The sequence below is a fragment of the Trichechus manatus genome, unplaced genomic scaffold (genome assembly GCF_000243295.1).
Source record: "Trichechus manatus latirostris isolate Lorelei unplaced genomic scaffold, TriManLat1.0 scaffold00027, whole genome shotgun sequence".
NCBI lineage: Eukaryota > Metazoa > Chordata > Mammalia > Sirenia > Trichechidae > Trichechus > Trichechus manatus.
In genome coordinates, this window is record NW_004443963.1 from 3330810 (window position 1) to 3396688 (window position 65879).

Consider the following 65879-nt stretch of genomic DNA (forward strand, 5'->3'; position numbering starts at 1 on the left):
ATATTCACCCCATCATATCATAGCAAAAGTCTTAACTCCAAGTCCAAAATCTAAAAATTCCTCTTCATCTGTGAAATCTAGAATACAAGTTATCTGTTTCCAAAGGTACAATGGCAGAACAGGCACAAGCTATACATTTCCATTACAAATGGGAGAAACTAGAGGAAAAGAAGAATAACAGGCACCAAGCAAGTCAGCAGAACACATTACATTAGCCCGCAAGGCTTTGAAAATAATTCTCTGTTCTATGAGACAATTTACACGATAGCCCTGCCCTCCAGACTCTAGGTATTGGCCACAGTCTCTGGATTTTGAGTGGAGGCCCCTCGGCCCCGGGCTTCAGCTCCGCCTTCCAGGCCCACTGGGACAGCAACTCTGCTCCCTTGGTTTTAGGCGCACCATTCTCCTAGTCCATCGGAGTGACATTTCCACCCTTAGAAACACCACAGGCCGTGGCTCCACCCTTTGAAACCCTTGAGGTCATGGCCATACCTTTTGAGGCTGAAGCAGCTTCTTGTGTCCCTTGTCTCTTCAGCTTCTGCTTCCTATGGCCTCTCGGCCCTCAGGCCTCACACCCGCATCTGCCCTGCTGGGGCAAGTGTTCCAAAGCTCAGTAGCTCCACCGGTAAGTGCCTGGAGGCACCCCACTCCGCCAGGAAGCCTTCTGCGCACAGGTACTCAGCTCCCTCGCTCCTTGGGTCTGCAAGCCTAGCTCCACCAACAAGTGCCCAGAGGCACCCCACTCCGCCAGGAAGACTTCTGCTCACAGGCATTCAGCTCTTTCACTCCGTGGGTCGGCTCCAGCACCATCTTTCACCGATCTCCTGGTTCTGCTGCTGTGGGTTCTCTGCTGCTGCTGGTCCTCTGTCACTGCTGCACGTCTATCCATTCACAGTTTTAAAACCGCTTCCACATTTTAGGTATCTGTTAGAGCAGCACCCCACTCTCTCGGTACCAAATTCTGTCTTAGTTATCTAGTGCTGCTATAACAGAAATACCACAAGTGGATGGTTTTAACAAAGAGAAATTTATTTCCTCACAGTCAAAGTAGGCTAAAAGTCCAGATTCAGGGCATCAGCTCCAGGGGAAGGCTTTCTCTCTCTCGGCCTTCTCATCAGTGTTCCCCTGGACTAGGAGCGTCTCTGAGCAGGGACCCTGGTCCAAAGGACACGCTCTGCTCCTGGCACTGCTTTCTGGATGGTATGAGGTCCCCCTGTCTCACTGCTCACTTCTGTCTTTTATACCTCAAGAGATTGCCTCAGGACACAATCCAGCCTTGTAGATCAGATCCTGCCTTACTAGCACAACTGCCACCCATCCTCCCTCATTAACATCATAGAGGCAGGTTTACAACATACAGGAAAATCACACAGTACCAGGAATCATGGCCTAGCCAAACTGATACACACATTTTTTGGGGGGACATAATTCAAACCATGAGATAGACTATAGCAATTATGTGCATAAACTTGGACTCCCAAGTCTGCCATTTGGAATTTGTCTGACTTTATTTATTCTCTTTAAGCCTGTTTTCTCATCTAAAAATAGAGTATCATAATACCTTTTCCCAGGGTTGTCGAAAGCATTTCATGGAAAACCATGCGTAAATCACCTGCCCATTGTACATACTGAGTGAATGCAGTTTTCCTTCCTTCCTTATTACCTTCTTAATTCGTACACATTCTTCAAGATTCAGCCTAGGTGTTACCCCTTAAGGAAGCTTTCTTGCACTGTGCCTCCATAGCGACCATGCTGGGTTGGGTGCTCCTCTCCCCTCTGCTGCCTAGGCTTCCCAGCATAGCACTTTTATCATTCTTATTGCATAGGGAATTTATTTCCTAGCACTGCCATAACAAAGCGCCATAAACAGGGTGGCTTAAAACAACAGAAATTTATTGTCTCACCGTTATCTGGAGGCTGTAAGTCTGAAATCAAGGTGCCAGCAGGGACATGCTCCCTCCAAAGGCCCTAGGGAAGGATCTGTCCTTGCCTCTTCCTAGATTCTGCTGGTTGTCAGCAATCCTTGGTGTTTCTGGCTTGTGGCTGCATCACTCTAATCTCTGCCTCCACCTTCACAGGCCTTCTTCTCTGAGCCTCTCTGTCTCCTCTCCTCTACTTATCAGAACACCAGTCATTGGATTTAGGACCCATCCTAATCCAATGTGACATCATTTTAACTTGATTACATCTATAAAGACCCTATTTCCAAATAAGGTCATATTCGCAGGCACCTGGAGTTGGGACTTCAACATATCTTTTGGGCGGGACGCAATTCAACCCACAACACATAGTGCTGAATGGCCTTTTTTTAATTTATGAATCTGCTTAAAAGCCAGGACCACCTCACATTTATCTTTGTATCTCTAGCTCCTAGCACAGTGCTGGGTGAATCATACGAATGCAATAAATATTTATTAAACTAGGGGCTTTGAAATGAAGAGAAATTGTCCTAGGTAACTAGATAAACTTATGCAATACTCTATTCCTGAAGAGATTTTAAAATATAAATATTTATATTAGTGGAAATATATTTATATGTATCATGAATTACCCAACATCAGTGCTTGGTCAAGCTTTAGCACTTGTGGAGGGCATTGTCAAAGGGAAAGCATGGAGTTTAACTTGGTGTAAACTGTTAGTTGGATCAAGATCTCAAAAGAGAGAGAATTGAGTGGGACAGAGAATTCCTCTTTCCCTTATGGAAAATGTCTTTGAGGGATGGCAGTTGAAGACCCAGTGTACTTGAAACTGTCTCTTCCAATCTGAAAATAAACTAAGCTTCCTGAATCGCTTTTGGAAAACCAAAGTTTGGAGGGTTTTTCTGACTTTTATCCTTCCTGCGTCAGCATTTGGAAGAGTAACAGGGAACAATTAACAACTGAAGGAAACCAACTGTATTAGCAATCACTACATTTGGGGAGAGACAGAAAGGCCAATGATGCTAACTTTTTTCAATTGTGTGAAGCCCAGAGAATTATGGCATTACCTGGAACTGAAGCTCTTCATCTTTTTTCATTTGATCTCTAGCCAACTAACTACTGTAGAATAATTTAATATTCTTTGAGTCGTCAATAATAAGACTTGCAATGTGATAGTTAAATGAACTTGAAATTTTGATGAGATCATTAATAATATCTCTTGTCAGTGAATCAGTGACTTAACTCCAGTTAATAACTTCCTTGTGACTTTTGTCAAATAGACTTTCCTGGGGTATATTAATTTCCAGAGTTTCATGGATGCCATTCAATTGTTTGCCAGTGACAGAAATAGCTTTTTTGCTGTGGCATGTTTTGAGGTTTTGCCCTAACTTCTAAGAAAAAGGCAATAATTGTGTAAACCAACTACTCATCTCTGTCTGGCATCAAGTTTTAACCTAAAACCTGAAGTAATATTTTCTAAAAAAGAATAGTTTTGTGTAATTTTCACAATAGCAGCATGCCAATACCAACTATTTTAAAATGGCAGCCTGTTATTTTACAAGTTATGTAAGTCTAATAGAGGAGAAAAAATACTGTTACTGCCTCTCTTTGGGAATAGTTTCTTAGAATTTTCCTAACTAACATAAGATCATGTTAGAACAAGGGATACTGCATAGTTTACAATTAGGAAAGTTGTGTGTCAGGGTTGTATCTTTCAACATAATTTATTCAATCTGTATGCTGAGCAAATAACATGAGAAGCTGGACTGCATGAAGAAGAATGCAGCATCAGGATTGGAAGAAGACCCATTAATAACCTGCTGCATGCAGTTGACACAATCTTGCTTGCTGAAAGTGAAGAGGACTTGAAGCACTTACTGATGAAGATCAAAGACTGCAGTCTTCAGTATGAATTACACCTCAACATAAAGAAAACAAAAATCCTCACAACTGGACAAATAAGCAGCATTGTGATAAATGGAGAAAAGATTGAAGTTGTCAAGGGTTTCGTTTTACTTGGATCCACAATCAATGCCCATGGAAACAGCAGTCAAGAAATCAAACTACATATTGCATTGGGCAGCTCTGGGGAAAAGATCTTGTCTCTTTTCTGCATCTGTAGGCCCAGTTCCTTCACTCCTTAGTGATCTTCATGTGGCTTGGCATCAATCTTCCCCTGTCTCTGCTCTACTCCCTTGTTTAATCTCTTCTATATCTCAAAAGAGATTGACTCAAGATACACCCTACATTAATTCTGCCTCATTAACATAAACACAAACCATTCTCAAATGGGATTATAACCACAGGTATAGAGGTTAGGACTTACAACACATGTTTTTGGGAGACACAATTCAATCTGTAACATTCTACCCTTTGGCTACCAAAAATTCATTTCCTTGCCGCCTGCAAAACACATTCACTCCATCACATCATCCCAAAAGTCTTAAATCAACTCCAAGTCCAAAATCTCATCTTCTAAATCATCTAAATCAAATATAGGTGAGCCTTTATGTTTATTCCATCCTGGGGTAAAATTCCTCTTAATCTGTGAACCTGTGAAATCTAGAATACAAATTATCTGTTTCCAAAGAACAATGGTTGAACAGGCACAAAGCAGACAGTTCCATTACAAATGGGAGAAATTGGAAGGAAAGAAGGGATAACAGGCACCAAGCAAGTCCAAAACCCAGCAGAACAAATTACATTAGTTCTCAAGGCTTGAAAATAATCCTCTATTTCTTGGGACCATCTGGACAACGGCCCTGCCCTCCAGACTGGGTGTTGGACATGCTTTCTGGATTCTGGGTGGAGGCCCCTCGGCCCTGGGCTTCAGCTCTGCATACCAGACCCACTGGGATGGTAATTCTGCTCCCCTGGCTTTGGGTGGCCCTATTCTCCTAGTCCATCTCAGTGGTGAGTCCACCCTATTGGCCCCAGCAAACCTTGTTCTTCTGCCCCTTAGGCATGGCATCTCTGATGCCCCTCCCACCCGCTTTGGGAAGTGGCCCCATCCCCCTGACACACCTTAATGGTAGCCCCACACTCCAGAACTGAGTTGGCAAAGATCTGACTCCTTGAAACCTAGGAGGCTATGGCCCCACCCTTTGACATCCAGGAGAACTTGGCCCCACCCTTTGAAATTGAGAAGGCCTTGCTTCCTATGCTCCTTCCAACAGTTCTGTTGATCTCTGAGCTGCTCCAGGGATGGTCCTTTTCTTTTCTTGGAAGAACAAATGTAGCTCCTTTGGCCTGTTTCCTGCCTGTAGACTCCAAGAGGATTTCTTTCTTTCCTTTTGTTCTTTTTCTGTCACCTTCAGTCTATGGTGATGGGTTTTCTGCTGGGGCAGCTGGTTAGATCCATCAGTCTCTTTAACAAAAGATTGTGTAGCCATGTTCTTGGTGAAAATTCTAGCACATATGTCCTTAGTTTGTACAACAGAATTTTTAAAATCTTTACATTTTGTTTTCAGTTCACACAGTTCATTTTTAAGTTCATCTCTTTCCTCTTGCACTTTACTGTGAGTAGCAAGGAGAAACCATGTGGACTCTTTAAGATCTTAGAAATCTCATCAGCCAAATATCCAAGTTCATCACTTACAAGTTCTATTTCCCATCAAACATTTGAACATAATTCAGACAAGTTCTTTGCCACTGCATAAAAAGCATTGCCCTTCCTCCATTGTCCAGTCACATGTTCATCATTTCCTTTTAAAGCCTCAGTAGAAGTACATTCAACATCTACATTTCTAGCAATGTTTTGTTGCTGGTGCCATACGTATTCTCTAAGATCATAGAGACTTTCTCTATAGCTCTCCTCACTTCCTTCTGAGCCCTCACCAGAATTGCCTTTGATGTCCATAATTCTACCAAAAGTCTCTTCAAGGCAATCTAGGCTTAGACATCTTAAAACTTAGACTGTTAGACGCCTTAAAACTCTTGCAGCCTCTACCTATTACCCAATTCCAAAACTGCTTCCACATTTTAGATATCTGTTAGAGCAGCACCAACTCTTCCAGTACCAAATTCTGTCTTAGTTATGTAGTGCTGCTATAACATAATTACCACAAATGGATGATTTTAACAAACAGAAATTTATTCTCTTACAGTCTGTGTTGTTGTTGCTGTTAGCTGCCATCCAGTCGGTTCTGATTCATAGCGACCCTAAGTACAACAGAACAAAACACTGGTCCCACACCATCCTCAAGACTGATGCTTTGCTTGAGCCCATTGTTGCAGCCACTGTGTCAATCCATCTCATTGAGGGTTTTCCTTTTTTTTGCTTACCCTCTACTTTACCAAGCATGATGTCCTTCTCCAGGGATTGATCTCTCCTGACAACATGTCCATAGAATGTGAGACATTGTCTCACCATACTTGCTTCTAAGGAGCATTCTGGCTATACTGCTTCCAAGACAGATTTGTTCATTCCAGCAGTCCATGGTATGTTCAATATTCTTTGCCAACACCATGATTCAAAGGCATCAATTCTTCTTCGGTCTTCCTTATTCATTGCCCAGCTTTTGCATGCATATGAAGCGATTGAAAACACCATGGCTTGAGTCAGGCGCACTTTGGTCTTTAAGGTGACATCTTTGATTTTTAACACTTTAAAGAGGTCTTTTGTAGCAGATTTTCCCAGTGCAATGCATCATTTGATTTCTTGAGTGCTACATCCTTAGGCTTTGATTGTAGATTCAAGTAAAATAAAATCCTTGACAACTTCAATCTTTTCTCCATTTACCATGATGTTGTTTACTGGTCCAGTTGTGAGGATTTTTGTTTATTTTATGTTGAGGTGTAATCCATACTGAAGGCTATAGTCTTTGATCTTCATCAGTTAGTGCTTCAAGTCTTCTTCACTTTTAGCAAGCAAGATTGTGTCATCTGCATATAGCAGATTGTTAATGAGCCTTTCTCCAATCCTGATGCGGTGTTCTTCATACAGTCTAGCTTCTCGGGTTGTTTTCTCAGCGTACAGATTGAATAAGTATGGTGAAAGGATACAACCCTGACACACACCTCTCACAGTCTGGGAGGCTAGAAGTCTGAATTCAGGGTAGCAGCTCTAGGCGAAGGCTTTCTTTCTCTGTCAGCTCTGAGGGGAAGGTCCTTGTCACTTTTCTGCATCTGTGGGTTAGTGTTCCTTCACTCCTTGGGGATCTTCAGGTGGCTTGGCATCAACCTTCCCCTGTCTCTGCTCTGCTCTGCTCCCTTGTTTAATCTCTTTTATATATCGAAAGAGATTGACTCAAGATGCACCCTACACTAATGCTGTCTCATTGATATAACAAAGACAACTCATTCCTGAATGGCATTATAAGCACAGGAATAGAGGTTAGGATTTACAATACATATTTTTTGGGGGACACAGTTCAATACATAACAATGACAAATTGACAGATGAGTGGTGAAAAATTGAAAGTTGTCAACAATGAAATGGAATGCTTGAAGATTGATATCCTAGGCATTGGTAAGAAGATTTTGAGTCGGACAATCATATAGTCTACTATGCTGAGAATGACAAATTCAAGAGGAATGGTATCACATTCATCATCAAAAGAACATTTCAAAATCTATCCTGAAATACAATGCTATCAGTGATAGCAGATACAATGGATAAGCCCAATATCATCAGTCAGTACAAGGCCAGGGGCCAACTGTGGAACAGACCATTAGTTGCTTATATTCAAGTACAAGCTGAAGTTGAAGAAAATTAGAACAAGTCCATGAGAGCCAAAGTACAACCTTGAGTATATCCCACCTGAATTTAGAGACCGTCTCAAGAATAGATTTGATGCGTTGAACGCTAATGACCTAAGATCAGATGAGATGTGGAATGACATCAAGGACATCATACATGAAGAAAGCAAAAGGTCATTAAAAAGACAGGAAAGAAAGAAAAGACCAAAATGGATGTCAGAAGAGACTCTGAAACTTGTTTTTAAATGCTGAGTAGCTAAAGGGAACAGAAGAAATGATAAAGTAAAATAGCTGGACAGAAGATTTCAAAAGGCAGCACTAGAGGACAAAGTAAAGTATTATAATCACATGTGCAAAGAGATAGAAATAGATATAGATATAGAAATAGACAGAGATAGAAAACCAAAAGGGAAGAACACTCTAGGCATTTCTCAAGCTGAAAGAACTGAATAAAAAATTCAAGACTTGCATTGCAATAGAGAAGGATTCTATGTGCAAAACACTAATTGATGCAGGAAGCATCAAAAGAAGGTGGAAGGAATACACAGAGTCACTATACCAAAAAGAATTGGTCGACGTTCAATCATTTCAGGAGACAACATATGATCAAGAACTGACGGTGCTGAAGGAAGAAGTCCAAGTTGCACCGAAGACGTTGGTGAAAAACAATCCTCCAGGAATTGATGGAATACCAACTGAGATGCTTCCACAAACAGATGCAGCACTGGAAGTGCTCACTCATCTATGCCAAGAAATTTGGAAGACAGCTACCTGGCCAACTGACCAGAAGAGATCCATATTTTCACCTAGTCCTAAGAAAGGTGCTCCAACAGAATGCAGAAATTATAGAACAATATCATTAATATCACACACGTAAAATTTTGCTGAAGGTCATTCAAAAGCATCTGCAGCAATATATCAACAGGGAACTGCCAGAAATTAAAGCCAGATTCAGAAGAGGATGTAGAACTAGGGATATCATTGCTGATGTTAGATGGATCCTGGCTGAAATCAGAGAATACCAAAAAGATGTTAACCTGTGTTTTATATTGTTTATGCAAAGGCATTGGACTGTGTGGATCATAACCAATTATGGATAACATTGCAAAGACTGGGAATTCCAGAACACTTAATTATGCTCACGAGGAACCTGTACATAGACCAAGAGGCAGTCTTTTCAACGGAACAAGGAGATACTGTGTAGTTTAAAGTTAGGAAAAGTGTGGGTCAGGGTTGTATCATTTCACCATATTTATTCGGTCTGTATGCTGAGCAAATAATCCGAGAACTAGACTGTATGAAGAAGAATGGGGCATCAGGATTGGAGGAAGATTCATTAGCAACCTGTGATATGCAGATGACACAACCTTGCTTGCCAAAAGTGAAGAGGACTTGAAGCACTTAATGATGAAGATCAAAGACCTCAGCCTTCAGTATGAATTATACCTCAATATAAAAAAAAAAATCTTCACAAGTGGACCAATAAGCAACATCATTATAAACATAGAAAAGATTGAAGTTGTCAAGGATTTCATTTTACTTGGATCCACAATCAATGTCCATGGAAGCAGCAGTCAAGAAATCAAACGACGCATTGCATTTGGCAAATCTGCTGTAAAAGACCTCTTTAAATTGTTAAAAAGCAAAGATGTCACTTTGAGGCCAAGTTGTGCCTGACCCAAGCCATGGTGTTTTCAGTTGCCTCATATGCATGCAAAAGCCAGACAATGAGTAAGGAAGACTGAAGAAGAGTTGATGCATTTAAATTATGTGGTTGGCGAAGAATGTTAAATATACCTTGGACTGCCAAAGAATGAAGGAGTGTGTCTTAGAAGAAGTACAACCAGAATTCTCCTTAGAAGCGAGGACTTCTTCTCACGTACTTTGGATGTGTTGTCAGGAGGGACGAGTCCCTGGAGAAGGGCATCACGCTTGGTAAAGTAGAGTGAAAGAGAAAAAGAGGAAACCCTCAATGAGATGGATTGACACGGTGGCTGCAACAATGCACTGTAACATAGCAACAATGATGAGGATGGTGCAGGACCGGACAGTGATTTTTCTGTTGTAGATAGGGTCACTATGAATTGAAACCAACTCTATGGCACATAACAACAACAAATATGGGATCATGTCAGTCTGCTCATTTCTCATCTTCTGTAGTTCACAACACAGAATAAGTCCAAACCCACTCCCATCCCAGAGCCAACCTGAGTCTTCAAAGTGAACTTTATTTGTATCTCCTCTGTGGTTGGGAGGATAACCTTGGAATAGGATCAGCTGAACGTTGTTCATCCAATTGTAGAGCTGTGGACCAGTGGGACATCCCTTGAGGTTGCAAGGAAGCATTTGAGGGCAAAAAGGAGATAACTGTTTTATATATTGAATACTGTTCATTCAGAATGTGTCACTTCCCATAGGAACCTAAAGCATTAATGCGGATTATGGCACCTGACACGTGGAAGGGACTCCATGTATGTTTGTTGAATGAGTGAATGCTATAAATAGGGTCAACCAGGGTTTGGATAAACTTCCAGATGATTGATATGTAACAGATTAGGAAGGTGAATTCAATTTATTTTAGATGATAGACCTTCGTCTTTTTTCACCTCTCCTCTTTTCTAATTGTGTGAATTTGTGAAACGAGCTGCTGTTGCCCTTGGAATCTGGAGAATCTGTGCCATTATTATGCTTTTGGAAAACAGAAATATGTATACTTGGGAGTTTGTTATTTTTAAATAAAAAGATAGAGAACTTTCCACAGGATCTCTAAGGGCCCTTAACTCTAAAATGTCTCTTTTCTACTATGAGTGGAACAAAGTGCAAAGTGCTAGATTAAGTCCTGTTTTGTTTTGGCCTGAGGATTTTCCAGGCGGTACGGTACTGTTGGTGAACAGGATTCATTCAGACATAGAGAAATAATGGTACCAATTAGCATATGCTCAAGTCCAAACAAATTAACACATCTTTTATGCCGTAGCCCCAGGAGACAAGACATCCTTTTAGCCATTTAAGGGGCCCCTCCTTTCTGCTCTTCCTGGCCATCATTCCAGCAAGTGCACCCTTTCACCTATTAACTTTAATATCTTCACCTCTCATGGAGATTTCTCCTTGGCTCAAAAGAGTGATCAGACCTTTCTTATTCTAAACAAACAAACACCCACACCTTCATTTCTGCAATGTCTGGCCCCAACTATTGCCCTATCTCTCTTTGTCCAGTCTCACCTAAATTTCTGCAGCCACTGCTTCTACTTTCTCATCTGTGTTGCTCCTCAACCTCTCAACCCCCTGTAGTTACCTCTGTCCCTGGTGATGAGTTCCTGGGTAGTGCAAACAGTTAACATGTGTGGCTGCTAACTGAAAGGTTGAGGGTTTGAGTCCACCCAGAGGAGCCTTGGAAGAAAGGACTGGCGATATACTTTGGAAAAATCAGCTATTGAAAACCCTATGGAGCAGTTCTACTCTGACATTCATGGGGTTGCCATGAGTCAGAATTAACTCAACAGCAACTGGTTCATCCCTGGCAATGCTTCCTATGACCTCAACTGTGGCCTCCCCAACCTAGTGAGATCGCTAATCCAATCTTTGAGAGACATTCAGTCCTTATTTTATTGGATGGGCTTTCCTCTTCGTTGGACATGTTGTTTGAATTATCAGTTTTTGAGCTTCCCTGCTCCCTTGGCTCGCTGTTCTCATTCTCTTCCTACTTTTCTCACCCTCTTCACCGTTTCCTTTGTGAAATTCTCTTTCCTCAAACCTCCTTTTAGATGCTGGTATTCTCTTCTCAGTTTATGTTTTCCCTAAGCAATTTACTGTTATGGATTTACCTAGGATTTATCTACTTTTGTCTTGTAAAACTCTATCTTTTCTAAGCATCCGACTTATATGTTCAACTGCCTGCTCGCAAGGCAGTTTATATTAGGAATGATGCGCTTGGTGCCTGTGGCCTGTGAGCTTCTCAAGGGCATAGCAATAAGGACCTTATTAAAAAAAGGACCTAAATAAAAAGATTTTCACTTCAATATATGAAAACAACACTGCGAAAGCAAAATTAGTGAATGTTATTAAAAACATGATATTATGCCAATTTCATTACAAAAGTGAACGTATTTTAAAAAGGTCAATTTTGTAGGCAATTGAAAAAATCATAACCAATCAAAAATTAAATGAGTTGCAAATAATTTCAAAAAGCAAAATTATAAGAATCCTCTTAAATTTTTATGACAAAAGTTATATTTAATGTGGGATGTGGGTAAATTTTAGTATGCTTGCTATGATGTGGGATGGGGCTTCCAGAAATAAGAGTGCCCAGGCCTTTGAAGGCCTTTCAAACAGCCCTGCCTCCTGTATATTCTCCATCTGGATATCCCACAGACATTTAAAACTTGGCATGCCCAAGGCCAAATTCATCTTCTTCCCTCTCTGGTATTCCCTATTTTAGTTGGCATTACCTAATCACCCAAGCTGGAAGTCATCCCTGGCTCCTTGATCTCATCCAAGACTCCTCATATTCCCCCATGTGATCAATCATCACTTCCTATTGGTTTTATCTCCTAATTATGTATTAAATCCATCTGTTCTCTCCCTTTCCTCTTCACACGGTTCTGGTTTGAGCTCTGGTCATCCCTCACCTTGACCCTTGCAATAACCTCATAAATGGTTTCCCTGCCACCATTACTCCTTTTTTGTTGTTGTTAGTTCTGTTGAGACAGCTCTGACTCATGGGGACCTCATGTACAACAGAACAAAATGTTGCCCAGTCCTGTGCCATCTTTGCAGTCATTGATATGATCAAGTCCATTGTTGCGGCCACTGTATAATTTGAGTAACTTCCAACCTAGGGGGCTCATCTCCTAGCACTATATTGGACAGTATTCTGTTATGATCCATAGAGTTTTCATTGGATAATTTTTGGAAGCAGATCACCAGGCCTTTCTTCCTAGTCTGTCTTAGTCTGGAAGCTCCCGGTGACCCTGCTGATATTTGAAATACTGGTGGCATAGTTTCTATTCTACATCATAGCAACATGCAAGCCGCCTCAGTAGGATAAACTGACAGGTGGTAGACTCCTACCTTACTGTCCAGTTAAAATTCAAACTAAGCCTCATCACTCACTGTCGTGCTTAAAATGCTTCAGTGGCTTCTGACTGATTACAAAAGAAAGTCTGAGTTCCATAACGTTGCACACAACGTCTTGGTAACCTGCTTTTATTTGTTTCTCCAGCCTCATCTCTCAACTTCCCCTGCCGGGTGCTTGGCAGTCAATTAAGCGCCTTCTGGGCTGTGCCATGCCTCTCCCTGCCTCTGGGTTTGCTGATAATGGCCTCCCTGCCTGGAATGTACTTTTCCCCTTTCCTTATTTGATTAACTTCTGTTTACCTAGCAAAGGTCAGCTCAGGTGTTACCTGTTTAAGGAAAACGTCCAAGAAAATCCCGAACAGATTTCCTTTCCTTGTAACATCCATCACCTCCCTTTATCACGGACTTGTCATTGTTAGTTGCAGTCAAGTCGGCTCCAACTCATGGTGACCTTATGCATAACAGAATGAAATGTTGCCCGGTACTGTGCCATCTTCATGATCGTTGGTATATTTGAATCCATTGTTGTGGCAATTGTTTCAATCCATCTCATTGAGGTTTTCCTAGTTTTCATTGACTCTCTACCAAACATGATGTCCTTTTCTAGTGAATCACAGACTTAACACATTGTATTGCAACAATCTATTCCAATTTCCTTCTTTACCCACTCAGTGGAGGTCACTGGATGGCAGGGATGCTCCTGTTCTTATCCTCACATTCCCATTCCTTACTGCAAGACAGAAATCAACTTCTTCATCAGCTTTCTGTTAGGGGTGCTGCTTCTCAAATATTAACCACTCTGGGAACCCAAGTCTCAGCTAGAGTCCTCAGGGAGAACCCAGACACATCCAGCCTAGATATCTATCTATAATCCCTCCTCTAAAGTGATTCTTTAACTGAGGATAAATTGAGAATGAATGAACACGGTCTTTGGAGTGGGGATCATGACTAGTTTACTTAACAATGAACACAAACATAATTATATGCAATCAGGGAGACTACATTGCAGATATTAATTTCTTACATTCTTCATTAAGAATTTGCTAAAATCTTTGGTCGGTGTGGTTTAGGGAATTGCCTCTGTCCTGTTCTGGTCCAGATTTATTTTTTCCTTTAATTGTCCACTTTCTGCTGATCCTGTACTTATGATTTCTGATGTTTTCATGCAGAAATCATTCCCTGTGGGTATCAAGGTCCCTACTGAAAAGAAGCCTCATTCTCTTCTTCTACACTTGCTCTATGTCCATGTCCAGGTTATAAATAGAGCCTTTACTATCTATATTTAAGAAGATTGCTTTTCTATAGCCTCTGCCAAATGCCCTCTGACAGTTCCTGGTCTCTAAGGGTTTTTCTTCCCCTTTGTCTGCACCTCCACAAGGGTTGCAAATTCAAATATCTCAGCACCAAGACAGGTAAAATAAATGAACGAGGAGACAGATTTGTTTTCTACTAGACTCTTAAGTAAGGTGGCTGCATTTAGCAAATAAAAATACAGGATGCCGAGTTAAATTTTAATTTAAAAAAATCACAATTTTTTTTTTTTTTAGTATTAAGTATGTCCCATGCAATATTTGGGATGTAATTATACTAGAAAATTGCTCTTTATTTATCAGAAATTCACACTTAACTGGTATCCTTTATCTTATCTGACAACCATACTCTTAAATTGTACCCTTAGACCTAGATGCTCCACATGTATATTAAACATGTAGGGATATTTTTCACTTCCATAAAGGAATGTCCTCACTTTCCTGAAGCAAGATGCCCTTTTGGTTTATCAAATACTTCTCTACTTGGAACATGAGTCCATAAAATTGTTATCTACTTCTTATCTCTGTGGTTAGAAAGCAACATTACAATTATAATGATATCTGACATCTGACATCAGACCTGGATTTCAAGGATGTATTAGTTTGCTGGGAGTCCCTGGGTGGTGTAAACAGTTAACTCACTTGGCTGCTAACCAAAAGGTTGGAGGTTCTAGTCCACCCAGAGGAACCTTGGAAGAAAGGCCTGGTGAGCTAATTCTGAAAAATCCGCCATTGAAAACCCTGTGGAACACAATTCTACTTTGACTCACATGGGGTGCTATAAGTCAGAATCAACTGGACAGCAATTTTTTTTTTTTTTTTAAGTGCTGGAATTAAGACTCAAACATAGTAGCCTGGCTCCAGATCCTCAGCTTCTAAACTGTCCTTTCCTGTCTGCTGCCATTCCCTGGGCTGTTCCTTCTGCCTCAATTACTCTGGCCATGACCAGTTCAGTCTCCCATTCTACACTTTCATGGCCCCATATACTTTTCCTTCATGAAATATACCATAAAGGATATGATTATTTTCTGCCTAGATTGTGAGGACATAAAGACTGGGTTATGGTAATGGTTTTGCTCACTGAGGCCAAGACTTCTATCTGTCCATCTAAGCCCATTCTCCTGTTTTATTTATTTGTTTGTTTGCGTAGTTTCAAGAACGAAGTTCACGGTGGGACTGGGATGAGGAAATGCACCTGCTGACATGGGCGCTTTGGTTGTGCTCATTTCCCTCAGTGTAGTGCAGCAGGAATTGGAAGAGACACATCCATGGTAGGTCATAGATGTCCTTGGAGATGACGACTGATATGGAATTAACCCAGACCTTGGAGCATACAACCCTTGTCCAGTAAGACTTTCTGACAGATTCCCCCTGGATGGCACAGTTTCTGGTGAAGTACCTGCTTCTGTCCAAGGTGCTTCCAGGGCCCCACACAGGGCGCCCACTCATGCAGCCTTGTACATTGGAGTCATCCTAGCACAATGATGAATTTTTTTTAATTTTATTGTGCTTTAGGTGAAAGTTTACAGTGCAAATTAGCTTCTCATTAAAAAATTTATACACAAATTATTTTGTGACATTGGTTTCAACCCCTGCATTGTGTCAGCACTCTCCCCATTTCCACTCCAGTTTCCTCATGTTCATTCGTTCAGTTTTTCTCTCCCTTCCTGCCTTCTGGTCTTTGCTTTTGGGCAGGTATTGTCCATTTGGCTTTGTATACTAGATTGTTGCGTGTGTTATTGTTGGTTTTATAGACCTGTCTAATCTTTGGCTGAAAGGCGGACTTAGGGAGTGGCTTCAGTTCTGAGTTAGCAGAGTGTCCGGGGGCCATAGTCTTGGGGGTTCCTCCAGTCTCTGTCAGACTAGTAAGTCTGGTCTTTTTTTTTTAAATGAATTTGAATTTTGTGTTACATTTTTCTCCCACTCTGTCTGGGACCCTCTATTGTAATCCCTGTCAGAGCGGTCAGTGGTGGTAGCCGGACACCATCTAGTTCTTCTGGGCTTAGGCTGGTGAAGGCTGTGGTTCATGTGGTCCATTAGTTTTTTGGAGTAATATTTTCCTTGTGTCTTTGGTTTTTTTCATTCTCCTTTGCTCTGGATGGGATGGGATCAGTAGATGTATCTTAGCTGACTGCACACAAGCTTTTAAGACCCCAGGCGCTACTCATCAAAGTAGGATGTAGAACATTTTCTTTATGAACTGTGTTATGCCAATTGACCTAGATGTTCCCTTAGACCATGGTTCCCAGCCCTCTGCTGCAGTCCCTCAGTCCCTCAAGGTCTTTGGATGTGTCTAGGAAGTTTCTATGACTTTGCCTTGGTTAATTTGTGCTAACTCTCCCTATATTATGTGTTGTCTTTCCCTTCACCAAAGTTAACACTTGTCTACTATCTAGTTAGTGATTTCCCCTCCTCATCCCTCCCCTCCCTCATAACCATCAAAGATTATTTTTTTCTTTGTGTAAACCTTTTCTTAGGTTTTTATAATAGTGGTCTCATACAATATTTGTCCTTTTGTGATTGACTTATTTCACTCAGCATAATGCCCTCCAGATTCATCCATGTGAGATGTTTCATGGATTCATCATTGTTTTTTACCATTGAGTAGTATTCCATTGTGTGGAAGTACTGTAATTTGTTTATCCATTCATCTGTTGATGGGCACTTAGGTTGTTTCCATCTTGTTGCTATCGTGTACAGTGCTGCAATGAACATGGGTGTGCATGTATCTATTCGTATGATGGATCTTATTTCTCTAGGATATATTCCTAGGAGTGGGCTTGCTGTTCGTATGACATTTCTATTTCTAGTTTTTTAAGAAGACGTCATACTGTTTTCCATAGTGGTTGTACCATTTCACATTACCACCAGCAATGCGTAAGAGTTCCAATCTCCCTGCAACCTCTTCAACATCTGTTATTTTCTGTTTTTTTTTTTTGATTAGTGCCAGTAATGTCAGGGTGAGATGGTATCTCATTGAAGTTTTTATTTGTATTTCTGTAATGGCTAATGATCATGAGAATTTCCTCATATGTCTGTTAGCTGCTTGAAGGTCTTCTTTGGTGAAGTGTCTCTTCATATCCTGTGCCCATTTTTTATTGGATTATTTGTCTTCTTGTTGTTGAAGTGTTGAAGTATTTTACAGATTTTAGAGATTAGACCTTTGTCGGGTATGTAGTAGCAAAAAATATTTTCAGTCTGTAGGTTCTCTTTCTACCCTTTTGGTGAAGTCTTTTGATGAGCATAAGTGTTTAATTTTTAGGAGCTCCTGGTTATCTAGTTTATCTTCTGATGCTTGCGCATTGTTAGTTATGATTTGTATCCTGTTAATGCCATGTATTAGGGCCCTTAGCATTGTTCCTACTTTTTCTTCCATGATCATTATCGTTTTTGGTTTTATATTTAGGTCTTTGATCCATTCTGAGTTAGTTTTTGTGTATGGGTGTGAAGTATGGCCCTGTTTCTTTTTTTTTTTTTTTTTACAGATGAATATCCAGTTTGGGCAAAACCATTTGTTATAAAGACTGTCTTTTCCCCATTTAAGTGACTTTGGTCCTTTGTCAAAGATCAGATGACCATAAACCAAAAAAACAAACTCATTGTTGTCGAGTCAATTCCAACTCACACTGACCCTATAGGACAGAGTAGAACTTCCCTGTAGGGTTTCTAAGGAACCACTGGTGGATTTGAACTGCCGAACTTTTGATTAACAGCCAAACACTTAACCACTGCACCACCAGGGCTCCAGGTGACCATAGGTGGATGGATTTAGGTCTGGGTTCTCAATTCTGTTCCGTTGGTCTATGTGTCTGTCATTGTTCCAATACCAGGCTGTTTTGACTACCATGGCTGTATAGTAGGTTCTGAGATCAGGTAGTGTGAGGCCTCCTATTTGTTCCTTTTCTTCAATAATGTTTTTTTCTTATCTGGGGCCTCTTTCCTTTCCATATAAAGTTAGTGATTAGTTTTTGCATATCCTTAAAGAATGCTGTTCGCATTTAAACAGGGATTGCATTATATCTGTAGATCTCTTTGTATAGTATTGACATTTTCACAGTGTTGAGTCTTCCAATCCATGGACATGGTATGTTTTTCCATTTATGTAGGTCTCTTTTAGTTTCTTGCAATTGTGTTTTGTAGTTTTCTTTGTGTAGGTCTTTTACCACCATGGTTAGATTTATTCCTAATATTTTATCTTTTTAGGAGCTATTATAAATGGTGTTGTTTTCCTGATTTCCTTATCGAAGTTCTCTTTGTTGATGTATGGGAATCCAACTGATTTTTGTATATTGATTTTCTAGCCTGCTACACTGCTGAATCTTTCTATTAGTTCCAATAGTTTTCTTGTGGAATCTTTGAGGCTCTCTATGTATAATATCATTTCCTCTGCGAATAGGGATAGTTTTACTTCTTCCTTTCCAATTTAGATGCCCTTTATTTCTTTTTCTTGATGTATTGCTCTAGCTAGGACTTCCAGCACAATGTTAAATAGGAGTGGTGATAAAGGACCTCCTTGTCTTGTTCCTGTTCTCAAGGGGAATGCTTTCAGCCTCTCTCCTTTGAGAATGACTTTGGCTGTTGCTTTTCTATTAAAAAAACCTGTTGCCATTGAGCCGATTCCAACTCATAGCGACCTTACAGGACAGAGTAGAGCCGCCCCATAGGGTTTCCAAGGAGCAGCTTGTGAATTCAAACTGCTGAACTTTTGGTTATCACCCAAATGCTTAACCACTGTGCCATTGATGCTGTTTATTATTTTGAGGAATTTCCCTTCTATTCCTATTTTTTTGAGAGTTTTTATCAGGAACGGGTGTTGGAGTTTATCAAATGCCTTTTCTGCATCGACTGTGATGATCACGTGATTCTTTTGTTTTATTTATGTGGTGGATTACACTGGTTGATTTTCTAATGTTGAACCATTCTTGCATAGCTGGTATGAATCCCACTTGGTCTTGGTGTATTATTTTTTTTGATACGATGCTAAATTCTTTTGGATAGAATTTTGTTGAGAATTTTTGCATCTATATTCATGAAAAATATTGGTCTGTAATTTTCTTTTCTTTATTTTTTGTGGCGTCTTTGCCTGGCTTGGTATCAGGGTTATGCTGGCTTCATAGAATGAATTCAGGGGTATTCTTTCCTTTTCTACACTCTGAAATAGTTTGAGTAGTACTGGTGTGAACTCTTTGAATGTTTGGTAGAATTCTCCATTGAAGCCATATGGGCCAGGACTTTTGCTGTTGTTGTTGTTGGGAGTTTTTAAAACTACCTCTTCAATCTCTTCTTTTTTTATGGGTCTGCTCAGATTTTCTATCTCAGTTTGTGTTACTTTAGGTAGGTAGTGTGTCTCTAGAAATTTGTTCATTTCTTCTTGGTTCTCAAATTTGTTAGAGTACAATTTTTCATAGTATTGTGTTATGATCTTTTTTTATTTCATTTGGGTCTATTGTAATGTCCGCTATCTCATTTCTTATCTGGGTTATTTGCTTCCTCTTCTGTTTCTTTGTTTTGTTTTTTTTTTGGTCAGTTTAGCCAGTGGTTTGTCGATTTCGTTGATGTTTTCAAAGAACCGACTTTTGGTCTTGTTGATTCTTTCTATTGTTTTTCTGTTCCTTTTTTCATTTATTTCTGCTCTAATCTTTATTTTTTCTTTTCTTCTGGTGCCCGTGGGCTTCTTTTGCTGCTCCCTTTCTATTTGTTAGAGTTGTAGGGCTAACATTTTGATTTTGGCACATTCTTCTTTTTTCACGTGTGTGTTTAAAATTGACCTCTGAGCACTGCCTTTGCTGTGTCCCAAATGTTTTGGTATGATGTGTTTTCAATCTTCTTTGATTCTAGGAATTTACTGATTTCCTCTTTGATTTATTCTATTACTCAGTTGTTTTTAAGAAAGGTGTTATTCAGTTTCCATGTATTTGATTCTTTTCCTTGCTCTTCCTGTTATTGATTTCTACTTTTATGGTGTTGTGATCAGAGAATGTTTTGTATTATTTTGATGTTTTGGATTTACTGAGGGTTGCTTTGTGACCTAAAATGTTGTCTATTCTGGAGAACGTTCCGTGTGTGTTGGAAAAGATGTATACTTCACTGCTGTTGCGTGGAGTATTCTATATATATCTATGTGGTCAAGTTGGTTGACTGTGGCCTTTAGATCTTCCACATCTTTGATAAGTTGCTTTCTGTTTGTTTTGTCCTTTACCAAGAGTGATGTGTTGAAGTCTCCTACTATTTTTGTGGAACTGTCAGTTTCTCTTTTCAGTGCTGTTTGAGTTTATTTTATGTATTTTCGAGTCCTGTCAGGTGCATTTATATATATTAAGGTTATGTCTTCTTGGTGGATTGTCCCTTTAATCATTATATAATGTCCCTCCTTGTCTTTTATGGTGGATTTTGTCTTAAAGTCTATTTTATCTGAGATTAGTATTGCCACTCCTGCTCTTTTTAGGTTACTGTTTGCTTGATCTGTTTTTTCCATCCTTTGATTGTTAATATATTTATGTCTTTGTGTCCAAGGTATACCTCTTGTAGACAGCATACTGAAGGGTCATGTTTTTAATCCATTCTGCTACTCTGTGTATCTTATGTGTGCATTTAAGCCATTTACATTCACTGTGATTATCAATAGGGATAAGTTTATTGTAATATTGTGCTTTTTATTGTGGTACTGACATTTTCTTTGTTCATATTACTTTCCTGTGCCGAGTTTCTTTTGTTTGTGGATTTTCGTTTCATTTCTTTTGTTTTTATAGATATTATGTTTCATGAGTCTTTATGTTTTCCTTCTTTTTTATTTTGATGAATAGGTTTGTTAACTTTCTTTGTGGTTACCTTGAAATTTACCCTTATCTTCCTAAGTTTGAACCAGTCTTTTATTACTTGATATCACCTTGACTTCCTCTCTCTTTAAAAGTTATATACCTACACCATTTATTCCCCCTTTTATTGTTTTGACATGGGCGTTGTTTACAAATTAACATCTCTGTTTCCCTGTTTTAAATCTTTTAGCTTTGTTTTATTATTGAGAGTTCTTTACTTAGATTGGTATCTGGTTGATGTATCCTGTGTCCTAGACTCCGGTTGTTGTTTAATGTTGGTTCTCTAACTGAAGTACTCCCTTTAATATTTCTTGTAGCTTTGATTTAGTTTTTACAAATTCCCTTAATTTTTGTTCATCTTGGAATGTCATAATTTCACCATTTATTTGAGAGAGAATTTTGCAGGATATGTTATTCTTGGTTGGCAGTTTTTTTCAGTATGTTATATATGACATCCCATTGCCTTCTTGCATGCAAAATTTCTGCCAAGTAATGAGAATTTTGTCTTATTGTTTCCTCTTTTTAAGTGACTTTTCATTTTTCTTGATTGCTCTCTGGATTCTTTCTTTGTCTTTGGTTTAGGCAGTGTGCTTATGATATGTTTTGGTGACTTTCTTTTGGGATCTATCCTATATGGGTTTTGTTAAGCTTCTTGGATGGTCAGCTTTTCATCTTTGATGATATTTGGGATTTTTTCTGCCAGCAAATCTTCAACAATCTTCTATATGTTTTCAATTTTCTTCTCCTGTTCTGGAACTCCTATCACATACAAATTTTTGCTCTTGATTGTGTCCCACATAATTCTTAGGCTTTATTCATTTTTTTCCATTCTTTTCTCTAATTTTTCCTCAAACAAATTGGCATTCATGGATTTGTCTTCAATCTTGTTGATTCTGTCTTCCCTTGTTTCAAATTTGCTCTTAAAACCTTCTATTGAGTTGTCCATTTCTGAAATTTTGTTTTTTATCTTTTAGATTTCTGATTGCTGTTTTCGTATGATTTCTAATTATTTATTTTGAAATTTTGTTCTTGTATTATTTTTCTGAATTCTTCTAGTACTTTGTGTTTTCCTTGATTTTGGCTATGTTTTCATTGGTTTTGTCTGATTTTCTTAATTTTGTGTATTTTTTCCTTAGTTTTGTCTGGCTTTTCCTTGATCTCTTTCCTAATCTCTTGGAGATCCATAAATATTAGTCTTTTGAATTCCATATCACGTAGTTCCAATGCCTTTTTTTCTTCTGGAAGATTATCTGATTCTTCATATTGGTCACTTGCTGGAGCAATCTTGTCCTGCTTTCTTATATGTTTTGATATTGTTTGCTGTCTCTGAGACATTAAGGTATTATTTTCTTTATTTATTGATTGTTTGCTCATTTGATTTGTCCTGTTTTTTTGTTTTAAGGCAGTGGTCCAGGCATGCTTTGCTGCTTGCTCATCTACAGGCATGATAGCTCTCACCACCTTATCTAGGTGGGCAGAGCAGCAGCAGGCAAGGCAAGCCCACTTTGCTGTACACTAATTTGGCAAGGTGGCTGAGGGTGGACAGGTCAAGCACTGTCTGTCTCATGATTTTGGTTCAGCAGTATGGGAGCATTCACAGCCTCTTGCTTGATGGGCTGGGGTGCCAGGAGGGGAGTGATAGGGGCTTGCTTCCCACTGTTCAACAACTGGTCGAGTGGCAGGAGGGGAGGGGCAGTGTGGGTCTGGTGTGGCTGCAGGCCTGAGCCCTGGGGGCACTCTAGCCATGGCAGCACAGTGGGGGTCAGTGAAGTGTGGGGGAGGATGAGTAAGCAACTAAGTGGGAGGGAGAAAGAAAAGAGAGAGAAAGAAAAAAGAAAAAAAGAATAAAAAGGGCATTGTTGGGAGCCAGTGGGTGGGGGTGCGGCAGGCCTAGGGATTGGCAGAAAGGGGAAAGAGATGGTGTATGGAGGTAGGTGGGAGGGAGAAAGAAAAAGAAAAGAGAAAGGGAAAAATGACAGCACATTGAGAACTGGCGCATGGGGGCAGGGTGACCTGGGGCTGTGGTGGGCTGGTGTGCCAGTGGCACTCTATCTGCAGCAGTGCTGTGGAGGCTGATGGGAAGGGCGGAGGTGGCATAAGAGGCTGAGTGGGAGGAGAAAGAAAATAAGGAAAACAAAGGCAGTGTGGTGGGAACTAGTAGATGTGGGTGGGGAGGACCCGAGGTGGTGGTGGACTGGTGGATCTCTAGCTGCAACAGAATGGCCGGGACAGGTGGGAAGGGGGGAAGTGGTGAATGGGGCTATGTTGGAGGGATAAAGAAAAGGAAGAAAGAAAAAAGTGGCAGCACAGTGGAGGCCAGTGGGTTGGGTGGGGTTGACTTAGGGGCTGATGGGGAAGTGAGGTGGTGTACAGGGATAGGTGGGAGGGAGAGAGAAAGGAAAAAAATCTACATGGCAGGAGGTGGCAGGTCAGGCACAGGAGTGGGGGGATGGCTTGTATTGTGGACCCTGGAGGTGGGGTCTGCTGTGTTGGAGGGGTTCTTGCTTCTACTCTCCAGAAGGGTGAGGAATGGGAAAGCATGTTTCTCTGGTTACCTGGCTACTCTTTCTCCTGTTCAGAGCCCTGTGAAGTTGCCTTCCTGTACTCCGTTTGGGGTCATTGCTGGGTGTGTTTCAAGATGGCTACCCTGTGCCTTGTTAATTGGCAGGGGACCTCCACATCATATCTTTCCTTGTTCTCTATTTTTTATCAGTTTCTTCTTTCATTTGGTGTTTGATCTAGTTCTTTATCCCTTTATTTGATGCTCAGTGTTCCAGGTTGATGATTGCATCTGTTTTACTTAGTTTTTCAGGTCTGTGCTGCAGAGGTACAGCATAGTGCATCTGTCTAGGTGCCATGTTGGCTCTGCCCCCTCCCATTCTCCTCTTTTGTATCCAGACACATGGTTGCTCAGCTGCATACATTTCCCAGGCTTCTTTGTGGTTATGTGTGGCCATATGATTAAATTTCTATAAATCCAATGTAGACAGAAATGATGAGTGCCACTTTAGTTCTCCTTCCTCTTCCTGCCAGCTGGAACCCAATGTGATCCAGCTTCTACCATATAGAGGATCAACATGGCCTAGGAGATGGCAGGAGGTAAGAGAGGAAACTTGGGTCCCCATATGATCAAGGGGAGTAGAGCTACCTGCCAACCTGAGCACTCACCTCAAATTGTTACATGAGAAAGAAGTAGACTTCAATCTTCATTAAACCACTAACTTATTTTGACCCTCTTTGTTACAGCAGCCTAGCTTTGCCCTAACTCAGCACTGCATTTCTGGAATCTAGCAAAGTATCTGACATAGAGTAGAGGCTCAAAATATGTTTGTTGACTAACACATGAATAAATGTCTTCCCCAGTAGGTATGCCCAGAATAACTTAAAGTTGGGATTTTATCTTACACTTGTTTGCCACATCAAGCAGTGTCAAACACATAGTAGGTGGCCAACAAATGAATGAAGAAACAATGGAAAGAGAAATATGAGACACGTATATGTTCACATTTTTACATGGCTTACATCTTGCCAGTTACAGAAATACTTTTTAAATGGTGATAATACAATCTTATATAAAAATAAATTCAACTTGAAGTTTATGTATAAGATACATTTATGTAGGTTTATTATATCAAAATAATTGGGGAAAAAGTAGAGTTATATGTGGTGTTTAATGGACTTGGAGTTAGGGGACCTGGAATCTGATTTTAGTTCTAGTCACCTCTGTGATCTTGAACAAATCACCTAAGTTCTCCAGGCATCAGTTTGGACATGAAAGGGCTAGAAAACTTTTAGAAGAAAGAAATAGAAAAGTTTCTTCTTAAAGGTTCCTTTTAGTTCTAAAACTCATGATACTATCTACTACATTTTTTTTTTCTGGGTATGTTTGGACTTCCACTTCTTAAAATCCGAATTCCTTTTAAAGATTACTCTGTGATTCATGGTAATACTTGTTTTCATTATTTTGTAACCATGCAATAAAGCCTTACTGTGGGCCATACACTGTGCAAAGCATGTTAGGTACATTAATGTTCACATAACCCTATAAGGAGGCATACTATCCCATTTAAAAGGTGAAAAAGCTAAGATTCATAAAAGTTGTTTTCCTAATGTCCCATAACTAGTAAGTGCTGGATGTAGGTACCAAATCTAAGTCATATTGTTCATTCATTCATTCAGTAGCTGTGTACTGAACACCTACTATGTGTCAACATAAGGCACTGTTCAAGGTAGTAGAATTACAGCAGTGAACAAGACAGACATGGCCCTGCCCTCATGAAACTTACATTCTAGCTGGGGGTGGGGAAGACAAAGAACAATTAAACGGCTACATAAATAAGGAAATTTCAGATAGTGATAAATTTTATGAAGAAAGTAAAATTAATGTGATAAAGATGTGAAAAGATTAGAGTTGAAATCAGTTTTAGTAGAAGAATCATTCCAGAGTTCTGTTTTTGGAACATTAAGTTTGAGATGCCTCTTAGACACCTAGGAGAAGATACTCCTACTGCTAGTACTAGTTGATGCCTACCATGTGCTTACATATATTTTCTTATGTAAAATCTTTGAAAGAAGCCTATGAGACATTATCCCCATCTCACAGAAGAGGAAATTGAAAAAATAAATTTGCCAAAGTTCCAAAGCAAATAGGTGGCAGAACTGGAATTCAAACCCAGGCACTCTAGCTTTATAGGGTCCGTGCTCACTCTCTTTTCTAGACTGTCTTTCTCTGGCAAGAGAGCTGTTAGATATAGAAGTGACAAGTCCAGGGACAAAGTCAGGGCAGGAGATACACACTTAGGAGTCATCAGCATATATATAACATTAAGATGATGAGATGAGACCCAATGACGTAGAGATAGATAGAAAGGCAAAGAAAGCCAGGCCTGAGTCTTGGGATACACCAGGATTTCAAGATCAGGTGGAGGAAGAAGAATCAGCAAAGGAGGCTGAGAAGGAGTCTGGGAGATGATGGGGGAGGAGGTGGAACTAGGAGAAAATAGGTTTAACAATAGCCAAGAGAGGAGAGACGTGCTTCAAAAAGTAGGGTGGTTGTGTGTGTGTGTGTGTGTGCATGTGCATATGTGTGTGTGTTTGTCACTGACTGGTCAAGTAAGATAAGAACCGGGAGGTGACAACATGGAAGACAGTGTTGTACCTGACATGAACCAACTCAGTGTGAGGGGACAGAAACCTAACTGGGGTTCAGGAGAGAATGCGAGGTGAGGAAGTGGAGCATATATGTAAACGTTATGTAAATAAATCTTTAGAGAGGTCTTGCTATGAAGGCTATCATAGAAATGAAATGATATGGTAAAGAGAGAAGGATATGGGGTAAAGGGAAGCCCTGGTGGCGTAGTGGTTAACAGCTTGGCTGCTAACCAAAAGGTCAACAATTTGAATCCACCAGCTGCTCTTTAGAAACCCTATGGGGCAGCTCTACTTTGTCCTGTAGGATCGCTATGAGTCGGAATCGACTCGATGGCAATGGGTATGGGGTAAAGGGAAGAATATACATGCATAAACATACATATACATACATACATGTACATACATAAACATACATATACATACATACATACATATTAAAGATGGGACACTATGGAATATTTGGTTGCTCTGATTCCAAAGCCCATGCTCTTAACCTCTGTGCAATACTGTATCCTATAACTACATCAACTGGAAAGTGAATAAATAGGCTTATTAATTTTGAAATGCACTCCAGATGTGATAAAAACAAAACTATAAAGCAATGTCAATTATGTAAATAGCAGTCCTCAATGCTGAGATCATGCTGTCAATTTCTTGTCTCTTCACCACACTTACTGATCACATAGACAAATATGAATTCAGGGAGTGGCAGCGACCTCCACTGCATTTTAATAATGTTGCCCCTAGGATGTCTGTTTTTGAACCAAGACTTTGGCTTCAGCCTTCACTTAGCTGTGTGACATCTGGGCTTGGTGGTTTGAAAGCCAAGTAAGTGACTCATCATTCGAGAATTGGATTTGTATACGCACAGTCAAGTCTTAGTCACAATAGTAATAAAACTGTGTTTACATGTACACTGACATTAGCATATTCATTCAATCATTTATCCAGCAACCATTTATTGAGTGTCCATTCTGATAAGCATTTTGCTAGACACGGTGATATAAAAGAAGAAGACACATTCCCTGCCCCAAGGACTTAAGAGTAGGGCTATGAAGAAACCTATTAGAACTAGAGCAAACTAAATGCAATGCTAGTAGACATTGCAAAGTTCTGTGGTACCCTTGTGTTATGGATTGAATTCTGTACCCAAAAAGACACGTTCAAGCCCTAACCCCTGGTACCTGTGATTATGACCTTATTTGGAAATATCATCTTTGCAGGTGTAATTAGTTAAGCTAACATGAGGTCATACTGGAGTAGGGTAAACCGTAATCCAATATAACTGGTGTCCTTATAAAAAGAGAGGAGACACCAAGACTGAGAGGCACAGAGTCAAGACAGCCATGTGAAGACAGAGGCAGAGATGGGAGTGATGCATCTACAAGCCAAGGAACGCCAAGGATTTCCAGGAACCACCAGAAGTTAGGAGAAGCAAGGGAGGATTCTCCCCTAGGGCCTTCAGAGGGAACATGGCCCTGCTCATACTTTGAATTTGGACTTCTAGAACCAAGAACTATGAGACAATAAACTTCTGTTGTTTTAAGCCACTGAGTCTGTCATAGTTTGTTACAGCAGCCCTAGGCAAATAATACACATTCTGAGTGGAAGCAATCTCTGTGTGTGAGAGGTGTGTGTGTGTGTGTGTGTGTGTGTATTGTCTAAATGAACCTGATGGGGAGATGAGGTGTGAGCTGAGCCATAAACAGTGATTAAGATATGCCTGGCTCAGGGCACAGCATAAGCAAAGGCATGGAGATGCATTGGTTCATGACATGAGCATCAAGTGTGAACAAAACACTGTAAATACAAGGGCGGGTGAGAGGCAGAGAAGCAGCAGGAGCTGAGGCTAGAAGTTTAGATGGCCCTGAGCCTTTATTCAATCATTCCTTCTTCCACTCAGCAATTTTTTGTTTTTTTTGAGGGCCCACTGTATACTAGGACCTGTGTTCCTTGTTAAGGATATAGCAGTGAGCAAAAGTGGGCACAATGCCTGTCCACATGGACCTTTCAGTCCTGGGTAAAGAGCCATAGTAAGATGATCATATCTGTGTTTTGGAAAGACACATCTGGTGGTCACGTGGAGGGTAGACTTGAGAAGGGAGAAAGTAGAAGCAGGGACACTACTTGTGAAGCTGGTGCAGTGGTCTCAATAAGGGATGATGAAGACTGAATACAAGGCAGAAGCAGTAAATGCTGAATGAACTCTCAAATAGCTAGTTATGTTGGAAGTAACACATCACTAAGATTGAGCATGATGACAATCAACCATTTATGACTATCTCATTCATTCATTTAAGAAATGTATATTGAGAGGCAGCATGGTGTAGTACATGGGCTTTGGAGCTATATAATCTGGCTCTGTCATGCATTATCTGGGCAACCTTGGAAAGTTACTTCATCTCTGTGCCAAAGACTTTTCATCTCTAAAGCAGACACAATAGTAACAGAATCTATCTGTACTGGGTTTAATAGTGCCCCAGAAAATTCAACAAGACCTTATTTGGAAATAGGGTTTTTGCAGATGTAATTAGTTAAGGGAAACCCTGGTGGCATAGTGGTTAAGAGCTACAGCTGCTAACCATGAAGGTCAGCAGTTCAAATCCACCAGGTGCTCCTTGGAAGCCGTATGGGGCAGTTCTACTATGTCGCTATGAGTCGGAATAGACTCAAAGGCAATGTTTTTTTTTTTTGTCTTTTTTAATTAGTCAAGATGAGGTTATACTGGAGTAGAGTGGGATCTAATCCAGTGACTGGTGTCCTTATAAGAAGAGGAAATAGACATACACAGGGAGGATGCCATGTGATGATGGAGGTCAGAGATGGAGTGAAGCAACCAAAGCCAAGAAATGCCATGGATTGCCAGCAACCACCAGAAGCTGGAAGAGGCAAGGAAGAATCTTCCCTAAAGGCTTCAGAGGGAGCATGGCCCTGCCAACACCTTGATTTCACACTTCTAGCCTCCAATACCGTAAGAGAATAAATTTCTGTTTTAAACCATCCAGTTTGTGGTAATTTGTTATAACAGACCCAGAAAACAAATACATGATGTTGCAATGAGTATTAAATTCACTAATACAGTAAAGTGCTTAGAACAGTGGCTGCCACATAGTATGTGCTCAATAACATATAAGCTATTATTATTATATTCCTGGCACTATTCTTTGAAGTCTCCTGACTGGCTCACTTGACCAAGAAAATATCCTGTTGAACCAATTGCTGGTATTTATGTGTGGGTGGGTGCTTGGGTGAGTAAGAACGATGTTGGGCAATATCCTTATCAAGCACTGGCATCATGTACTTTGGAAATCAGCATCAACATCCTGTCACTCACGCAACACACTTCTGTCCCCTCTCAGGCACAAAGGCTCCTGTTTCTCTACTAGATCCCCTGCCTCACTAAGGAAAGAGGCGTAGAAAGGTCCAGTTTAAGGCTCTGTCATTGGACAGAAGCTGTTTGCTCATCTTGAAGCCCTTATGTCCTGGGAAGGCCAGGGTCAAAGATTTCAAGTCTCTCCCTGGGTTGACAGGAAGTGGAAATGTGAACATGGGGAGGGGCACCCGGAGTGGTTTCTGGTGGAGGTGGGCGGGCAGCCGGGTATGTGTGGGAGAGACGGGACCCTGACCAGACTCCTTGCTGTAATTGCCTGTTTCTGTGTCTGTATCCCCACGAGACTGTCACGTTTTCGACAGCAGGCACCGTTTCTATCTTGTTCATTTTTGAATCCCCAATGCCTGGGCACAGAGTTGACATATTTGTGGAATGAATGATTCACTTTGGAAACTTTTAACCTGTGTGCAAGTTAGCTTTCTTATAATGAAAGTGAATTCTTTACGTATCTAGAAAACTTCAGCATCATTCAATGTTGATCTTAAAGAGGCCTTGTCCGATTTTCCTCTTTGGAAATGTTTGATGCTCACAGATATCTGTCATTTATTGAGGGTTTACCAAGTACCAGGCACAGTGCTAAGGGATTCACAAATATCTCATTTAAATCTCATGGCAGCCTTGTGAGGTGGGTGTTCACATAGTTGGTAAGTGCCTACTGGGCTAAGTTTAAAACCCAGGTCTCTCTGACTCTATAGTCCAGGCTCTTAACCGCTAAGCTTTCCTGCCTCACAAGCAGCATTCCTGTCTCAGATTTTACAGTGGCTGTAGTTCTTTAAAATGGACTTCCAAGGACAGCTAGGCCTCCTAACTATTTAGATCAAGTGACCCTGGAAAAAAATGAAAACTTGACTCTTGAATAAACTGCAAGAGGATATACACGGTTAAGCCAAAAAATAGTAACACTCATTTTGTATAAACTTTAGCTTAGGCCCCATGATGCTAGAGGAGAAACCTCCAAATTGCTCCAGGCTTTATCTTCCTTTCTATTTCTCCCACCATTGGGTACTCTGTGGGGACTAGAAGAGTGTGTCTAGTCCAGGTCCACACATCGAGATGACAAATCGCAAAAGGAGGCTGATTTGTATTCTCTTTCAAACCAGGCCTGAACTAGGAGGTTTTTGTTTGTAAGCTTTTTTGTTTTTTAATCAATTTGCCTTATTGTCTTCGTATTGTGTAGACACAGCTCTGGTGCTACCCTATTATGAGTTTGCTATTCTTCAAGATCTAAACACAATGGGGGTGACTTAAGGACAGGGTTTCAGCTTCTGACTCTCCATGGTTTTGTGGGTTTAAGTTAGTGTTATTTGAAAGTTTTTGTGTGTGTGTGGTTGAATATATACTATAACTTTTTCTTTTGTGACAACAAGATTTATACTGGCGGTGTCTCTCATACCACTGGAAACTGGAAGGAAATCGACAATGTGAACCTCCGAGAGTTTTAAAGAGACAGCAGCCATTATCTGGTGGTGATGGCTTCAAGCTGCTCTCCAGCCCTGGTGCCCCATCACACTCACTGGCGAGGTCCACAGAGCAAACGATCTGTCAGAGACTGAATACATCACACACGCATTCAGACAAATTCCCCTGCTTCTTTGTAATTAAGATTTTTTCCTTACGTGAGGAGGAATTCAGGAGAAAGAGGGAAGGGATAGGATGGAATTGTATTAAAAACCAATTTACTTCCCAAGTTTTTAGCTGATTTTTCACTTCAGATAACTTGGCCTGAGAGGCGAAGGGATTTGAACAAAGTATAGAGGCTGGCATTCCATTTTGTATATCATTTTGGCTCCGGAGAACTACTCCTAGTAAAAAGGAGCCTGTGAAATGTAGTTGTTTTATGCAACAGCTAACAATACTAGTCTTTTATAAATCATAAATTCTGTTAACCTCAAACAATTTGGAGCCACCAACTGTAATCTATAAGGTTTCAACTCACAGGGATTTCATTTCTCCTTGGTGCCTTTCAGGCCATTAGGCAAATATTTATATGAAGTTCTCAGTTATTAGGAGATTTAAAATCATTGTGTGTGAAATAGAAACTTCTTGTCTATACCTCCTTAGTTAAAGTTTTATATGAGTTTTTTTCCCTTTTCCTTTTGTTGAATACTTTCTGTAATTTTGACAGCCATTGGATTTCATTTCTTTTAGACTTAATTTCTGATAAACAAACCCTAGATAGATTTTATTTTTTGATGGAGGGAATAGAGAGGTGGGCAAATTGTCACAGTGTAATTGTTACTTTTGGTGGTATTTTTCTGCACCAAGTGTGTTTATTTTCTTGAAAGTACATAGGAATCAATGACCATTATTACTTGATACTTGACAGCAGTTAGGATTCTTTGGCACAAGCAATGCTAAACAGCTCTAGAGAAATTGAGCAGAAAAGGAATCTATTAGAAGGATATAGCATACTTAGAAAATCAAAGAAAAGGCTAGAGAATTGGACTCTGATGGCAAGAGGAATTAGAACAGGTCTAGGGGAAGGGCTGTTCCGTGGTAGAATTCTTGCCTTTATGCAGGAGACCTGGGTTCGATTCCCGCAAATGTACTTCATACACAGCACCACCTTAGGTCAGTGGAGGCTTGTGTAATGCTGTGATGCTGAACAGGTTTCAGCAGAACTTCCAGACTAAGACAGACTAGGAAGAAAGGCCTGGTGATCTACTTCTGAAATTCAGCCAATGAAAATCCTATGTATCACACGTGTCTGATTTGCAACTGATCATGGGGATGGCACAGACCAGGCAGCATTTTGTTCCGTTGTGTATGGGGTTGCCATGAGTTGAGAGCTGACTGGACAGAAGCTAACAACTTCCTGTGCCACAGGGAGTATTCAACAGTCCCAACAGGATGTCACTGTGGAATGAGAGAACCAGTGAGCTCCAACTGTTTACTCCCTACTTTGTCCTGTTGCTATCTCTCTGATCAAGATTCACAGTCCCGGAAGGCAAAGTCTGATTGGTCTAGTTTGGTCACATTCTCTATCCTTGCCTTGAAGAAGGTAGACTCTGTGTTTTGGAAAGGCCCCTCCCCATCCCGACATTCCTCATCATGGAATCCCCCTGAAAGGAAATTGGGTATTGTTAGGAAGGAGAAGGAATGCTGGACAGCCAAAATCAAACGTGCACTCCTTGCTATCATCACACTTAGAGAAATAAGCAAAAGCAAAAAAAAAAAAAAAAAAATCCTTTTCTTCTTCAACCAAATGCAGGAATTTCAAGGGTTTCAATAAGTCTCTTCTCAAATTAATTTTACCTCAGTGAGAGGAATCCGATCATCTTAGAAATACAGTGAAACCATTGTGAAATCCCTTTGGCTTCAAAGTATAGAATGTCCTGGGAACAATACCCTTGATTCAATTCCACACTGTAAGTTTGCAGTTTAGAAGAATGGCTTGGGTTTTCCTCCAAGTCCTAATGAAAGTTAATAATCGAGAGCCGGGCTACATGCTTTTATATGGTTGCTTATTATGAGCTATTTAACTTTTACAGCTTTATTAAATATTTTATGGAAAGGTTTATTTCATGTTTTATTACGGCTTTGGAGGATGGTCATGTTTGGCCTAGAAGCCTGACAGATGAGCACAAACTTTTTGCAAATATCGCTGGTAAGCAATTTCTGGGTAAAATCGTGTTTCATTTTGACATTTTGTGGGAGTGAGGCTGGGAGTGGTTCTCCTTAGTGAAGCACAGCAGAACTGGGTGATTAGGAGGAAAAGGGAAGGGAGTTGAGAGAAGGAGGAGCATGTCTCACATTCTAATTTTTTAGATGCAAAACAATTTTTTTTTTTTAATAGAGGTCCCCTTTGGATGGAAGTGAACATTTGAATTAGGAATCCCTTCCCCACTTAAAACACGTGTAGCTTATATGAAATATACTTTAAAAAACTAAAAATAGTGTTTTACAGTGTATTTATTTCATCCTCATAACAAACACATGAGGTGGGTAAAAATAATAACAGCTCCCTTTTACTAGGTTTTCCAAGCCTGTCCGAAGCACTTTACATGCAATGTTTCATTTACTTCTTACCATCCAAACCAAAACTTGTTGCTGTCGAGTCCTTTCCGACTCACGGTGACCCCATAGGGCAGAGTAGAACTGCCGCGTTGGGTTTCCAAAGCTGTAAATCTTTTCTTTTTCTTTTTTAATTTTTTTAAATTGTACTTTAGATGAAGATTTATAGAACAAATAGTTTCTCATTAAACAGTACACGTATTGTTTTATGACATTGGTTAACAACCTCACGGCATGTCAACACTCTCCCTTCTCGACCTTGGGTTCCTATTACCAGCTTCCTGTCCCCTCTTTCCTACTAGTCCTTGTCTCTGGCCTGTTGTGCCCCATTAGTCTCATTTTGTTTTATGGGGCTGTCTGATCTTTGGCTGAAGGGTGAACCTCGGGAGTGACTTCATTACTGAGCTAAGGGTGTCGGAGGGCCATACTCTCGGGGTTTCTCCAGTCTCTGTCAGGCCAGTAAGTCTGGTCTTTTTTTGTGAGTTAGAATTTTGTTCTACATTTTTCTCCAGCTCTGTCTGGGACCCTCTGTTGTGATCCCTGTCAGAGCAGTCAGTGGTGGTAGCCAGCCACCATCTAGTTGTACTGGACTCAGTCTGGTGGAGGCCGTGGTGGTTGTAGTCCATTAGTCCTTTGGACTAATCTTTCGCTTGTATCTTCTTTTCTTCATTCTCCCTTGCTCCTGAAGAGATGAGACCAGTGGAGTATCTTAGATGGCTGCTCACAGGCTTTTAAGACCCCAGACGCTACTCACCAAGGTAGAATGTAGAATATTTTCTTTATAAACTGTGTTATGCCAATTGAGCTAGATGTTCCTGAGACCATGATCCCCACGGTCAAGGCTGTAAATCTTTACAGAAGCAGACTGCTACATCTTTCTCCTGCGGAGCAGCTGGTGAATTCGAACCACTGACCTTTCAGTTAGCTGCCGAGCACTTAACCACTGTTCCACCAGGACTCCTTCATTCTCACCATAAGGCTGTGAAATTATTATTATTAATAAATTATTATTAATACAACTCCAATTTATAGATGGGAAACTGACGCTTAAATGAGTTTCCCAAACATCTGACTCCAAACCCAATTTACTTCTGACTCTACCACAGGGACCTCACTGCCTGGTGGTTTGATGTGTAGGTCTTTCAAGTTATCAATTGATCTTGGAAACATCTTTTTATTTTTCTACAGGCAACATAAAATCTATTGAGGGAACACATTCTGAGATTATAGTAACACTAGCTATTTGTTGCCAGTCTCAGATTTGCCCTGTGGATACTTTCCCATCCTTCCTTTACTCCAGGTCATTAACTTTTTAGAAAACAACTCAGAAAGTCCATATTCTTGGTTCTCATTTGTCATCTTTGCTGGGAAGTCAGAGATTTTCTTGCAAAACTTACATGGTTAAGTTTAACTTCACTCTTCAAAGCAAAAATCCTTTCTTCTAGCTATTTGGAAATCAAAGGCTCATGCAAAGGATTCCTAAATCCTTGACCAGTTTTTACTGAGAATCCAAATTTTGTATTTCCTACTTAATCTTGTTAATGTTGCAACGAGGAACTCACTTGACATCCCTTTCTTTGTAAAAGCACCCTCTGTATACTCCATATACAACTTGGCTTTGTATACCATCGCATGTGTTTCACATATAACATAGCATTACTACTATCATTAATTGAGAGCCTACTATGTGTCAGAGACTGTGATAGGCACTTTATATATGTTATGACATTTAATTCAATTCTCATTACAACACCAAGTGGTGAGTATTCTCATCTCCTTTTTTACACATGAGGAAATTAAGGCTCAGAGAGGTGAAGAGGCAGATCTGGGCTTCAAACTCAGATCTCCACTCTCCAGTATCTAATGGTATTTCTATTACTCCATGCAGGCTTTATCTGGAGTGAAATAGTTGGCTGGGATGTCCAACTCAGTTCACTGGGGAAATTTTCCAAAGTACTGTGACATCTGAGTGGGGTGACGTGTGGGTGACATGTGCCCTTGATTGGAGCTATTTTCTGGCCTTTGACTTTATTGACCGGGAAGTCTCCCACCATACATTTTGATTAGTCTGCCCTCCTCTCCCTACTTCAGAGTCTAAAAGTTCTCCCTCCTCTTTTGCCCAAGCAACATTCTCAGCCACTAGTGTCACAAAGAATATACCAGGCACATTCATCTCTGAAAATTGGTATGACTCTTGATCATTGTGAAACTTGACATTTTATTTGTGAGCACATGTGTATGTGTATGTTTAGTTAAAGGAATCTGGGGTAGAGTGTGGGCAGAGGACAAGACATTACTGAAAGAAATATGTGCATATCTTGTGTGTCCACAGTGTCTTCCTATTGGGGAAGGGGCATATAACCAAGATTGTGTGTGTATGTGTGTGTGTATCTAAATAAAGTTTGTCTGTATACGCTCATGTGTATATTTGAATGTGGTTTGTGTGTGTGCAAGCACAGAAGAGAGCATGTAAATTGGGGGAGTGCATGCTCAGGCAAAAGGGAAGAAATATCCAAATCTCAGGCTTAAAGTTCAGTTGAGGGAAATACATGAATTCAAAGAGCTCAAGATACAATCCCTAAGAGATGAGCAGTTTAAATTTACCCTAGACTAGTGGTATTGTATAGGACTTCCCATTTAAGTTAGAAATGTACTCAATATGAAGATACTCTGAATAAAGCAAAAACAAAGAGACAGGCAGGTCCTTTTTGGACACACCCCTAAGGAGTCCATACAAAAGGGATCATATTATAGGCCATATTACCATTGAGATAACCCTAGAGCTGTCTACTTATTGTCATCAAGTTGATTCTGACTCATAGCAACCCCATAGGACAGAGTAGAACTTCCTCATGGAGTTTCCAAGGAGCAGCTGGTAGATTTGAACTGCCAAACTTTTGGTTAGCAGCTGAGCTCTAGGCAAGGGCTAATTATTTCTATTTACCTTTCCTGCCTTCTCTAACTCCCTAACACATTGGTCTTTTAATTATATCAAGATACTGGATGACAAGGGGACTGGATGGAGCAAACAATCAGAAGTGAGGTCCATCATGGACTAACTTAGTATAACCTGGGGAGAGTCACCGACTCTCATTGGACTAGCACAATGGAAGCCTGGTGGCACAGCAGTTAAGCACTAGGCTGCTAACCAAAAGGTTGGTGGTTCAAACCCACCCAGCAGCTCCATGGGAGAAAGAGCTGACGATCTAGTCCCATAAAGATTAAACCTGTTACCATCAAGTCGATTCCAACTCATAGCGATCCTATAGGACAGGGTAGAATTGCCCCATAGGGTTTCCAAGGAACAGCTGGTGGATTTGAACTACCAACATTTTGGTTAGCAGCTGTAGCCCTTAACCACTGCACCACCAGAGCTCCCCCATAAAGACTACAGCCTAGAAAACCCGATGAGGCATTTCTACTCTGTCGCATGAGGTCTCTATGAGTTGAAACTGACTTGACAACACCTAATGACATAAAAACAACAAACAGGCATAAGCATAATAATCCAACATACTTTACAGAGCTCTTATATGAGTCAAATTAAAGGATGTGAAGCCTTATGAATAGTACATAAATTATTAACCAAAATAAGTTGTTAGTATTGTTATTGTCTGGGAACCAAATAGTTGATTTTATATGTTGCTTGAGTTTCTCTACTAACTATTAAATCAAATAAACACCCGACCTAAGCATAGGAGCCAGAAGATTTGACTTTGAGTTCTGCTTTTTGTCACCTTTTGGCAGAGTAATATTTGGGCAAATCATTTTACCTTTTGAGCCTTTGTTTCCACATCTGTGCAATGGGTCTAATGACACTCTGATTAACTCACAGGATTGTTTTATGGATTACATGGGATGTGAGAAGAGTTTGTAAGCTACAAAATATCAGAAAATAAGTGCTAAATTTATTAGCATTTCCTTTGTGAGTTACTAGAATGATCCTTTTTTTCTCTCTCTTGGTTCATGTGGCAAAGGGGGAAATAAACATTTTATTTACCTCCTTATCTCTGAACGCATAATTAAGAGATGGCAAGTGTTCTTGGATCCAGATGTATTATTGTAATTATGTAACACTGAATAGTTGGCTTATCAGTTAGTTAATATTTAACTAATGGTTTTAGTTTTGTTACCAACCTAGATGTTTTTACTTTTGTATCTGCAAGTTAAATATACAGACATCAGTTGATTCATTCATCAAGCATTTTACACAGCACCAGGTAGATGCTAGATACACAGAGATGAAAAATACATGGTCCCTGTCTCCAAAGGCTCCCAGTCTAGTTGGGAAACAGACAAAGTAAAAAAAAAAAAAAAAGTGGTGCTCACTTTGGCAGCACATATACTAAAATTGGAGCAATATAGAGAAGATTAGGATGGCTCCTGCACAAGGATGATACACAAATTTGTGAAGTTTTCCTTTTTTTTAAGTGAGTCTAACAAGGCATATTAAGTGCATTAATAGAGGCATATAGAGGTGCTGGTGCTATGGGTGCAGAGAAGACAGGGGGGTCTAACTCTGACTGTCAGGGACTGTTGCCCCAGATGGAGGTGATGATGGAGTCTAGCAGGTAGGCTGAGTGAAAGTTTACCATGCAGACAGAAGGGGGAGGCAAGAAAGATTCAAGGCAGACAGAATGACACAGAGGCAGAGAATGTGGAACGGCGAGAGTGCATTGCACATAGTGGAATTGCAGGTAGATTGGTGTGACTGGTTTGGATGCGTGCAGAGATATAGCTAGAGCTTCTCTCCTAAGAGTGGGAGAGTGAATGACCAGTTTACTAAGGACTTGTAATTACATCATGCTTGATAAGATAGAAGGTCAGAGAAAAAGAGGAAGACCCTGGACGAGACGGATTGACACAGTGGCTGCAACAATGGTCTCAAGCATAACGATAGTGAAGATGGCGCAGGACCAGGCAGTGTTTTTGCTCAATTGTACATGGGGTCGCTGCCATAGATTGATTTGTGTCCTCCAAAACTATGTGTCAACTTGATTCGGCCATGATTCCCAGTATTGTGTGGTTGTCCTCCATTTTGTGATTGATATAATTTTCCTATGTGTTGTAAATCCTTATCTCTGCCTGTGGTTAATGAGGCAAGATTAGATTATGTTGAAGAGGATTAAGGTGGGATGTAACACCCTTGCTCAGGTCACATCCCTGATCCAATGTAAAGGGAGTTTCCCTGGGGTGTGGCCTACACCACCTTTTATCTTACAAGAGATAAAAGGAAAGGGAAGCAAGCAGAGAGTCGGGGACCTCATACTGCCAAAAAAGAAGCACCAGGAGCAGACTGCATGCTTTGGACCCGGGGTTCCTGTGAGGAGAAGCTACTAGTCTGGGGAAGATTGATGAGAGGGAACGTCCTCCAGAGCTGACAGAGAGAGAAAGCCTTCACCTGGAGCTGATGCCCTGAATTTGGACTTCTAGCCTACTAGCCTGTGGGAGAATAAATTTCTCTTTGTTAAAGCCATCCACTTGTGGTATTTCTTTTATAGCAACATTAAATAACCAAGACAGTCACTATGAGTCGGAACTGACTTGACAGCACCTAACAACAGCAATTACAGGCTAAGAAAATTGAATTCTTTCTGTATAAGAATAAGGACTCATTAAAGGATTTTAGGCATTGACATGATCAAATCTGCATTTTAGAAAAAGTCAAATTCAAACCATTGTTGAACATCTACTTTATACTCTGTCCGAAACTCTGACAGATTAAAGAAAAAAATAGATTAAGGTTCTTGATCTTCTGGAATTTGTAACAGAGAGCATACTGGGGACTGTAAATTTTCCGTCCTTGATTGGTTTAGAGAATAAAAGAAAAGGTACCAGGAAGGAGAAACTCATCTCTCAGACTGATAGAGTAACAGCATATAAAGGTCCAATAGACACTGGTGTTTGGGCAAGAACGTGTTCACATCAGCTTGCCTCCCCCTGCCCCAGTAGGCTTTTGATGAGGGAACTCTTACAAGACCTCTGTGGGTGAGGCCAAGCGCAAGCTCCATATCCTTCTAGTAGCAAACATCAGTTATAGATCTCTCTTTCCTTCTTTCATTAAAGAAAAGAGAAACCTCTGTGCAGTATGAAAACATACCATGTAAAGGCAAAATATTCTAGGCCTATGGAAAGTTATGGCAGAAAGAAAGGAACAAATTTCTGAGGCTTGAAAGATGAAGATCATTATCTTCAAAAATGATTTTTTTTTTTATGGGAACGAGAAGAATTTTTAATAAGATACAAATAGACCTGGAATTTTTAAAGATAATAGCAGAGAATCATGAGAAGAGAACATTCTGAAATGAAAGTACAGCAGGATGAAATGTGAAGACAATAAGTTCAACAGAAAAGGGAACTGGGTGTGAGATAAGGAAGACGCAGCAGCCTGTTTAATTTACCCACCCAGGTCTCTTTCTCAGAGTCTGCTCTCATACTCTCCATTCTCAGAATGGGTAAAAGACAGGTGATTTGCCCTGCTCACGGTTGATGGACCAGGGAAAGACATCTGATCCAAACTTGACCAATCAGTCTCTCTCTCCTAGACTACTGGAATATGGAATTCTACCCAAGCTCACATGGTGAAGAAAGAGGGGAATGTAATACTGCCTTGGGGGCCATTTTCTTTCCTGTACGTGGAGAAACAGAGATGTGGACGGCAGAGAGGAATGAATTAAGAAGATACACAAAGAAAAGCATAGACAAGAGACCACAAGATCTGGAAAGAGATAGACACAGAGAGAAAGTAGCTATCTTGGTTCCTGACACCATTCCAATTTCTCATTCCAGTCTCCCAGGAGGCCTCATTAGACTGCCTGACTTTGGGTTTTATGAATTGCACTTGTATTATTTTAAAAACATTCCACTTTTGGCCTACCCTAATTTGAATTGGATACTATTATTTGCAACAAAATGGTCCTTGACCATAAAAGAAGAATTGCAAGAATACTAAAAACTAAACATAGCAAAACGAAAAACCCAGTAGTAGTGTAGACTTTTGTTTTCAAAGTTAGCTGGAAAGTAGCTTCCACTGTAGCATTTCTTGATTTCCCACAAAAATACATATAAATTAAAGGATTTAAAAAACAGCTCACAATAACATTGGAAGTTGAGGCTGATAGTCAACCTAACTCCAGAATCAAAAGGATTGGTTTTCAGTTCTTACTTGGCTTAACCTTTGAATGGCATTTGACATTGTGGGCTAGTCCCTCTTTCTCGAAGCAGTTTCTTTCTCTGGTTACTCTGACTCTAAAGTCTCCCGATAGCTTTCATTTTTCTTTGGCTGTGCCTTTGTCCATTTTCCCTGCCCCTCCTTTCTTTTCCTTTTTTTCTTTTTTTGTTGTTGTGCTTTAAGTGAAATTTTACAATTCAAGTTAGTTTCTTATTCAAAAATTTATACGTACATTGTTATATGACCCTAGTTGCTCTCCCTGTACTGTGACAGCACACTCCTCCTTTTTGCCCCGGATTTCCCGTGTCCATTCAACCAGCTCCTGACCCTCTCTGCCTTGTCATCTCACCTCTGGGCAGGAGCTGCCTATTTAGTCTCAGGTATGTACTTGAGCTAAGAAGCACACTCTTCACAAGTATCATTTTATGTCCCATAGTCCAGTCTAATCTTTGAAGAGTTGGCCTCGTGAAGGGTTTTAGTTTTGGGCTAACAGAGAGTCTGAGGACCATGTCTTCTGGGGTCCCTCCAGTCTCAAACAAACCATTAAGTCTGGTCTTTTTAATAGAATGTGAGTCCTGCCCCCCACTTTTCTCCTGCTCCGTCAGGAACTCTCTGTTGTGTTCCCTGTCACGAAGGTCATTGGTTGTAGCTGGGCACCATCTAGTTCTTCTGGTCTCAGGTAGATGAAGTCTCTGGTTTATGTGGCTCTTTCTGTCTCTTGGGCTGATACTTTCCTTGTGTCTATGGTGTTCTTCATTCTCCTTTACTCCAGGTGGGTTGGGACCAATAGATGCATGTTAGATGGCCGCTTGCTAGCTTTTAAGACTCCAGACAACACTCACCAAAGTTGTTCCTCCTTTCTTACTTGACTCTTTAATGGTTTCCTCAGGGTTATTCCTGGGCTGCCTTCTCTCTCACTCTACACACTTCCTCAAGGTGGTCCCACTCACCCAGTGGCATCACTAGAGGGGTGCGGGGGTGGGGTGGGGTAGTGTGGACTCCACTGGGTGACACTGTCAAAGGGAATGACACCAAAATGACTGTCTATAAAATTTTTGCGCAGTATTTCAGCAGAAATTTATTATTTTTTATAAAAATATCCCTATAGTTAGTTATAACAACAGACATAATTTTTCATAAGCCCAGCTTATTTGTTGTTGTTTGGTACCATCAAGTTGGTTCTGACCCATAGCAACCCTATTTACAACAGAACAAAACCCTGCCCAGTCCTGTGCCATCCTCACAATCATTGCTATGTTTGAGCCCATTGTTGCAGCCACTGTGTCAATACATCTCATCAATGGTCTTCCTCTTTTCTGATGACCCTCTACCCAGCTTGCATGTATCAGTATACCTACAAGGCTAATACTCTATACTAATTTACTTTTTGAACCTTCTAGTATGCTTGGGTCAGAGCTGTTGTTATTACTCAATTACAATGGTGCTTTGAATCACGTGGTTTCCTCTGCATGCACTACAAGCATGTGCTGTTGTTTTCGTTGTTGCTGGTGTTGTTATAGTTGCTGATTTTGTCAAATTTTCTGGTGGTTTAGCTACAGTATTGTGGTAGTTAGCATGGGGGGGTGGTGAGACCAAGAGTTACTGCACAGGGTGACTCCAACTCTAGTGACACCACTGCACTCACCCTCCTGGTTTCTGTTACTATCCATATGCTGATGGCTTTAAAATCTATAAGCTCAGTTCATAGCTTCTGAGTGTACTAACACCTGCCTACTCTAAATTTCTACTTGGATGTTGCAACAGTATCTCATACATAACCAAACTCATACTCTTTCCAGCTAAACTGGCCTTCCTCCAATAAATAGCATCCTCTCCATGTGCCCAGTATTTAAGCTAGAAACCTGGAATTATACTGGAATACTCCTTCTACCTTCTAAATATCCAAGCAGTCACTAAATCCTGTTATGAAGACCATAGGAAAGAAACTAAGACTCCCAATGATGTTTGACTTAGGGCCAACAACTCCAAAGCTTTATCTTTTCCCAGTGTTCATTGTTTGTCTCCTTCTGGGCAGTCCTGACAGATTCACTCCCCTCCCCTATCCAACACAGGTCCTGGCAAAATATAAAACCTCACTGTGTGTGTGTGTATGTGTGTATATGTGTGTATGTGGGGTTGGGGGAGGCAGATGCAGAAATAAAGAATTCTAATCACAGTGGATGATGGGAATTAATTTTGAATAAATACCACAAGTTCAGAGTCTCAGAGAACGAGGTAATGAATGTAGGGAAAGAGGTGAGTTATGTGAAATTGTGAGAGAAACTGGGGATTGGAATGGAATGAAACACACTGACCTACCCTCATCCCTGTCATGCTCCCTCCCACCCCTGATCTGTACAGCTAAAAGGAGTTTTGTTTTGTTTTTTAAATCACAGGACAGAGTATAAGCCCAAGGGCAACCCACGCATTCTGTGGACAAACGCTGTCTGAAAACACTTTTCCATGTTTAAGAATGATTAAAGATGGAAAAATAAACAACATGGGGTTTACGGGGAGGGAGTAGACTGCAGAATAAGGGAAAGGAAAAAAATATTGGAAGAGTCAAAGGAAGAACCTATTTCTGAAAATGATCTATTGCAGTGTATTAGTTAAAGTGTAGGCAAAGCTGCTGTGAAAGAGATATCCCAAAGGAGAGCGGTTTATTCCTTTATCATATAATGGTCTAGAGGTGGCATGGTCCAGGTTGGGAAAGCAGTTCTGAGAGACCCAGATCCCTTCTGTCTTATTACTCTGCAATCACCTAGGGCAGTGCCACTAAAAGTGTGGGCCAGACCAGTGCTGGATTGGGAACTACTTGTCACCAGTCAGTGATGAGACAAGTACAGAAATTATTTATCTTATCTCATTGTGAACTGATAAACAGGTTAGAGGTAAGAGTACTTGTTTTGCTGCTGACCTACAAAGAGTTTGCAGATTGCACCATTCTTGAGTAGCTGCCCTAGTGAGTTATGCTTATTTCTGTGCTTAAAACTGGCACACTAACACCACACAATGTGCAAAGATATAAATGGAAAAATCCTTCAGAAAGAGCAGGCAGTAAAAGGAATGTACCAATATGAAGTTAACAGGATGGAATGAAATACTAGAGGATATGATTTAAAAAAAAGAAAGAAAATGGAATGAGATGAAAAATGAAACAAAGATGGGAAACTAAATTCAACAACAAACTTAAAATCCACATTGTAGTCAGTAGAGAGCATAATCAGTGTCGTAGAAACGCTATTGTTATTGTTGCTGTTAGCTGCTGTTGGGTCGATCCCAACTCATAGTAACCCCATGTGACAGAGTAGAACTGCCCTACAGGGTTTTCTTGTCTATAATCTTTACAGGAGCAGATCGACAGGCTGTTCTCCGGCAGAGCCACTGGGAGGGTTCGAACACCAACCTTTTGGTTAGCAGCTGAGCACTTAACGATTGTACCACCAGGGCTCCTTACAAACTCTAATGAGTGGTTTAAAAGATAAATCTGAGCTGTTCTCCTAGAATGCAGAAAAATGTCACAGAAATTCAAAAATTAAAAGAGAAGATGACAGATGTGGATGCCAAAACAGACAACTAAAACTAAAAAACTGATCATTTATTCTCCTGAAAAAAGAGAACAACACAAATAGAACCAAATCATCAATTAAAGGTATAAGACAAAACAATCTTAATTGGGATAAAATGAGACACTTTGGAGATTTAAAAGGCTTACTACATTCCAGAAGAAAATTAATTAAAAAAGAACCACACTTACATCCAAGCAAGATTTCTGGCCTAGGAGGATAATTGAAAATGCATTAAAACCCAGGTAGAAAAATCAATGATGGGAAAAATCTAGCTTCCTCCTTCTTCACAGCAAAAAATTCTATGCTTACAGAGTTTTGAGGAGAAAAAAGATTGTAAATCAAGAATTTTATACTAATTAAGTTATCTTGCTTTTTAATATTGAAAGATATCAAACTGTCTTTGGCTTAACTTATTCTGCAAATATCTCTATGCTTATTATGTGCCAGGAATTTTAGATACAGTGGTAAATGAGACAGTATATACAAACCAAGAAAATAGACTAACCGTGTACCCTTCTTGAAAATTTGTATTTGAAGGCATTCTCTAAAGTAATGAAAAATAAAGCAAAACAAATGAACACAACTGGTGAAGTAACGATATAAAAGCTTTGGTCATAAGAATTGAAGCCAGTGAATATAGAAGGTAGATAAGACTAAATTATGGTAAATATGGTTATAAAACTCAATATAAATTTCAATTTTTTCAAGTTGAAAATATAAAATGAACAATATTATAAATAACCTGGATGTCAAATCCAAGATTATTATCAACAAAGACCATGCCTTGAGGATAGGGTGGGAGAAATTAGATAAGAGGAAGTAAAAGCGCTAAATAAAAAAATTAAAAAGACATTTTCTCATTCCTAAGCAAGACAAAGCTTGGTTAAAAAAAAGCTTTTGAAAATCCTACAAGTAGCCACTTTGTAGAATTAATAGCAAGAAAACTTAAAAATAATATACTATTACAAGATGGCAGATGATCATATATATTAGTCTTAACTAAGGGCATTCATGGATAAATTTATATTATTAAAAGACAGACTCAAACTACCAAAACACAAAGTCTAATTATTTCTTTTATAGCAACACACTTAACACACCTTGAAAGGTTAAAAGCAAAATCACAAGCAGTGGTAGATGTTGCAAGTTCAACAAGAAAGGAGAGATTAAAATATTAATATCAAAGAAAAATTCAAGGGAAAAGCATTACATGTGACAAATAATTGTTTTTTGACACTCAATAAAGATATAGCTTTCATAAACATTTTCTTGCTAAACACTATTACATTGAACTAGATTTGGCAAAGACTGTAAATACAAATAAAATTGAAATCTTTTCTCCTTAGACCAAGCCTATAAAAGTGAGATAAATAAAAGATATATTTAAATATTGAATACATAAAAATTATATTTTAAAACGGGAAAGAAAATTTTTGTCGGACAAAAGGCCAACTCGTGGCATGGGGTGGAAGGAGAGTGGAGGTCCCAGCAATTAGTTAAAGCTGATTTTGCAATAAGCCACTGAGGGGCAGGCACCCAACCTAGAAAGCCACAAGTTATACGGAAGACACTGCAGCTCAGCACCCAATCATGAGGACTCTGTTGCAAAAGATGAACTCACAACCGACACTAAATCCTTGAGAAACAAGTACACCTTAAAAGAGTAGTACTGAGTGGAGCAAGCATAAAAACTCTCACTTTAGAAGGAGATAAAGGAAGAAGTCATAAGTAAGAATAGGAGTTTATAAAATAGGAACAAGTGGCCATAAAAGAAATCATAGTAGAGAGCTTGGGAGGAAGTATGTGTGTATGTATATATGCATATACATCTGTTCATGTGTATGAATACACAAAGAAAATAGCTCTTAAGATGCAGTAAATAACATGCTGGGCAGAGCTGTCTTAATTTCCCAGTGCTGCTGTAGCAGAAATACCACAAGTGGGTGGTTTTAAAGAACAAAATTTCATTTTCTCACAGTTCTGGAGGCTAAAAGTCCAAATTAGGGTCTTGGCTGTGCCTACTTCTTCCTTGTTGGTAGCCCCAGGTGTTCCTTGGTTTCTTGGCTTGTAGACAATCCTTGCATGAGGTCTGTCTTCCCCTGTGTATATGTGTGTGTGTGTCTATTTTTGGTCTTTTTATAACTCACCAGTGATCAAATTTAGGATCCACTCTATACTAGTATGACATCACTAACAAAAGAAAAACCCTATTTACAAACAGGATCACATCCACAGGTACAAGCGCCAGAAGTTCTACACAGATATCTAGGGACACAACAATCCATAACACAGCCAAAAACCTTATGTGAGGAATTCACTTTAAAATATAGCACGAAATAAAAAGAGGTGGAAAAGAAGAAAGAAGAGTTAAGAGACATGGAGACTAGACGCAAAAGTCCCAACATTCACCTAATAAAAGTATCATAAAGATAGAATAATTAAAATGGCAAGAGAGATAATATTTCAAGAGCCCACCAAGTGACAACTCAGATAGAGAAAAGAAAACTATACTTAGAAAGATTGTTGTAAAACTTTAGAAGATGAAAGATAGAAAAAAATTTCCTTAAAACTACGAGAGAGAAAGGTCAGATTACCTGCAGAGGAACGAATATCATTTTAAAATAACTTTTCATCAGCAACATTGGAAACAAGAACACAATGAAAAATATTTCAAAATTCTTGGGGAAAAATAATACTGAATCTGGAATTCTATACCCAGGCAAACTTTCATTCAATAGTAAGGATAAAATAAAGACATTTTCTAGTCAGCAAGCACACATGAAGTTTATCAGCTAAGGCGCTTCTTAGTGGGGAAAGGGAAAACTATTAGATAATATAGTCCAGCATGAAGAAAAATGAATCCAAAGAAATAGTAGAATACAAGAATCATCAATGATAAGCAAAGAAAACAGTCTAAATGTTTACCGTATACAAACAAACAAACAAAAAACTTGTTTTAAAAAATTATTAACCAGTTGTAACTAAAACTACGTTAGAAAGTTTAAGGGGTGGGAGTTAGCTAAGAGAAGTAACTGCATGCTAAGTTTCTTGTATTGTTTGGGATGGAGAAGAATATAAATACTGATTAATTCTATATTTTTTTTTTTGGTAAAAGAAATAATACATTTGAAGGCTGAATGAATGAAGGTAAATACTTGGTGAAGAGAAACAGAATGCATAACTTAAAAACAGTAGAGGGAAAATAGAACAAAATTTTTTCTTAATCTAATCAAATGTTCAAGAGAGATAAAGCAATGACATTATAAGAGAAATACATAAAATAAGATTATAAGAATAAGTGTAAATGTATCAGTAACAGAGTATATAGTCAGTTTGAATTACACAATTAACAAGAGTAATCCAATACAAAATAAAGGACTCTAACTCAATAAATAGAAAAAGTATACCTTTTAGTCAAAATGATATAAATACTAATTATATACAATGCCAGAGGGGAAACCTCATCAAAGTTGATATTGTATAAGCTATGTTCACTAACTGCAGAAAAATAATATTAAAAGTTAATAATAAAATTATAGCTTCCCCAAAGACCAGATATCTGGAACTTAAACAAAAATAACTCAATTTAATTTATGGGTCATATGGAAATAACAAATATTTAAAATAGAAAAATGTAGGCTATTAATCAAAGTGATACTTAGACGGAAATCTATGTCCTTAAATGGTTAATCAGAAAACAAAAAGATTAAAAATAATCAATATTTCCATTTAGGTAGCTAGGAAAAAAAAAAAAACAAGCAAACCCAAAGAGAATAGACCAAAACCAAACCCATTGCCGTTCAAAAGCAAAATTTAATAAATTAGAAAAATGTGCAAATACCAAACAGTAAAGTAAATTAACGAAACCAAAAGATGGTTCTTTGAAAAATCCTATAAAATAAACAACACTCTGGAGAGAAAAAAAATACAATCAATGAGAAGAGGAAAACAACACAAATAAACAGAATGTAAAATGAAAATGCATCCATAAACAAAAATGCTTAAGGAATTAAAAGAAATTATGAAAATTTCATGAATAACTTTCTGCCAAGGAAATTGAAACCTAAATAAACAGAATATTTTAAGGGAAATGTAAATAATCAAAATGGGCTCAACAACAAAGGCCAATAAACATCAAGAAATGGAAACAGAAGTCAAAGATTTCTTCCAAGAAAAGGCACCAGGCCCAGATGACTTTATGGTTGAGTTCCAGGAAACCTTCAAGGAACAGATAATTCACATCTCATGTAAATTGTTCCAAACCATATAAAAAGGTGGGAAATCACCCAACTTATTTTGTAAGGTTAACTTAACAATACCAAAACTAGACTGTTTTCATAAATGAGATTTGGCCTAAGATTTTCTTTTTGTTGTTTTTGTGTTAATTTTATTCCTAGGTGGTTTGTAGTTTTTGTTGCTAAAGTCAATGGGAATTTATTCCTATTGTTCTAGTTGGTTAATGCTGCTTCGAATAAGACTTTAACTATTTAAAATTATTCTGAAATTAGCACAACCTAATAGGGTAGGATAGAAATGGACTTTGCCCTTGAAAGGATTTATTTAATTTCATGCTGGATTTCAATAGCTCTCTCATAACTTCATTTTTATAATAATTTGTATAGTATAGACATACACTCTATATTATGAGCATCCTATCTGAAAAAAAAAAATAGTAAGATAGTCTGTAAGTTCCATCCATCATACATAAAGATTCCCTTCCATCTTTCTACATCTGACAGATATCTTGTGTGTGTAAACTGTGGAGAGTTATGCAGATGTTGGTCATTACAGTAATGGCCACTCTGCTGTGACAGGACTGAGAAAAAGTTCTGTTTCTGTGTTTGAAAGAATTTAAACTTGCCCAAAAAGAGGTCTGGACTTTGGCTTCAGCTCTGGCAGGCACTCTCTAAGTTCTTAGAATATCATGGCTGGTAGGAGTGTCTTTGTTTGCCTGGGGAACTTAGGCCAACCAGGTAGTAACAACATGATTCAGGGCCACAGCAGCAATGTGGTTTAGGATGAGGGCTTTGGGTCATACACAGGGGCTGAAAACAGATCAGTCACATGAGCAGTCAATCATGACTACATGAAGGTGCCCGAATAGAGTCAGGACACCAAGGTTTTGGTGAGCTTCCCTGATTAGCAATATTCAGTGCATGTTGTTGCACACTGATACTGGAAAAGTCACGCTGTCCATGACTCTACAAGGAGAAGACAACAGAATCCTCACATGTGGTACTTTTTCTGGACTCTGCCCTTGTCTGGTTATAATTTGTATTCTTTCCATAGGAAAAAAATAAATAATTAAATAACCGTGAGTATAAATAACAGATTTCAGTTGGTTCTGTGAGTGCTTCTAGCAAATTAATGAACCCCTTAATACTTGCAGTTGGTGTCATACGCGAGGGTGATCTTACATGGATTGTGCCTCCTAACTTTGCAGTTGGCTATAACTCTCCATCTCAGAGAAAATAAGAGAAACATCTTTTCTCTTTCTAGTTCCTTCTTTCTACTAATGCCTGCTGGGGCCATTGGTGGAAAGAGAACTAATACTTAAGTTGCCACATATATTTCTCTCAAGTTAGTGGCAGACTGAGGTGGCTCTGACGAGGGTCACACACATTCTCTGAGCTACCACTACCTTTTATGCCACTTATTGGTGTTTAGTTCCCATAGACACAGTGTGGCAAGTTGTAAAATGGCACTGCGCATGCATGTAAGGTAGAGTCATATGATAAAAAGAGCATGTAGCAAGACAACCTTGGGTTCAAATCCTGGCTCCACTGTTTTCTAGCGGTGTGACTTTAGGGAGGTTAATTAACTTATCTGTACCTCAAATTCCCTATCTATGAAATGAGATTATTGATACTTTGTATCACAGTGTTTTTGGGAATAGTATATTATATAACATATGCAAAATAACTTAGCACAATTTCTACTATATAGCAGGTATTCCATATATGTTGGTTTTCTTCCCCTTAAACAATTTATAGGCAAGCTCAGACCCAGACTATCTAATCATAGTGTCCCTTTGAAAAATTTGTTTTGAATTTCAAATAACCAATTGACAAGTGAATTTTAGAATCATAAATAACTAAGAGTTGGGTATAAAGTTCTCAGTATCATGGCACTTAAGAATTTGAAAAAAAAGAAACTAACTAATATACTTACTAACCTACAAGTTCTTTTGAGTAGGAACTGAGCCATATAGCTAGGCTTGTTACATAGTAGACACTCAAACATTTGACAAATGAAGACTTCCAGGCAACATGGTGCTATAGTCAGAAGCACCATGCTGTCCCTCTGCAGCAAAGATCATAAAAACTAAGTCAAACAGAGTCATACATCAATCCTCAAACCCTAACCATCAAATGAAGAGATAAAGAACTCAGCCAAGCACTGAATGGAATAAGAAACTGACCGAGAACAGAGAGCGAGGAGAGATACATGCAGAGGTCCCCTATCAGCTACCACAGCACAGATCCACCATCTTGGACTCAGAAAACAGGGGGTATGAGAAGGCAGCCTCATGGAGCTTCCAGCAGGAGACAAAACAACCAGTAACCAGCGATATACACTTTCCCACCCCCTACCCTTCTTCACCCCAACTTAGCCTCCCCTGCTTCCTGCAGCCACAGTCTCTTGGCCGGGAAGCAACAGCTTCACCCCGGTGTCACTTGGATTCCACCCCCCTGCACTGGCCGGCTCCCTGAGTGCCTTTTGTTGGCTGCTCTTGTTTTTTTTTCCCTCTTCTTTAGACTTCTTCTCTATCTCTCACCACCTCCCCCTCCTTTTTCTCAACTACCTGGCTCCATGTGCCGTCTTTGCTTCTTCCTGAAAGGCTATGTGTGAAACACTGCTCGACGGTGAAACTGCTTCTGGCTCGTGCCACCATGCTGGTGGGACCCCCAGAGCTTTTTTGTTTGTTTGCTCTGATGTGTTCTGTTTTGATTTGTTTGTTTGTTTTCTTTTTCTTTTCTTGGCTTGGGAACCCATTCTAGCCAGGCAGTACTGCATGGCTTGGAAGCTACTCCCTTACTCTGCACAGACGCACAGGGACATCCCTGGGGGCATTTCTTTTTTCTTGGTGTTTTTTTTGTTTGTTTGTTTGTTTTTGGTTTTTTTGATTCTTTGTTTTGTTTTCTTCTCTCTCTTATTCCATTTTTGTCTTTCTTCATTTCCAGTTTCTCGATCTATTCATTTTTTCTTTTATGCTTTTTCTTTTTTTTTCATTTTTGTTTCTCCCCATTTCTCAGTCTCTCATCTCTCCACTCCAACAGCGAGCTCCCTTAGCACTCTTTTTTGTTTGTGTGTATGTTTATGACTCCTGTTCCTCTCTCCTCTCTCTCATCTTTTGCATACCCATCTTAGCTCCACACATCACATTCTACCCCCTCCTTCCTGCCTACCTGCACCATGTACTGAACATCACACTCCCAAGCAGCACAGGCACTGCCTACTGGACCCTGCGCTACACTGATTCCTGGTCCACACTGTCAGCCCTGGTACGTGCCACAAACAACCCATCCCAGCAACTCGCCTTCAGCTGGACCTGCCTACTGTACCATACCTGAGTGACTGACCCTGCCTATTGGAGAAGGAGGTGGAAAGTACTGTGCCCACAGATGAGCAAACAACAAAGAACTCACAGCCTGCCTGCTCAGACGTAACCAAATAAAACAAAAAAGCCAGACAAAACAGACAAATCTACAATCAGTAAATGAGGAAAATAACCACTGAATGCCCCGAAGACAGCAGATAATATCAAAACATTTACAAAAACAGGACAGGATGGTTCCAGTAGTCATCCAAAATAAAACAACAGATGACTTTCCGTAGAAGAAAAGTCACTAGAACTAACTGACAAGGAATTCAAATCTCTAATATTCAGAATTATCCAAGAGTTGAAGGAAAAGCAGACAAAAATGAGGAAAAAATAGACAAATTCATGGAAAATACAGACCAAAAAAATGGAAGAATACAAGAAAATAATACAGGAACAAACTGCTTAAATAAATTCACAACTAGAAATCATGCAAAAACAACAATTAGAAATCCAAAAGATAAACAACAAGATTCCAGAAATGGACAGTGTCATAGAAGGGCTGAGGAACAGGTTTGAAACAATGGAAGATAGGATCAGCGAAATAGAAGACAAACATTTGGATACGACTCTGAGGAAAAATCAGAAAAAACAATGAAGAAAAATGAAGAAACCCTGAGAATTATGAGGGGTACAATCAAAAGCAAAAATTTTTGAGTGATCGGAGTTCCAGAACAGGGGGAGAAAACAGAAAACACATAGAGGATCATTGAAGAATTGCTGACAGAAAACTTCCCCAATGTCATGAAAATTGAAAAGCTGACCATCCAAGAATCTCAACGAACCCCATACAGGATAGACCCCAAAAGAAAATCACCAAGGCATATCATAACCACATTCGCCAAAACCAAAGACAAACAAAGAATCCTGAGGGCAGCTCGAGAAAACAAAAGGTCACATACAGAGGAGAAACAACAAGACTACGCTCAGATTTTTCAGCAGAAACCATGCAGTCAAGAAGACAATGAGATGACATATATAAAACCTTGAAAGAAAAAAATTGCCATCCAAGAATAATATATCCTGCAAAACTCTCATTCAAATATGACGGTGAAATTAGGTCATTTCCAGATAAACAGAAATTAAGGGAGTATGTAAAAACCAAACCAAACTTACAAGAATTATTATTAAAGAGAGTCCTTCGATCTGAGAACAAACAACATCAGACCACAGGCTGAGTATAGGACACAGGATTGTACTAGGCAGATACTAACCTAGGAAATGAACTCTTAAGGACTATGCAAAATAAAAAGAATTACAACAGGGAACCAGAGAGGTTAATCTGTAAATTACAACAACATCAGAACAATAAAAGAGGGAATAAATGGTTTAGGTATAGAACCTTCTAATGGAGAGGAAGGCAAGGCAATACCAAGTAATAATAGACTGGTCCAAATCTAGGAAGATAAGGGTAAATTTCAAGGTAAACACAAAGAAAGTTAACAAACCTACACATCAAAATAATGAAGAAAAACATAAAGTCTCAGTAAAAACAAAATCTAAAAAAACAAAAGAAATGGAAAAAAAAAAAAAACCCACAAACAAAAGGAATTCAGCACAGGAGAGTAAGAGGAACAAAGAAAATGTCAGCTCCACAAAAAAAAGTACTACAAAATGCAATCCCACTCCTAGGAATATATCCTAGAGAAATAAGAGCTGTCACATGAATAGACATATACACACCCACATTCATTGCAGCACTGTTCACAATAGCAAAATGATGGAAACAACCTAGATGCCCATCAACAGAAGAATGGATAAACAAACTATGGTTCATACACATAATGGAGTATTATGCAAAGATAAGGAACAGTGATGAATCTGTGAAGCATCTCATAACATGGATGAAACTGGAGGACATTATGCTGAGTGAAATAAATCAATCACAAGAGGACAAATATTGTATGAGACCTCTACTGTAAAAACTCATGTAAAATTTTGCACACAAAAAGAAACCATCTTTGTTGGTTATGAGGGATGGGAGATAGGAGGGGTGGGGAGGGAACGAAATAGACAATAGATAAGTGGTAACTGTGGTGAAGGGTAAGACAGTACACAATACTGAGGAAGCCAGCACAACTTATACAAGGAAAGGTCATGGAAGCTCCATGACACTTCCAAACTCCCTGAGGGACTGAATTGCTGGGTGGAGGGCTGTGGGGACCATGGTCTCAGGGAACATCTAGCTCAATTGGCATAACACAGTTTATAAAGACAGTGTTCTACATTCTATCTTGTTAAGTAGCGTCTGGGGTCTTAAAAGCCTGTGAGCAGCCTTCTAAGATACTCCACTGGTCTCACCCCTTCGGGAGCAAGGGAGAATGAAGAGAACAGGATACAAAGAAAAGATTAGTCCAAAGGACTAATGGACCACAGCTACCAAAGCCTCTACCAGACTTGAATCCAGTCCAGCTAGACAGTGCCCAGCTACCACCACTGACTGCTCTGACCCAGATCACAATAGAGGGTCCTGGACAGAGCTGGAAAAAGATGTAGAACAAAATTCTAACTCACAAAAAAGAGACCAGATTTACTGGCCTGACAGACTGGAGAAACCCCGAGAATATGGTCCCTGGACACTCTTTTAGCTCAGTGGTGAAGCCACTCCCGAAGTTCACCATTCAGCCGGAGATTGGACAGCCTCATAAAACAAAACAAGAATAATGAGGCACAGCAGTCTAGGGACAAGGACTAGAAGGCAGGAGGGGACAGGAAAGCTGGTGGTAGGGAACCCAAGGTTGAGTAAGAACAGTGTTGACATGTCATGGGGTTGTTGACCGTTGTCATAGGGCAATATGTGTACTGACTGTTTAATGAGAAACTATTTGTTCTATGAACCTTCAACTAAGGTACAAAAAAAAAAAAATTGTCTATGTGAGATCAAATTGACAACAGCAACTCAAAAGGTTTGATGGGAAACCTAGGGGGCAGTGAGTTGAAGATAATAGTGATGGAATCATTTGGAAACGGATAGTGAGAATAGCAGCACAACTGGAAGAATGTACTCCATGTCACTGAACTGTACATGTAGAAACTTTTGAAAGGGTGTAACTTTGGCTATGTATATTTTCACCAAAAAAAAAGGGCCCTCAAGGTCAAGAAGGGAGAGTGTTGTCATGTCGTGGGGTTGTTAACCAAAGTCATAAAACAATATGTGTGTTGACTGTTTAATGAGAAACTTTTTGTTCTGTAAACCTTCACCTAAAGTACAATTAAAAAAAAAAGAATAATTCTGTACAAAAAAAAATTTGACAAATGAAGGTGACTGATGTATGTGTATGTGTGATCACTAACAAAAATAACATGTTTCAGCACTTCCTAGTTTGCAAAGCACGTTCACAATCACAGTTTTTTTAGTTTCTTCACCAAAGCCCAAGGAATAAGCTCAGGTAAGTATTATCCTTTCTATTTTACCACTGAGGAAATTTTTGGTGACTGTGTTAAGGACACAGTTAGAGCATTAGAACTCAAGTTTTCTGACTCTTTCTGCAAAACCCTTTTCTTTCTTTCATGGCTTCTTGTGTTTTGGGAGAGTGTGAGGGCTATATAGAGTAAGAATAAGAAGGTCAATTGAGAGTAATTTGGTGTTAGCCTGTAAGATTGAAAATGTGCAAACTTCATGACTCAGAAACTCTGCTTCTAGGTATATACCCTAGGGAATCTCTGTACAGGTGCACAAGAACACATAAGCAAAGATGTTTACTGAAGCACTGTTTGGTAACAGCAAAAGTTGGAAGCAACTTATTTTCCATCTCTTGGAGAATGAATAAACAGTGCTCTCTCTTCATATGATGAAATGCTATACGACTGTTAAAATAATAGGTTATCTCTCAGAAACATGATATTGAGTAAAAAAAGAAATTTAAAAATGATAGATATATAGCATGATAGTGTCTACATAAAATTTTTAAGAGTGAAATGTTATATACTCTTTACAAAAACATGTTTGTTAGAAAATAGAAAATGTGAACTCTAAGAATACATACCAAATTCATTACAGCGTTTGTTCCTGGGTAGGGGTGAGGCAGGATATTGACAAGGGGAGCAAAGGGGGCTCTAGTCTTATCCGTAATATTCTCCTTGTTTTTTATAAAAATAAGAAGCAATCTTGACAAAATGTTAACATTTGTTTATTTCTGATATTGGACACATGGATGTGTTTGTTTTATTACTTTCTTTTTTATGTATTATTTAAGCTTTTTAAATTTAAGAAAAAGATTAAAAATACTTTAGAATGGGGCAATACAGCAGACTAGTTAAGAGCATGAGTTTCAAAGACAGACCAGGTTTGCTCTCACTTCTGCCATCTTGAAAGCTCTTAAAGTGGAGCAGATATCCACACTGCAGTACTTTTCAGTGCGTTTAATATAGTGATGTGCATTGTGAGCTTTTAGGGAGAGAATATGACATTTAGAATTTCCCAAACTTGACCACGGAATGAGTTCCTTGGAACAGTCTGGTAAAGGCTGCTTTTATAGATAATATATATTTAATGGAGTAGCCTGAATAATCAGTTTTCTTCCATCTGGAAAGGATTGCCCTTCATTGCCTTCCTATTCAGTCAGACTATGTGTCTTTCCTAAACATACCATCTCTAAACTTCCTTTCTTTGCAAAGTCAAGGAATCCATATTCCTTCTTTTCACTCTTCTGTAAAGTGTATGTTAAGAAGACAGATTCTTCTGAGAAGGCCAGAAGATCATAGGACTGAGAGGCTCTGTCCAGACCAGCAAGCTTCATTTGATATGAACAATTTCCAAAGTCTTTTTTTTTTCAATTTTATTCTATTTTTCAGTAGCATTTGTCATTTCTAGCTCAGACAATATCTATAAGATATCTGGGCACAGTATTAAATCCAATTTCCTCCCATTACTTATAAATCCATTTTCATTTTATTTTGTTCAGTGTTAGTGCTTCAAATCAACATGAGGATCTGCCAGGCTTAAAGTTCTCTGAAGAGTATTTTAAGCTATGGTTTCCATCATACCCACAGGTGGCTTGCTTATTCCTTGGCAATCCTATGAGAGACACCTCAGAAGATGTCACACACCCTTCCCTTTCCATTTTCACCCCTCCAGGTCATCAAATTCTATAGGCCACATCATGTAATCCTATGGAGTTGGGTTTGAAACCTGACTTAGCCACTCACCAGCTAGTTCGCCTTGTTCCCTCTGAGACTATTTCCTCATCTAAAAAAAATAAGGAGACACTGCTACCCCTCAGGTGAATATACATAAAATATTATTGTGTATTACCATAGTTCGTGGATTCTAAGATGTATAGTTGCTTTTTTTCACATTTCAACATTTTGGAAATTGGGATGCATCTTTAATTCTTGGCATCTTACAACTCACCATCAGTCATGTTTTTTCACATTTTAACATCTTCATAAAAAACACTCCAACTTACAATTGAGAGCTTTTTATGTTTGATGAAAGACAGTATTAGGCATCAGCCCCAACCAGGCTGTAAGGTCCTCGAAGTCAGGAGTTCTCTCTTACCCTTCCTTTATATTCCTTTTGTCTTGTATGTATTGGCCCACACCAATCAGTGGAAGGGTGGTTATGCATTTCCTTATTGAAAGGAGCACAGTGGGTATAAAGAACAATAGACTTAATCTTAGCACTACTCCTTTTGAACTGTTAAATTCTAGAAATTCCCTTAATCTCTTCTGGCCATGGTGTTCTCCATATATGGCAGTGATATTACCTGCTCTATATGCTTTGCAGAATGACTCTGAAGAGCAAATGAGATAGTACAAGTGAAAGCACTTTGTAAACCACAGAGCAATACACAAATCCATTCAATCACTGTTCAACATCGTCACTGGGTTGGCAAGCTCTTTCCATGTAAGACCTTCTACACATTTCAAAGTGAGGGTTCCGTGTGCTCTAATACCAAATTGCTAAAAGATGGTATTTCTGTGATTTCAATGAACTTGTTTCATTTTACTCGAGCTTGTTTATTTTACTTAAGGCTGACAGATTTCTGATACAATGCTTGTTTTAGCCTTGGGTGTAATTGCCTGAATTTGGACTGTAGCTTGCCAATTGAGAATTAGGGGATTTATTCCAAGTCCTGCTTCTGATCTTGGTCTCTGACCTCGGGTAAATTCAGATCTCTTGGAGGGCAAGCCATCCAGACAGAGAACATTTAGCTATGGTTTACCTTGGATTTGAAATGTTTCCCCCAGTGATTTATGGCTGTGACATGGTCTCATTTTATATAACCCCAGATACAGGCTCGTTTGTTTCCCTTGGCCTCTTTGAAAATCACTAGAGCTGCTTACTCCATATATTCAAGTTTTGCAAAATTCGCCGGGATGTATCTATCCCCTTATATATACAAAAGCCAGTTCTGCTTTGTTGATTAGCTTGGTAATCTCTGGACCTCTTTTTGGAATTTCAAAACTTGTGCTCTCATGGTGAACTGTGTCAAAAGCGAAAGACAGAAAATATAAATTAGCTCCTTAAAACTGAGAGGGCCCCTGTTTTCACTTCCTAGAAGTTGAGACCTGAACTCTAGGTTCTTCCTATACTGATCTAAGAGTGCGCCATGAGCCATACTGAGAGTTCAAAGCTACAGTGACCACAGGCCAAGACTCTTCTTCACTGAGGACATGAAATTACCCCCAAAATGCCATTCTTAGTTACAAAAGCCATTGTTAAACCCTCTGTCTTTTTTAATTTGTCTGGTCAGGTCAGTCATAAACCAACAAACATGTTTCTATATGTACCAATCAATTCACATATAATTTTCATTGAACCAGTTTCATAACCAGTACTTTGCCATGGAGGAAATAAGCAAAAGGTGGAACCTTGCCTTCCAGGAACTTCCAGTATGGTTGGAGATGCTTAACCACAGGTGGCAATTACAATATCAGTTAATATCATTTAGTGTAGTGCTGAAGTTGGGGGTGAAGAGAACTGCAGAGCTGCCAGCCTTTAAAGGTCCAATTTGACTTTCGTCATAGACTTTGGGTTAAAACAAACACAAAAACAAAGAGTTATACTTTGGTATAATCCATACACAACCGTCAAATGAATTACAGCAGTTTGTCTTGTCTGGTGTATGTATCTGTGGGTGGGTGAGTGAGTATATTACTTGGGCAGCTTAAGTATGGAAAGGGACCAAGAAGATCAAATAATTTGGAGCATGATACCTCTCCCGTGCCTGAAAAATTATCCATCGATGTTGCATGTTCTTGATGCTTTGAAATTGGACTGAAATATTGAGATGGATGAATAACCTGGGGCACTGGGAAGGAGGAGGAGAACAGTTAACATCCTGGCTTTCATCCTTACAGTCTTTGAGCTGATGTCACTCAGTTGTTGTATTATCTGTTCTCTGAAAATTCAAATCCATTTGTACCTTGGCTTCTAGCGAAATGCATCTGAGATCCTTAACATGCTGTGATGGGCTCCATCACGACCTCAACCACTATCAAAGACTACATTCTTGCTCAATTTTGGATGACTTTCTTACTCTAGGCCCAAGTGACCAAATTCATTATTGGTGTCCTGGCAGGTGCATTGCTCACATTCTTGCAGATGAAATGAGATTTAAATGTGATAATTCAGGTAGTCTGCTTTGAATTTGAGGTAGCATGTTTCTACTCCATGGAGATGGGGAGGGGGCGGAATCTGTATATACTGAAGAATGACAATAAAGTTAAGGCAGTTTGTGTCACCCTTTTCTTTCCTGTTGATTTTTCTGAAGCTGTTTAAAAAAAATCTTGGACTTCTTTGAGGAAGCCCATTTCTAATGCTAAGCTTTCCTCCCAAAGCAGCATTTCTGGTATTTTCTTTGGGGATGGACGTAACTCAAAACTGTGTCTATACAATCCAGTGAAGTGTAGAATTTCAGATAACACACAATATAAATGATGTTTCTCCTCAATTATTCAAATACTTTAGGTGAATATGTTAAAAAAACATTTTGGCTGAAATAATTTAGATCAGGAACTCAATTCTCCATATTACTTTGCATAAACACAGAGTGCATATATCTTTTGTTAAGGGTTATTAGTTGTAAAAAACCAGAAGGTGGACTTTTAATTCATTTTTATTCCAGATTCCTGTAGAAAGAGGAATTCTGTGTCCCTTATTTACCCCCATTATATTCTCAGAAGCAGCTGCTGTTGACTTGGCCACAGTACAACATTTATTTGCTGATTTTGGGACATTTATGTTCAAAGTTGGCTGAGTTCTGGGGAAACTGAACTTCTTGGAATACAGGACTACAGCCCTGAGTTGTGAGCCTATAAAGCCCTTGCTAGTCAGTAAACACAGAGGCTTAGGTTTCACAGACCACGCCCTAAACCCAAAGGAGTTTCTGGTGGCCTTTAAGTACAACTGAGATAGCTAGACTAAGGTCAGGCCATCCATGAAGCAAGGGGTGTCTTGTGGACTTCTGACCAGCTTTGGGGATTACAGACTGAGGAAAAAAGGAAGCAGTCCAGGCCTAAGTGAATATTTCTAGAATCCTCCATTCTTGGGAGTTTTGACCCAAACTGCACTCACTCCCAAAGACTACCGGGCACTCATTAGTTCAGGAACAGACTGCTTTCTATGTTCTCTGCCTCGGACAACTACCTTGGTTTAACCTTACACTGTTCTGAGAACCCTGCTAAAGGACAGGAGAACTCTGACAGTGATGCAGTGGGAGGCACCAACAGCCCTTCTATGAACTATCCTGTTTTAAAGTCTTCAGGGGCTCATGATCCAAAAGTTCCTCTGGGATCTAGCCCCTACCTACCACTGGAGTCTCATCTCTTGCTACTCCTTACCTTGCACTTTATCTTTCAATTCCAAACCACCTGAAGCCCCTGTCCTCCCCAAACAAATCCATGCTCTTGTCTCTGTGTTTTTGCTTCTACCTGAAATGCCCTCTTCCCAGGAACTGCTAATTGTCTCTTTCTTCCTCCCTATCTTATCATTAGACACTGCACAGGCATCATTTCCCCTAGAAAGTCCTCCCTGATCCTGGTCAACCAAACCTTGTCCTTGTTGGTGGCTGTGCACATACTACATTGTTTTATAAATGTCTAGTTATATGTCTGGCTCCCTCCTTTGGACTGTGAGCTCGAGGGCAGATACTGAGTCTCTTTTGTCTTTATTTTTCTGACACCTGACTCAGAGACTGGAGCACAGTAGACACTCAAAACAAATGCTAAATACACTGAATGAATAAAAAAGGGTCACTAGGTAAGTAGGGGATGATGCTTTTAGTCAGGAGTTTAATTGGATGGGCAGAGAATAAACCACACCATAACAATAACAATAGTTCTGTTCTATCTGAGTACCTATTATCTTACAAGTGTTTTCAGTATGTGTAATTCTTGCAACAACACTATGAGGCAGGTACTATGATCATCCTTACTAAAAGCTAAGGGAATGATGATGATAATAATGATAATAATCATAATTTTGATAATAAAGAATTTAATGAAGTTGAAAAAAACAGTTGAAAAAACAAAAGATAAATTAACCCAAGAGAGAAGTCAAATGACTTTCTTAAGGCCACACGTCACACAGAGTAGAGCCTGATCCATTGCTATCCATCACAGATATAATATGCTAAATCAGTGACATCTTGATATCTGGAGGAGAGGGTAGACACTGGCCATATTGGAGACCAATTGAAATTCCCCCCAACTGCGATTAGACTCTAAATTACTCTACTGGGAAAACTCTAAAAGCAGTGGAATCAGGAAATTCTGGGGCTGGCAGTCTGTGTACTCATGGGCTCCAAAGGCAAGAACAGCTTGTTAATCTGGCATTAACTACCAGAAACTTCTATTAACAATTATTGCTGGGAAAGGGCAATTGATGCATAATGATGGCTCTAGGGTATTGCTTAGTCATGAAGTACCTTATGAATCATTTAAGAAAATTGAAATTATACTTAGTCTAAGCTTAGTATTAAGTCCTTTTTATTGTCTTTGAAGTCTTTGGATAACCTCTGGATAACATACATAACATATCGTAAATATTTTAATAACCAGATAACTCCGTAAACAGAAAGTTTATAGTAATTTCAAACATGGTTGTTTTTCTTCAAAATTTATGTAGGTGTTGATGTAACTACTGAAATGCAAATTCATGAGAAAATATCAAATTCATAGTCACTTTTGGTTATTATGTACATCTCAGTTTATGGATACTGTGTGGTTAAGAGCTCAGCTGCTTAACCAAAAGGTCAGCAGTTTGAATCCACCAGCCACTAATTGGAAACCCTATGGAGGCAGTTGTACTCTGTCCTATAGGGTCACTATAAGTCAGAATCAACTCAATGGCAATGAGTTTTTTTATTAATTAATAAATATTTACTGAGTACCTACAATGTGGGCAGGCACTGTTTTGGGTCCTAGAGTTAACAGAGTAAATAAGACAGACATAGTACCTGACGTTTTTATCATGAGACAGTCCTTGAAAATTTTTGGTGTTAAAGAAAGGAATCTTCATTCTCCAAGATTAATGCTATTGTGGGTAAAACTGAGATTCCAAGGCTGAATTAAATAAAGGCTACAACTGAACTAAAATCAAACTACTGAGTGCAGAAAACAGGAAAAAGTGATTTAACTTGGGGGCTCAGAGGCATGAAAGTGTAGGGATTGCTTGGGGAAGGATGGGGAGGCAAGAGACATGTGGCTCTGTAATGGGAGTTATAATTTGGTCAGATTGTTGGGGTCTAAGAAGCTTGGACTTCATCCTGTAGAATATATGCCAAATAGCCTATGCCAATACACCAGTAGTATCTGTTTGCAGCACTGTTTGGGGAGTTTTGTGAGGTACCTTCTGGATCTCTGAAAAAGTGCTGTGAATGATTTTTGATGTCCACTGATAGCTACTGGAGGAGAAATGGCAACTCCAGTGAAATGAATTTATTTACTATCCTATCTGTGGAAAATTAAAAACCATCAATCACTCAATCAATCTAGCAATCAATATTTGTTGATCATTGTCTGTCACCTGGATACAGTATTGCCCAGAACCAGGCTTGGCACCATGGGAAGATAAAGATGAATATCAGACATAGTTCTTACAATATAGCTGGAAATAAGTATATCCATGGTATAGTCAGATTGAAGTATAGACTCAAGAAGAAATGAAATACTGACTTCTCTTTATGTACCAGATTTTAATGTATGGAAATATGTTAGTTACTCCCAGACAAATTAAAGACAGGAATGGAGAGAGAGAGAGCTCTTACATCATTTCCTAAATGTCCTGGTGACTAGGCACAATTAGGGCTTAGGAGAAGGAGGTCAACAGCCTGAAACTATCAACCAGCCAGGACCTCGGTGCAGTGCAGGCCAAGCAGAGTGCACATGAAGAGTTGTGGGCTATGAGTTAAGCTCTTAGCTTTCCAATTCGGTTCCCTCTAAGAGCCTTAAAGTTAAGGGTCCAAAGCTTGAATTGGCTCTGACTGTGGATTGGCAGTTCACTTAGACCACTGGAGAACTGGGATTTGTTTGCTTTAAAGCTTCTTCCAAGACATATTTAATAGTCAGATGTAAACCTATATGTTCTTCTTCCAACAAATCTTGGATTCTTATGCTCCTTGATGCTTCCACTTTTTTCCCAGGGAGTCTTTAGCAACATAATCTTTACTTTGCTGAAGGAGAAGGACGTTTGGCTTGAATGCTTTCCCACCACCCTGTCAGTTATTACGTCTGTTTTCTTGAAATGGCTTGCTCCAGCTTGTTTATTTATAATGGGTCTTGTGGTCAGCTGCAAACTTAGTTTGCAGTTTTTTTTTTTTTTTTACATTTATTGTTTTCATCTGATTAAAGAAAAATGCATGCCAATGGTTGAAAATTTGAAAAAACAGGAAAGTATAAAAACGAAAATTCAAATCACTCATAATTCCATCACTCAGTTACTTACTGTTAATATTTTGGAATATTTTCTTTCATGCTTTATTCTATACAAATATATAGTGAACACATTTCCATTTGTCCATCTCTTCCTAAACAAAAATTTAACAGTATATAATTTTGGCTGATTCTGATATTTTTTAACATTTTAGCTAACATAGACACATAAATCTTGTCCATATTTCTCAGGATTTATTTAGAAGTCAATTCTCATAAGAAGAATTATGGTCTCCATTGTATAAATATTTTTAAATACTACTGATACAAACATAACAATTTAAATCTCTACAAGTATGCCAATGTTAGTGCTATTTCACTATACTTTTTCTAGTATTGTGTATTATTAATTTCAATTTGATAATTTGGTAGACTAAACATTATATATTCATAGTTTTAAATCCCATTTTAAAATCTAGTGAGTTTTGTAACACTTGGTAGAGAAGTGATTCCAGAAGCTCCTGGCCCTTATTTGTCTGCACGTACCTTAATTTATTGTCCACTGATATTGAGTTCCTGGTTTCCCTGAGTAGTGTCTCTGCACCTGTTTTGACATGTTATCCCTCTGCACTGCATATTTTCTTTTCAACTGTCATGCAGTCAAGTGGTATTTTTTGAGAATCTACCATTTTTCGGGCTTTTGAATCTAAAGATGAATCAATGAAAGGTGAAGGTCTCTGTCGTCTAGAAGCTTATTGCATAGAGGAAGTACACACACACAAACGATAAATAAAACTCAGTGTTTTGATGCTGTACAGTTGAACATATATATTGATTGCCACTGATGTGTCACGGATTGTGTTAAGTATTAAGGATACCGGAAATAAACAAGATAGGCTTCTGATTTCTGGACTAGCCTGTAAAGAGCTTAAACGTCATCACTCTTGTCCTCACAACATGAAAAAAGCTGAAAAACTGAAAATCAACAACTCTTCTTAGATCCAACAGAGAATTGAAGTCATAGGGCAAACTTCTATCCCCAAATCAGAAAGACAGACAGGCTGATAGAGAAAATCGTTGTTTATTGGGAGCAGAAACTGCAGCCCCTGAACCCGGCATCAGTAGGAGTACTTAAAGAGTAATCGACTAATTGTTGGAGACTGAGCATGGACTAGCTTGAGATATAAAAATTCTTGGATTCCTAGCTTTAGGGGGACCCCCACACTTTTGTGAATTTTACCTCCAAGAGCCCCACGAGGTTCTCACTCAGAGAAATAGCCCCTCGTGCTTTCGGAAGGGAGAGGGGAAAAGCAAACAGTTTGAAATAGTGCTCTATTCTTAACAACTGACTTCCCTCAAGTGAAACTACTTTACCAGAGCCCAACCAATGTGGATTTTACCAGAGCCTAATTGACATGGGGGAAGGAAAATGCTCAACTCCAACTCCCATCTAATCTTTGACATGGGGGAAGGGAAATACCCAACTCCAGCCCCCTCTTGCCTTCTTGTTTTACCTAAGGGGAGAAAAAATTAAAAAGACAAGAAGCACTTGTGAAAGTCACAATCCAAGGGCACAGGCTCACTAAAAGACTGAGACCTAATTACAGTATTATAGAACACTTCTACCCTCACATCAACACCAACAGCGTTTTTTATTTTTGTTGTTGTTAATTGTACTTTAGCTGAAAGTTTACAGAACAAATAGTTTCTCATTAAACAGTCAGTACACGTATTGTTTTATGACATTGGTTAACAACCCCACAACATGTCAACCCTCTCCCTTTTCGATCTTATTTTTGGTGAAAATATACATAGCCAAAGACACACCATTACAAAAATTTCTACATGCGCAATTCAGTGACATTGATTACGTTTTTCCAGTTGTGCTGCTATTCTCACTTTAGATGAAGGTTTACAGAACAAAATAGTTTCTCATTAAACAGTTAGTACACGTGTTGCCCTATGACAATGGTTAAAACCCCACTACAAGTCAACACTGTCCTTATTCAAACTTGGGTTCCCTATCACCAGCTTTTCTGTCCCCTCCTGCCTTCTAGTCCTTGTCCCTGGACTGCTGTGCCTCATTAGTCCCGTTTAATTTTATGGGGCTGTCCAATCCCCGGATGAATGGTGAACCTCGGAAGTGACTTTACCGCTAGGCTCAAAGGGTGTCTGCGGGCCATACTCTTGGGGTTTCTCCAGTCTCTTTCAGGCCAGTAAATCTGGTCTTTTTGTGTGTGTGTTAAAATTTTGTTCTACATCCTTCTCCAGCTCTGTCCAGAACCCTCTGTTGTGATCCTGGTCAGAGCAGTCAGTGGTGGTAGCTGGGCACCATCTAGCTGT

General features: G+C 39.4%; 1 non-coding gene across 1 annotated transcript; it reads left to right on the plus strand.

Annotated features, from left to right (window-relative positions):
- The first annotated feature begins 37697 nt into the window (after window positions 1-37697).
- Window positions 37698-37804, plus strand: LOC111820138 (U6 spliceosomal RNA). The gene has a single exon (XR_002823683.1). It is a non-coding gene; the product is annotated as a U6 spliceosomal RNA (small nuclear RNA).
- Window positions 37805-65879: the final 28075 nt, after the last annotated feature.